Raw genomic sequence first — 66,082 nt, forward strand, 5'->3', positions numbered from 1 at the left:
AATGAATACGAGAAAATATCTATTCTGATGTTTCCGACGCCAAACTTGTTTCTAAAATTTCCATTACGCAATAACTTTGTAATTAAATTTAGTTGTATTTTCATGCTTGGACTGAGAAAACAAAATCTATTTATTGCAATAAATATGAATAAATTATTATAATGTAGATTTTGTAGTGTTCGTTTAAATAAACATGTTTTGTTTGCATAAAAGATAAAAACAAGTTTTGTTCATTTATTTTGTTAGTTGTAGTTGTTGTCAGAACGCATAACATAAAAAAGTTGTATAATATCTAAAATTTTATTTACTACACTGGAGTATACATGATAAACAGTATTACATAATACATGATATTATGAGTAAACTAAGTTTTTTATATTATATGAAATGTGAACCCAATTTTAATTTAAAAAAGCATTGCTTTTAAAAATCAGGTTATATAAATGACAAGAAAAGTTCTCAGTTAACTCACAGTATGAGTGCATTTGCTTAGTTGTACTTTATGTAAATGTGAATTGTTACCAAAAAATCAAAGGATACTAAAATTTTAGTTAAAATGTTTATCTTTGCTGCCTTACTTTTGTTAACAAGATCAACTAAGTCGATGTCAAATTTACGAGGTAATTAAAATTCATTGTTTTCAGTAAAATAAATTACCGTTAAAGGGACTGGGCGTTTTAAGGGGGTTTATTATGGGCCTTCTTCTAATTTCTATCCCTTTTCCTAATGCCTTCCCCCATTTTTACCCCCCATATCTTCTCCCCCATCCCTTCTCCCCACCATGCAATGACTGAAGGGATGGAAGCTAAAAGGCATCTTCGAAAAGAAGTGTACAGAAGATAATTTAACCTCCCCCCACACCACCAAACGTTTTTTATGGGCCGGAGGGGGATGTTATAAAATCTCAGCAGGAAGGATAAATAACCCCCCATTAAAAAAATTTGAGGGGGGGGGGGAGATAACTATTCTAGATTTTAACAAATACTCTTTAAATCTACTTGTATGTATTTTCATCCACGATTTTTTATGCTTTGCTACTTATGGATGTTGTCATCCTTGTTTATATACCTTAAGAAAATAGGTTAAAAACTGTTTAACTGCACATTTATATACCAGAAAATGTTTTTCCAATCTTGAGTTTAGTAAAAAATCGGCCGAAATTTTTAAAGAAACGAGAGACTGTTTTGCCTTATATTTGAGAATGAATCAGATGATGTTAAGGTTTCATTTGATTATAATCAGATGAGATTTTTTTGCGCATAGTCCCTATAGGTACAATTCTAGCGCGACAAGCACGAGCAGCGGAACACGATGGACGGACATTATTCAGTTTAACCGCTGAGAAGCTTCGCTTCAATCCCTATTAACCCAGAAGTTCTATATACAAGTTTATTTATACACAAGCAAAACAATACAAATCTACAGAATTAGTATGGGTAAAATAGGATAATATTATTATTTTGGGGAAAGAAATCACAAACACAATAGATATACAAAGTTATATTTATGATTTACTGAAACAGATTTAATACAAGGACATTATTATTATGAGGCGTGTAACTATTCTTCTAATAAACTTCTTTTAAATGATGAAACATTTTAGTTGGAATAGCGAAACAAAATGATATTTTAATTATAGTTTTTAATTGCATGGCTTTTCTATAACTAGAGTCTGTCTGTCTGTCCGTCCGTAACGGTTGGCTCTTTTTGTTAATTTAGTCATATTAGAATTGTTCTATTGATTTCACACTTGTCATGGTGATTCCTGTAATTGTTATAATTCTTACTAGAATGTTCAAATGTCCGTTTATAACAATTTTTTGTCAATAAAAACATTCAGTTTGAAATCTTTATCAATATCTTTAAGTGAAGTGAATCAAGTAAATTGAACTTGGTTATGCTAAAATTGTCCCATTGATTTCAAACTTGGCATGGTGATTCTTGTAATATTTAGTTATGATTTAGAAAGCGTAGCAACTCTATAATCCTTACCAGAATGTCAATACGTCCGTTTATAAAGTGTTTTTGAATAGTTATTTCTCGCATCGTATTATAAACGGCTTTCCGCGGATATTGAATGTACAATTATAAGATTAAAACCAGTTTTTTTAGCCCCTAGGTGCCGTAGGCACGGGCTAAAAAACTGGTTTTAATCTTATGATTGTACATTTTTATATTCGTAGAAAACTGGATATAATACGATGCTAGACCAGGGGCGTCCAAGCTTTTTATTTTGGGGGGGGTAAAAATTTTCTAGGGGGGGGGTAATTCGTGTTTGGGGGGGGTAAAATGGCGCTACCGCAAATTTTTTTTACCCCCCCCAAAATTTTTACCCCAAGGGTAAAATTTGCTTGGGAGGGGTAATTACCCCCCCTGAAATCTGTTGGCAGGGGTAAATTTAGTTTACCCCCCCCAAAATTTCCCCCCAGGGTAAAATTTTTGGGGGGTGTAATTTAAATTTTATTAAATATATAGTATTAAAAATGCACGCGAAGCGCGCAAAAATTTTTTTTATTAGAGATTTTTTTTTGGGGGGGGGGTATTTACTCCCCCCAAAATTGTTTGGGGGGTGGGAGACCAGGTACGTGCACGCCGTCCATCCTGCTCCGTGCATCAATGACCCTGGCAGCTACACCAGAAGAGTCCTACTGTGCTGGAAAGGTCCCAGGGTAGATGCCAGACTGAATTCTGGTCACTTCCCCCCAGTACAGGGGGTTTGGGTGGGGCTAACAATCCCTCCCTAGAAAAAAACCTGCTTATGTTCAACCCGCACAAAGTAAAAACCAATTTAACTTTTGGCTCGGGAACGAAGTAGAGGTTGGAAACAACAATATGATGTTTGGCTGGGAAACCGCTAACGGACCAGTCAGGCGGATGATTCTGAATTCCGCAGACCAGCAAAAATTTGCACCTGGAATGTTCGGACAATGTTTCAGTCAGGCCAGACAGAAAACATTTGCCGAGAAATGCTAAAAGCCAAGGTTGACATCCTGGCTATCACCGAATCAAGGTGGACAAACAATGGAGAGTTTAAACATCATTCTGGCTTGAAAATACTATACTCAGGTCATATGAATGAGGATCTAGGCCATAATCAAGGGGTGGCTCTTATGCTGACCAAGCAAGCAGAGCAGGCCATGATCAGTTGGCAACCCTATGGTCCTAGAATTATGGAGGCTTATTTCAAATCCTCAGTTAAAAACATCAAACTGAGAATTATAGTAGCATATGCTCCTACAGAACAAGCAAATACAGAGGACAAAAACGAATTTTATGACCAGCTTGACTCTGTATTTAAAGGAATCCTGCAAGAAATACAACGCTTTAACTGCTGAAAGACTGCCACAAGTAGACCAAATACCCCAAATTTGAAGCCTTCAGCTTCTATAACAAAAAAGTTATAGGCATTTTAAAATGACATTTTATGTACAATGGAAATTTTGAAAGAATTGTAATGCTCATGTTGAAAACGTTAAAATTAAACTACGTGGCCTAGAAACAAAATTATAAGCTTATTTTTGTCATAAATTTAGGTTTCCAGTAACTAATTATATTTTTACAATAAAAATACCCATTTTTATAGTCAAAATCATTAAAAAAAATTAAGTTTTACTTGCGTTGTACCGAATGTACTGTAGCCAATCAGAAGGCTGAATCAGCTTAACAACCAATCACAGCTAAGCTTGTATTAGTTTACCCCTTTGTTTCCGCTATGATTTTCGTTTAAAAATGCAATTTAAATCGAATTTTTTATATAGATTTTGACTATGAAATGTGGTGTTTTTATTGTAAAAATTTAATCAGTTACAGGCAATCTGAGTTTCTGACAAAGATAAGGTTATAATTTTATGTCTAGGCAACGTAATTTAATATTGTTTTTTCTTTTATGAGCATTGGAAATCTTTCAAAAATTCCATTGTACATAAAATGCTATTTTGAAATGCCTAGAACTTTTTTGTTATTGAAGCTGAAGGCTTATAATTTGGGGTATTGGGTCTTCTTGTGGCAGTCTTTCAGCAGTTAAAGCGTGTTATTTCTAGAGGCGTCCTTTAAAAATGGTCATAAAGAAAAGGATCTGACCATGCTCCTAGGAGATTTCAATGCTCAAGTGGGGAGTAATAATGAGAATTTAGAAGAAGTTATGGGCAGATATGGCCTAGGCTTAAGTAATGGCAAGGAAAATGACAATGGTGATAGACTTGTAAGTTTTTGTACTGAAAACAAACTTGTCATTGGTGGAACCATCTTTAAACACAATAAGACTCATACTGCCACCTGGAGATCACCAGATCAAAGAACCTTTAACCAGATAGACCACATATGTATATCTAGACACTTTAAAGGTTCTCTCCTTGATGTCAGGGTTGAAAGAGGACCTGATGTTAATTCAGACCATTATCTTCTATCTTCTAAAGTTCGGCTTAGATTTAAAAAGCAGGACACAAAGCCTAACCCCAGGAAGAAATATAATTTAACAACCCTCCAAAACTCTAAAAAGTTGCAAGAGTTTAAGCTCACTCTCAAGAATAGATTTGAGTTGCTGACTCTTCAAGAGGAAGATGGAGTGGAAGATATTTGGCAAGGTATCAAAAAAGTTTATAATGATACCAGCCAAGAAAAATTAGGTTTCAAAAAGGCTAACCAAAAGCCGTGGATCACTCAAAGATCCATTGATCTCATGGATCAAAGAAGAGAGGTAAGACAAAAGACACTCTCTAGAAACTCTCCAGAAGATAAAGACCTGTATAAGAGGCTCAGCAGGGAAATCCAAAAAAGTGTCAGAATTGACAAAAAAGAACACTTGGAAAACCTTGCCTTGCACGCAGAAAATGCTGCTAATCAAAATAGAATGAAAGATGTCTATGAGATTACTAAGAGCATTGCAGGCAAAGTACACAAATCAGGATCACACATCAGGGATAAGGATGGTTCACTCCTTAAAACTGATGAGGATATTCTAAATAGATGGGCAGAACATTTCACTGAACTGCTGAATCTTCCAGTTCCAGAGGAAGAAACTGAGATTCCACCCTCAGATGCACTTGACATTGACTGTCGAGCGCCAAATCTATTGGAAATCAAAGAGGCCATTAAAAGTTTGAAAAATAACAAGGCCGCAGGACCTGATAACATCCCTGCTGAGGTCATGAAAGCAGACCTAGACACATCTGCTGAGGCATTCCTACCTTTGATCACTAAGATATGGAATGATGAGTTATGCCCAGAGGACTGGAAAAATGGACATATCTCAATACTGGCCAAAAAAGGAGACTTGACCCAATGTGGAAACTACAGAGGGATAATGCTTCTCTCAGTACCTGGCCGTATCCTTAGTAAGATTCTTCTTAATAGAATAAAGAAGAAGGTTAATGAAAAGCTAAGACCTAATCAGGCTGGATTTAGACCAAACCGTTCCACTATTGATCAGATAACCTCTCTAAGAATCATCATAGAGCAATCCAAGGAATTGAACTCTGAGCTTTTTGTAAACTTTATTGACTACAAAAAAGCATTTGATTCTTTAGACAGGAAATCACTCTGGAAAATCTGCCGACACTATGGCATTCCAGAAAAGATAATCAATATCATTAAAGCTATCTATCATAAAGGAGGTGGAAATGTTATGTATAAAGGTAAACTATCAACCTTTTTTGAGATTGTAACAGGTGTCAGACAAGGATGCCTTCTCTCTCCCTTCCTTTTCCTCCTTGCCATTGACTGGATCATGAAGAACTGTGAAAGCAATGATGGCATTCGTTGGCAGTTATTTAGCAATCCCAAATATTTGGGAGATCTGGACTTTGCTGATGATATTGCTTTGTTAACAAGCAATAGAAGTCAAATGCAAAGAAGGACTAACATGATAGCTGAAACTTCCAAGAAAATTGGACTTGAAATAAATGTTCCAAAAACTAAAATACTCAGATTAAATGCAAACTCCCAAGAACCAATAACTATTGGAAACCAAATTCTTGAGGATGTTAACTGCTTTGAGTATCTTGGAAGTAAAATTGATGAAGCTGGAGGCACTTTGACAGATGTTAAAGCTAGAATTAACAAATCTAGAACAGCCTTTGTCAGCTTGAACAAAATTTGGAATTCCAACAACATCTCCATAAAGACCAAGTTAAGACTTTTCAAGTCAAATGTTCTGTCTGTTTTACTGTATGGGGCTGAAACTTGGTTCCTAAACACAGCAGTGGTCTCCAAGCTTCAGACATATGTCAACAAATGTCTTAGGAGAATCCACAAGATCTTTTGGCCAAACAAGATCACAAATGCTGAGCTTTTAGAGCGCAGTGATATGTCAGACATCAAACTGACAATAAAACAGAGAAAATGGAGATGGTTGGGGCACACTCTAAGGAAAGGGCATGATGATTTAACCAATCAAGCCTTGACTTGGGACCCCTTCACAGGAAAAAGGAAACCAGGTAGACCAAAAACAACCTGGAGGAGGGAATTCCTTGAAGAACTGAGTAAAAAGAATTTTTCATCTTTCAGTGAAGCCTCTACTGAGGCCCAATTCAAAGATAAATGGAGAACCATTGTGCGTGGCCTATGCTCTGGAAAGAAGAGATAAATGGCAATGATGATGAAATACCCCCTCCTAAATGGTTGGGGGTGCCTACGGCACCCCCAGGGTAGGGGTAAATTTTGAATGGGGGGGGTAAAATGAAAAAAATTTTGGGGGTGCCTACGGCACCCCCAAAATCATTTGTGGGGGGTAATCACCCCATTACCCCCCCCCTTGGACGCCTATGTGCTAGACATAGATTTTTTCGTATGGATGAGAACCGGTTCCTATCCACTGGTGTTTTGGGAAATTTTAGCCCCTTTTAAACTCTATAGAACACCTTTAATTTTGAATACCAGAATTTAAATAAATAAAACTTTTGTCTTTACATTATGTGTATTTACATTAAATTAATCAAACAACAAATTATTAATAACACAAAATAGGTAGGTTTGATGAAAATCTTCCAACTGCAGTAATTCTAACTATTGTTGAACTATAAAGAATAATATGTTAAACAACTTAAAATTAACACATTCTTGTAAGAAATAATACTTTCTTCAGCATTTTTACTAATATTTTGACTAAAACCTTACAATTTCATAATAAATATAACAAACGAGGCAGTAAGCTAGTATTTATCAAGAAATCTCAAAACAAAGACAAAATATAGTTGCTTTAAAAATTTTTAAATGATTTTACTTAAAATAATGGCTAATTCTTTAGATTTCAGGCTCAAGATATTGCTTTAAAATATGAATTATTTTAAGATATGCTTTAAATTAGTTAAATATCTACTTAATTTTATCATTTAGAACAATCTTACAAATTTACTTACCAATTAGCTGCAGGCATAGGGCTTTCTGTAGAAAATTGGTTACCAGTTGCACTTTTGTCAGCTGGGTTCACTTAAAGGGCGAATATAGGTTCGATATGATATGAGCTTATATGAAAGGTGCCATTTCATACTTTTAGAATATCTATGCCAAATTTAAAAATTCAAAAAAATCCTTAAGTAGATTTTGCAATTTTCTGTTTCAATTGAACATATGATAAATGAGATTGACGACAAACGGTTTATTTTAGCCCTTTACAAGACTTTTTTTTGACTATTTTGCTTAAGTTTGATTGACTATTACAATGGCATGCATCTTAAATGATAATTTAAATGTTTATTATTTTAGATTATATACTCTTTAATTCAATTTTTAAAAAGCGTAGAAATAATTTGCGTAAAAGTTTTGACTAGGGTAAATAATACGTCTTAAAGTTTATTTTCTGTACAAAGATCATTGGTTGATTCTGGAAAATATAAAAACCCTGATGTACGCAATTTTAACACACACACACACGAACCTTAAAAAAACAGGGATTTGAAATCATTCTTCCTCCAAGAAAATTTTATCAATTATTTTTTTTTTACTTTTTACATTATTTGATGTTTTTTTAAACTTTTAAATATTTTACTTTATATAATTTGTATTAAGGTAGAAGATGGGTATATTTACCCCTGATTAATTGGTTTCCACGTTATTACGACTATCCTTTAACGAAAGCTTTTTAATTCAACCTTGCTACGAAGCCTTGTGTGATGCTAGGGTAATTGAGTTCTTAGGGAACCACACTTATTACATAATATTATCTTGAGTTAGAAAGGTTTTAAGCTATAAACAGACTTATACAATTAGATATGTCAATATCTTTAAGTTATTTATAATCTATATAATGGCACCTTTGAAATAAGCTCATATTATATCAAACCTATATTCGCCCTTTAAAGCAATTTACTTCTCAAATCTAAATTCTTTAAAGACCTTTACAAATATAAGTTATAAATACAATAAAATTAGTAGTGGAATAATTTGAAAATAAAAAGTGTCAAACGGGGCAGTTCAACAACCATTTATCATTTAAATAATAATATGTTGAGAGTAGTAATAATCAACAAATTACAATTCAATACTATATTCCACTCCTAATTTATAAACTAAAATTGCCTTATATTACAACTAAATTAAACTAAAATACACAAACTTTAAACTAAACTTAGATATAATTTGAGATAACTGACACAAATAAATCTCTGGTGTGTACTTAGTTTCTAAAAGACAATAATTTTTTACTACTTATTTAAAGACAATTAAAATACTACTACTTAATTAAAAGACAAATAATGAGTTACTACTACTACTACTACTAAAGATTCTGTTGTACACTGGCTTTTTATACCCTTGTTTGTTTACTTACAAAACCGGTTTTTTAAGAATGTACTTTTGTGAAAAATTCATTAAAAATTCGATCTTACTATTATCTTAAAAACAACGATTTTCTCTTTATTTTAAGCCAAAAAATATTTTTCTTAATAAAAATGTTGATTTTATAGGCATTTTTAAACAGCGTACATTTTTTTTTCATAGAGTAATATTAAAGAGGAGTAATTCAATTTACTCAGTGTAAAAAGTCATTTTTTATCCAAAACAACCGGATTCGAATGAATACGAGAAAAACTTTTTACAACAATTTTTATAAAATATAATTGTCATATTTAGTTGTTTCTAGTCATATGTTAGAATTGTCCTATAAATTTCAAACTTGACATGGTGATTCCTGTAATAATTTTAGAACGATTTAGAAAGCAACTCATGTTATAATTCTAATAACATGTTAATTTTTACTTTTATGACAACAAATTTTTATGTGATATATTTATACTATTCATCTGATTTTTGGAATAAAGATCCGTCCATCTCTGTAATAAAAGTATGTCCTTCAACAATATCCTGTATTTAAGCAGATTTGCAACAAATTTTCTTACAATTTTGTTTTGAATTGAACATTTGTAATCTTACACTATAAAAGTGATAATGTTCGTTTATCATAACGTTTAAGAGCTTTGCTTTTATGGATAAACAAAGAATGAAAAAACTAATAAAAACATAATAGCAATTAAAAAGTCAAAATTACTGTTACGGGTGCTATCTGAGCAGACGTAAATTCAATTTATGATTTAAACATTACAAATTATAGAAATGCTCGGCCAGGTGAGGAATGAAATTCTTTGCAGGAAGTTAAGTGTTTTATTAAGCCATAAAAACAGTTTAACATATAAAAAATAATAATATGATTAGCTACATTTTAATACATTTTCAATTAAAGAAAATAAATCATAAAAATACCTACTTCTCAACCACTTTAAATGAGAAAATCAAAAATATGTTCCTTAACACTTACGTTGCTCGCTTATAACTTAAAAAGTGATAGCCTGATATCTAGTTGCCGAATGTGTACGCAGTTTCCTGGGTGTTTCCTCATCCTCGCTCAATATTTACTACTAGCTACAAATCTTCAAACTTCCCTTAAAAAAATCAAAATTTGAATGTGTAAACGATTTATACAATATACATTATAAATTTGAATTTTTTAAATTTTGATTTTTTTTTTTTGAAGTTTGAAGCTTTTTTAGCTAGTAGTAAATATTGAGCTAGGATGAGGAAACACTCAGGAAACTGCGTACACATTCGGCAACTAGATATCAGGCTATCTAAAAGATAAGTAAATTCTTTAGTGTGGCTTTTGTATAGCTAAACACAATCGTACAAAAAAATCTACTGATATTAAAAATGTGCTCCTTGTGTTTTTCATTCTTTTTGTTAAAAAAAATAAATATACACAAGGTGAATATACTGCGTTTTCCTGTTTTGGGAAACAGCCAGTAAGAATAGGAAAAAAAATATGGATCAATTTTATAAAAGATGTTTTTTGATATCTCTTAAAATAATAGCGCTTTTTAGAGCCTAAAGAATTCAAAATGTATGTGTGTTGCTTTATTTTTGTAGAATTTAGGGCTATAACGTTCAATTAAATTCTTATTTTTACGTGAAAACGACATTTTAGCATAGTCAATGAAATATTATTTAAAATATAATTTAATAATGCTTTTTTTAAAAGAATAAATAACCAATTTTATTTTTGATTTTTTAATTCCTCCCTCCTTCCCACTGTATTTCTTGATCTCTTTTGATTGACACATGACATGTTAATTCATAACATAATTATTAATTAAAAAGCACTTTTAGTGTTAATTTAAAATCAAGATAACTTGCTTATTTTTTCAGATATTGAAATGAAATAAAAAGTGACTTGTTTTATTCTTCAATTCCCATGGTATTAAAAGAGATTTTCAAAAAAATGACTTTGAAAGAACTAAATCCTGAAGAACCTATAAAGCTCTTTGCATGTAGCCAAAAAAAGAAACTATGTAAAAAATCTCAAATGGAGACATTTATTTAACCCTTTATTACTTTTATATTGTACTTTTCAACCTGTATGTTGCAAAATAAAATAAGTTTATTGAATCCAATTGTTATCACAAACTTATGATCAGGCATTTTTACGCTACATGTACCTATCAGTACAGCCACATTTAATAGATATCAAAAAACACCTTAAGTAAATTTATGTACATTTTTACAGAGAATATGGACTTAAAATTATATTTTTCATGATCTTTCTGGTTGATTCCCAAAACAGGAAAACACAGTTTTTTTGACACACATTGTACATAAAATAAAATAGACAAAAATCTCTTTGTCTCACGCCATGCTCTCTATTACGTACCAAGGGAGGATTAAATTGGATAAAATAATCATACCTGCATTAAGAAATCATAAAGCCCCCAAACCATCACTGAAAGCATTCACTAGCATAATATACATTTGGTTACATTTTCGCCATTCTCTCACCTTCCGGTGATTCATTCTAGCAGACAAGGATTTTGGACAAAAATTGCCCACCAAAATTTCATGCCTTTTTTGATGAGCCACACAATAACCATGACAATTACTGCATGAACAAAAGAGATTAAAATTCAGAATCCTAATAAAATCTAAGTGGATTATTAGAACAGTATAATATTGTGAGAAAGATATGGGTGTAAATTAATTAAAGCACAGTTATATTATTCCCTTAGCACTTAATTTCACAATGTGGCATGCATGGGGTTTTTCCAGGAGGGTTGTGGAGGCGCGCACAAAAATTATGAAACCCCATTACAACTTTTATATCTCCTTTAAACCAAAATCGAGTGCGATAAAACAACAAGAGAAGTGTTATGTTATTGTCAGTGGGTCACCCCCCCACCCCTTAGGAGTACACCACCTACAAAATAAACTTACTCATTGTTTTTTTTAGGTGGGTGTAACTGTAGACCCTTTTCAAGAGGGATGTAGGGGGTTATATCTAACTCACTTAATTTTATTGTCAGGACTTAAAACAATACTTTTTTAAAAGCGAAGCTTTTCTATAATTAGGGTCGGTCCGTCCGTCCGTCCGAGATAGTTAGCTTTTATTCGTTAATTTAGGCATGTTAGAATTGTCCTATCGATTTCAAATTTTGCATGGTGATTACTGTAGTAGTTAGGTACGATTTAGAAAGCGTAGCAACTCTATAATCGTTACCAGAATGTCCGTACGTCCATTCTAAACATGTTGATTTTTTTACTTTTTTAATAACAATTTTTTATGTGATAAAATCATCCGATTGATCTGATTTTTTGATTACTGATTCCTATTACAATAAGGTACAATATTATGAGCGAAGCATCTCTATAATTAAGTATTAAAATGTCAGTATGTCCTTAAACAGAATTCTGCATTTAATAAGTTTTGCAACAAAGAAGTTGTATCAACTTTTTTGCTTTTTAATTAAGATAGCTAGCCGGTTCTTTCAGTAAGTAGTAGATGTAAAATTTTTCATAGAATTCAGATATGCAATCGGTTTTTTTGTAGACCTCTTATTTTTTAAGTAATTTAAGTTTTTTAAAAAAATAATTAAGTCGGTTTTAAGGTACTAAAACGCAACAAAATAAAAGAAGAAAAAAGCCAGTATGAACAAAAATAGTAAGATCTTTAATTTGACACCTTACTTTTAAAATTCTGTTGAGTAATTGTTGAAAAAATCTATTTTTTTAACCTCGGTTAAACCTAAACATTAAACCTAAATATTTTCTCAAACAGACATAAAAAATATGGGTTCATATATACCATTAGAATGAGAAAAATAATATGAATCCATTCTAAGCGAAATTGAAAAAGTTTTAAAAAATTGTAATAAAAAATAGAAAAAATAAAAAGTTTATTTTAAGAATTGTAACTACTAAACTAGCCAATCACAAATCGCAAAAATTGACGAATCGGGAAGCTTAATCTATAAAATTAACCTATAGAATTGCCAGAAAAAAAGGAGAACATTCATACAATATATACAATAGATACTACAATAAATATAGTGATATTAAAGAACATGTAAAGAATGAAAAATTATGAACAAATATGCATCAGTCTGTTTATAAACTTAAAAACAATGCAGTTAAAAATACATTATTGTTTCTTGTGTTTAAAAAATATCTGCTACATTGCATTGTCTTTTGTTTAGGTTTTGTTCAGGTTTGATTCAAGCTAACCCTTTAAGGCCGAAAATTATGATTCTTAAAATAAACTTATTTTTTTTATAATAGTTTTATAAAACTTTTTCAATTTTGCTTAGAATAGATTCGTAATATTTTTCTGATTCTAAAGGTATATATGAGCCCATGTTTTTTATGTCTGTTTGAGAAAATTTTAGGTCTAAAGTTTTTATTAAACCGAGGTTAAAAAAATAGATTTTTTCAATAATTACTCAACAGAATTTTAAAAGTAAGGTGTCAAATTAAAGATCTTACTATTTTTGTTCATACTGGCCATTTTCTTCTTTTATTTTGTTGCGTTTTAGTACCTTAAAACCGACTTAATTATTTTTTTTAAAAACTTAAATTACTTTAAAAATAAGAGGTCTACAAAAAAAACGATTGCATATCTGATTTCTATGAAAAATTTTACATCTACTACTTACTGAAAGAACCGGCTAGCTATCTTAAATAAAAAGCAAAAAAGTTGATACAACTTCTTTACGTATAATTTTGTCATACCTTATATTTTCATATTTTGTATATTCAGTTCTGACACTCAACAATAGTTAATGTTCGTCTGTCATATCGTTTCATACCTTCGCTTTTATGGATGTTGTCATCCTTGTCTGTATTTTGTTTCTTTATATTGCATTTTTGCGTCTGTTGACCATTATAGGTCTAGTTAATGAACATTCAATTACAATTCTTTTTTCATATTTTAGAGGAAGAAATATTTAGGGACACTGTTTGGAATATCACTGGACCATTTGGAGGTAAATATTAGTTTGAATGAAATAAATACGTGGCATTCTCTTAAATAGATTCTGATTCCAATCCACTGCACTCTAGCATGCCTCTGAAAAAATCACTTCATTACATAAGATATTTGATTTTTTCTCAGAAGTTTAAAACCCTTTATTAATGAAAATTGTTATGAGCCAGGTAATTACACTGTTCTAAATGCTGAAAGACTGCCAAAAGTAGACCCAATACCCGAAATTTGAAGCCTTCAGCTTCATTAACAAAAAAGTTGTAGGCATTTTAAATGATATTTTAGGTAGATGAAAATTTTGAAGGTAGAAAATTTCAATATTAAATTACGTCAGCTAAAAGCAAAATTATGAGCTTTTTTTGGGCACAAAGTTAGAATACCAGTAACTGATTACATATTTACTATAAAAACACCCCTTTTCATAGTCAATATCTCTGAAAAATATCATTTAAACTTTTACTTTTAAGTGGAAAATCCAAGCGGAAGAAAATGTATCTACAGTTGCTAAGCTATGATTGGTTGTTGAGATGATCAAGTTTCTGATTGGCTAGAAATACTATAAGCTGGAATTCTCTCACTACAGTGCTACATAATTTTTTTGAGAGATTTTGACTATGAAAAGGGGTATTTTTGGGTATAGTCCTTTCCACGACATCCCTCCATAAGGGGCGATTTGTCGTATTTTGAAAATGGCTTTTTATAGGTTATTTTAGGTTAGGTTAGGTTATATTGGGTTAGGTGATTGCCCCACAGGTTTAGGTAATTGGCCCCGCAGGGTTAGAAACCCCCGCAGGGGCTAGAAATTGGAGAAAACTCACTGTGAAAAATACGAAGAATCGCCTCTTATGGAGGGATGTCGTGGAAAGGACTATACCCGTATTTTTAATATAACAAGGATGGCAACATCCATAAGTAGCGAAGCTCAAAAACTATAAATAGACATCTAGAAAAAATTATCTATAGAATATATCATAAAAACCTTCAATAATAAAAATCACGAAACCTTTTAAATATATATTGTATAATGGTCTTTTCAAGCATTGAGCTAATAAGAAAAACGTTAAAATCTATAATTAAATTTAGCACCCCAACTAATAGTAAGTCTTTATTAAACTTGGTCAAAATATGTAGAATGTTGACTTAATTAAACACTAAAAAATCCAACCGTTTATCTTGAACAGGAGTTGAGAAAATCACAAAATTCTTGAAAAACTCGGAATCGATCTAGCACCCCAACCAATAAGGGTATCTTAATAAAACTTAATGGAAATATTTCTAGGGTGAAAACTTATTCAATCTATGAAAATTTCAACTGTATATCTTGTATAGGGATCGAAAAAATCATGAAAACTTAAAAATCTAGAAATCAAGGTGAATTATAGAGAAGCTTCGCTACTAAAAATATAATTATTTACTGGCATCCTATCTTTATGCCCAAAACAAGCTAAATTGTCATTTTAAAATGCCTACAACTTATTTGTTATTGAAGCTGAAGGCTTTGAATTTGGGGTATTTTGTCTACTTGTAGCAGTCTTTCAGCAGTTAAAACAGTGTATTTCTTGCAAGGTTCTTTTAATATCAAATATTAATTCTAGTATGTCTTCGAAACCGATTAATATCCGTTGGATTAGAACTGGTTCCAGCCATATTGAAAAATCATGTATAGCACGGAATTACAGACAATTTTACATGGATATTAATTTCATAACATAAAACTATACCGGATTGACCGGTTCTAATCTTGTATTTTTTTTATTTAAATTTATAGTTTATAATATGATGCGATAAATATTAAATAACTATTATATCCAAAAAAAATGTATCTTAATTGTATTTTTAAGGACTTGGTGGAGAATTTTTCACAGATTGGTGGATAAGTGCAGACAGGACTCAATATTTTCCAACAAGACCTCCAGTACAGGTAACAATATTTATGTAATATCAAGATAACATAAATATTCATTTTAAAATAATCCCTTGTCCTTACAATGACGTCATTTTTCTCTTTTTAAAAGCGAATCATTTCTACAATTCAGGTCATTCCGTCCATAAATCCGCTCAGAACAGATGGCTCTCTTGTAAGTTAAGACATGTTAGAATAGTCCTATTGATTTCAAACTTGATAATTCCCATTACAATGAGATACGATTTAGGAAGCGAGCAACTCTATGATCGTTATCAGAAAGTCCGTACGTCCATTTAAATCGAAATGACAATAAATTTTGACAACAATTTTTCATTTTTATCTGATTTTTGGAATACCAATTTCTATTACAACAAGGTACAATGTTATAAGCAAATAATCTCTAAAATCAAGTCCTTAAAATGTAAGTATGTACTTAAACAATATCCTGTATTTAAGCAGTTTTGCAACAAATTTACTTACAATTTTATTAGACTTATGCTTTTATATTCTGCTTATTCAGTTCTAACACTCTACAAGTGTTAATGTTCATTTGTCCTACCGCTCCAAGCTTTGTTTTCATGGATATTGTCATCCTTGTTAAGAAATCTTTTTTATTTATCCTATTTTTCTGTTTCTTTTTCCAGGAATAAGGTATAGCCAACGAGCGAAATAAATCTAAAAAAATATTTGGGGAGCAGATAAGAAGGTTTTTCCCTGAAATAACGAAAAAAAATAGCTAAAATTACCAAATAACTTTTGAATTATTTCAGTTGTTGGTTACAGCTGCTTTTTTTCAGTATTTTTTGTCTTTCATTCTCACTATTTCTATGTCTATTCCCCTACCTTATAATATTAAACAGATTCACTAATATTTTACGTCTTTTTCAAATAAATTTAAATGTATTCATGTAATCAATTAATAAAATTATTGACTAAAATACTTTATCACACCAAAAATATAATTTAAAAGATTGGAATCGATCCTTTAAACGATCTTTTTCAGATTAATATTCGAGCTGGCGGTAGAATTGATAGTATTCAGGTAAAACAAATGTTAATCTATTTGCTAGGCTCAGCTGTAGTTGCGTAAAAACTTCATAGATACTAAACTAAATTTTAAAAATAAAGGATGACAACAACCATAAGGCACAAAAAATCATGGATGGGAATACGGAATAGGAGATTTAAAGAGCATTAAATAAAATCAAGAATGGATTATTGGAGAAAAAATCAAGAAAACTTTCTAACATATTTAAAATCTTTTTGATATTAATATTTTGTATAATGACTGACAGACCGGCAGTAAAAGTAAATTACATATTGCATGCTCAGAACAACAATTTTGTGATAAAATAATTACAAAAAATTCTTACAACAACAGAAAATTCAAATCAATATTATTATCTCCAAAATTTTTGAAAATCGTACCAAACAAATGGCTAAAGTATGAATAATATGAAAATAGCCAAAATCCTGCTAAAAAGCAGTCCGGCCACCATGAATGTTTTACAGTTAATTAAGCTTCTTAATGATTAGAATGTTTCATCTGTGTGTCCTGAATAGGAGCCAAGAAAATCACGTTGCCCCCACTTTGTGTCTGACTTACGGACAGACGGACGTACATTTGGAATTATAGAGTAGCTTTGCTAATAAAAACAACTTAAATAAAAGAAAAGTTTAAAAATCAGGAAGTTGGACAAACAAACATTAAACTGTTTTTAAACTATTTTTAAAAGGTATATTAAAAATATACTTTGACATCTGTAGAATCATACTGCAAAGCCAAAAATGAGAACAATTGCCCACATCAAATTTTATTAGGATTTTAAAGTTTATTTTTTACTATGGATTAAATAATTTTTACTGAATCGTGATGTTTCTTCCCTTTGTAGGTAAAATACTCAGCTTTTAGAGTGTCTTGCTTCGTAAATATTGTATGCTAGTATACAGTAAAGTTAGGTCTTTTGATTTTATCTATCAATACTAATTAAAAATGAATTCTTTACAATATATCAATGAATTAACATAAAAATGTTTCATGTCTATTATACATTAAAACACATAAAAATTGGCTGTAAAGGGTTAAATAAATTAAGGTGGATGACCTCCGAATTAGTTGCCGAATGTGTACGCAGTTTCCTGAGTGTTTCCCCATCCTAGCTCAATATTTACTACTAGCTAAAAAAGCTTCAAACTTTAAAAAAAAATATCAAAATTTGAAAAATTCAAATTTATAATGTATAAATCGTTTATACATTCAAATTTAGATTTTTTGAGGGAAGTTTGAAGATTTTTAGCTAGTAGTAAATATTGAGCTAGGATGAGGAAACACTCAGGAAACTGCGTACACATTCGGCAACTAGATATCAGGCTATCTTAAGGTGACAACAAATGTTTATGCAATACAACAAATTTATTTTTGTCACATATACAAATATGATATAAAATAAGATTATTCAAACATATTTTTAAAAATATTTTTAAAAAGTATGTATCTTTAATGAGTAGGGTTTTCATTCTTTTCATTTTTATTAAATAAAATTATTTAACTACGTTTGAAATAAGTCACTTTGTGAAAACACTCTTTCGGAAATTCTAATTTCTAATTGGTTTAAATTCAGCATTATGTTTTTTATTGTATTATGTCAGATTTTTTAATGAAATTAATTGTTTAAGAAAAAAAATTATTTCCATTGAACAGAGTAATGTTTTTTATTGTATCAGTATAAAGTGAATTATATAAAATTGTTCACTAAGTTACAATATTACACGAAGTAAAAAAAGACCTTTTGATCTGGTAAAAATGACCAGAGCAACAGTAAAAATTAATTTTTAAATCCCCCAAAAAAAGTTTATTGGGGACTTAATTCAAATTTAGGCTCTGCAGTCTGATTCTATAGGTGTCCTAGTATATTTTTGACCCCCCATTCAAAAATAGTTTAAAAACAGTTTAACACTTGTTGAATGTCAAAACTTATTAAGCAGGATATAAACATAATTGTATTTTGTTGCACAATTACTTAAATACGTGGGATACTGTTTGTTTTTGTGTTGTTAAAATGATTTATTCAACTTATGGAAAAAATCATAAAAAATCATAAGAAAAATACAAACAATTAACTAACAAAATGATACACAGATAGCAAATAATCATTAGTACAGTAAGTTAATAACAATGTTTAACAATCTCACAGTGAGTTAGATAGGTTCAAAAACGATAAATATGATAAGTTAGTTATGAGATTATTAGCAACATAATGTTATAACATATATAATATAATGACACATAGGTTATAATATGGTTAATATCATGATATAATAGTTATTGGATGATAGAAGTTAAAGTTTTAGCAGCTAGATTCATATTTCCTTATTTATTGTAGATATTTATCCACTGACAAATGAAGTTTACTATTGTCACTTTTTACACTATATACATAATCCACAAAGACAAATGTCATTGCTTCTCGGTGCTGAATTCTTCTGCAGTATTACCATGACTTGAAATTTGAAGAGGAAGGTGTCAGGAAACTGCAACTCGTCGACAGCAAGACGCCAAAGTTTCAATTAAGAAACCCTGTAACACTATATTTCACTTATGACATTGTACCTAGTAAGAATCCTTGTTCTAAAAATCAGATGAATAGTAGGATAATTAATAAATTATATCATACTAGCGGCTTCGCCCCTAGCCTATAGGGGCTTTGTCCCAAGAGATGATAAAAAAAGTTAAGGTGAAATTCGTAAAAAAAAAAAATAAGAAGGACCAAGGAAATTTCCTGCAAAAAAAAGTACCAAGGATATCTCCTACAAAAAGAAATGGCGTTTTTTTTTTATAGATTTTTGGGGGGTTGGGGGTGTCCCACTCCCCAGAAAAATAGCTTAAAACCATCAAAGGACCAGTAGGTATAATCCCTGAAAAGTAGAGCCCAATCGGTTCAGCGGTTACTGAGATCTAAAGCTTCAGACAGACAGACGGACATCGTTCTACTTTGTATTATAGATAAAAATTTGTCGTCAAAATCGTTAAAAAAATTAACCTAGAGACTTTCGTGTAAAGATTAACGACTTGTTACGCTTTCTAAACACCATGCAAAGTTTAAAATCGATAAGACTATTCTAACATGTCAAATTAATGATAAGATCTATCAGTTGTGGATAGACTTACGAACCAACCATAATTACAGAAAAGCTTTCCTTTTCATTTAGATGATAACATAAGCTTTGTAAATCAGTGAGAAAAGACATTGGAATTGAGAAACGAACATTAATTAATATATAGTAAGCAGTGGCGTGCAAAGCACTTTGTCTAGGGGGGGGGGGGGCATTTTGAACATTTTGTAAAATTTTGATTATATATACCTATCTTTCATATGGGCGTTTTAATTGGGTGGGCCTTCTAATCCCTATCCCTTCTTCCCTTTCTTTTCCCATCCCCCCTCTCATCCCCCACCTCTATCCCCCATCTCTTCATCCCCATCCCTTCAGCTAAAAGGCATCTTGCTAAAAAAAGAATATTACCCATACCCCCCCCCCCCCCCACATGGAATTAAAACCTTCTGCTAAAAGGCTCTTGCAAAAAATAAAAGAATATTACCCCCCCTCAAAAAAAATGGATTAACCCACCATAAAAATATTAGGTGGGGGCGAGATGAAAAGTTATATCACCATCTCCATCTGGCACTTTTTTATAAAGTGGTGATTGCAACTTGCAGGGATATGCTAGATTGGTGCGCGAAAAAACATGGCATTTAGTTAGGGGAATATACACAAAAAATGATATACTTATCCTGAACATCATTTGATAACTTATATATTGTTATACAATTAAACAGACATACAGTTTTGAGGAAAAAGACTTAGATAATTGTCAAAGCAGTTTGAAATGTACTCTTAAATTGGCGTGCGAAGCGCGCAAATTTTTTTCACATAAAATAACTTTTTGTTTGAATATTTGATGTTTACAAATGTTTTTATAGAAATACCAACAAAATAACCATGTAAAGAAAAGTAGTAATCATTTTAAATGCTGCAAAGTGCAAATTCTTTTTCAAATATGCAGGGATGGATGAACATTGGGCTACTTATTTTATTAGTCCCCAAAGTTTCATATTCGTTTTTCTTATAGTTTTCTTATTCGTTGGCTCAACAACTTTAGGGACTTAATTGAATTTGATTGGTTGGCTTTTGGACGCTAGGGGGGGGGGGGGCGATTGCCCCAAGTGCCCCCTCTGGTTCGCACGCCACTGATAGTAAGAGCTATAATTTGATATTTAACATTATTGAGAAGATTTGATAAAAAATTCGTAAAGATATATCAGTAAACTGTTATACAGTAATTCTTATAAAGTGTGTATTCTATGTAAATAGCGGCTCACTTTTATATTGTTGTGTAGACTAGTAGCTGATGTTTGATACTGGCCAAACTGACAATTGATGATGAGCTACCAATCGATTATTTTATACCTTATGATTTAAATACTCATTTAGGCTAAATTTTGCTTTATTAAATAGGTAACTCATCATAACAAAACGATAGGAAAATCAGACCTCTTTTGATTATCCATATAAGTTTTTCTTTTTAAAATGTTATTTTTTTCAAAACTTTAAGATTTTACCAAAGTTTCTAATTTATAGTCTCCATATTGGATAATTAGATTTCATTTCTTTTCTAATTTCACTGGTGAGATTTTTAAAAGCGAAGCTTTTCTATAATTAGGGTCGGTCCGTCCGTCCGTCCGTCCGTCCGAGATAGTTAGCTTTTATTCGTTAACTTAAGCATGTTAGAATTGTCCTATCGATTTCAAACTTTGCATGGTGATTTCTGTAGTAGTTAGGTACGATTTAGAAAGCGTAGCAACTCTATAATCATTACCCAAATGTCCGTACGTCCATTTTAAACATGTTGATTTTTTTACTTTTTTAAATAGCTTTTATTCGTTAATTTAAGCATGTTAGAATTGTCCTATCGATTTCAAATTTTGCATGGTAATTCCTGTAATAGTTAGGTACGATTTAGAACGTAGCAACTCTATAATCATTACCAGAATGTCCGTACGTCCATTTTAAACATGTTGATTTTTCTACTTTTTTAACAACGAATTTTTATATGATCTAATTATCCGTTTGATCTGATATTTGGTATATTGATTCCTGGGACAACAAAGAACAATATTTTAAGCGAAGCAACTCTACAATCAAGCCCTAAAGATGTAAGTATGTCCATAAACATTATCCTGTATCAAGCAGTTTTTCAACAAATTTACTTACAATTTTGCTTCGAATCTTATACTTTTATATTCTGATTATTCAGTTCAGACACTATACAAGTATTAATGTCCGTTTGTCCTACCGTTTCAGTGCTTCGCTTTTATGGATGTTGTCATCCTTGTTTCTAATTGATTAACCTTTACAGATCGGGCCCCAATTCGCACCTATATAGATCATGGGGAGGGGGGCTAATTTAGCCCCCACTCCTCTATCTTGGCTCTTGTTACCGATAGAGACATAACAAATTTTTTGTAGTTCATGTGCATTTTTAAAGAAAATTACTTTTTCTAGTCATAGCAGTCAGACCACTCTTTAGACTCTTTTTAGCGGCCAGCCAATAAATATTAAAACAGCTGTAAAGCGGCAAATGTTTAAGCTAGGATTACCTAATTTAAGGTGGAACTTTTATTTTTCATAACATAAAATAACTTTTTCTGACCATTGCCGATAAAATGCGAAATAACGGAAACGGCCATTTTCGGCGGTTACCCTGGTAAAACGGCTGTTGGTGGCGCCGATTAATATTTTTATTTTTTTCTAATCACAATAAAAGAATACATAAAAAATTTGGCTGGTCTAGAGCTGTTTTAAATTCGGCGGCTGGCAGCTTAAAAACGGCAAAATTACAGGTAGAAAATAGAAAATCGGTCAAGGAGTGGTCAAACGGTGACCTTACTATTTACGAAAGTTTATATTGCTCAAGGATTTACCACACAAATATAAGGTCTATAGCTGTAATAGAAGCCATGATATTCATGATATATGTTTATCGTAATTGCTGGACAAAAAATCGGTCATAAAATCGGTCGGGGAGCGGTCAAACGGTCATAACACCACTTTTCTGAGATGTTCATTGATATCTAAGAATTCACGGTCTACCTTGTACACAAAATTCACAATGTAGAAATTAAGATTTGTTTAGAGTTTTTCTAATTTTGGTGCCATCAAATCAACTTTGACCAGACTCCACGACCGACACAGACCAGATATAATCATAAACTCAACTCTTGCCAACGTATAATTACTAAACTTAAAAAGTCATGAAGTGAGAGCTCTCTATCTTACAAAAAAATGACATTAAAAAAATAGAGAGAGTGGGGGCTGATTTAGCACCCCCCCCCCCCCCCAATCTGTAAGGTTTAAGGAAAACTAGGGGAGGGGGGTAAGTTCTGACACTTTTGCGTAAACAGGGTGCATAGGCTTTGTCTTGGGAGTGAGAGGATAGGATTTTTGGGAAAAAAGTTTACTTTTGGGATGTATTTTACTGTTATAAAAAAAACATTTGATAGGTCTCCAGGTTCTGGTGCTGCAGGTTGAAAGGTGGTTTCTGGACAGGTAAAAATGAAAAAAAATTTGTTCAAAGAGTTAGAGATCAACTAATTAAACCAAATATCCATCTTTTGGGATGTTATTAGTATATTTAAGAAAAATTAAAAATCAGCCTCCAGTTCAGTTCCTGCAGGCATCCAGGTTGATTCTGGACAGGTAAAAACAACAAAAGATGCTATTTTATGGATGGTATGAACTAATTTTAAGAAAACATTGAAATTGGGATCCAGCTTATGGTAATGCAGGCCTCCAAGTGAATTATGGACAGGTAAAACTGAAATTTTTTACTTTTAAAGTTAGAACAAACCTTATAAAAAAAGTAGCTACCTTGTAGATATTTTTAACTAATTTGAAGAAAAATTATTAATTGAGCTACAGGTTCAGGTACTGCAGGCCTCCAGTTGGATCCTGGACAAATAAAAACTGAAAATCTTTACTTGTCGAGTTAAAACAAACCTTATAAACCAAAAGTTATTACTTTGAAGAAAAGTTATTAATTGGGCTCCAGGTTCAGGTACTGCAGGCCTCCAGGTGGATCCTGGACAAAAAAAACTGAAAATCTTAACTTTTAAAGTTAAAACAAACCTTATAAAAAAAAGTTACTACTTAAAACATTTTCTACTGTCCAGGATCCAAATGGAGGCGTGCAATACCTGAACCTGAAGCCCGAAGAAAAAGGTAGCAACTTTTGTTTTAAAGTTTTTTTTCTAACATCAAAATAAAAAAATAAAAAAGTTTTTACCTGTCCAGAATTCACTTAGAAGCCTGCAGAACCTAAACCTGGAGCCCGATGAAAAATTTTTCTTCAAATGAGTTAATACTATCCATAAAGTAGCAACTTTTGTTAAACAAGTTTTGTTCTAACTTCATAGGTAAAATTTTGTAGTTTTTATCTGTCCAGAATCCACCTGGATGCCTGCAGGACCTGAACCTGGAGGCAGATTTTAAAGTTTTCTTCAAATATACTATTAACATCCCAGAAAATGCACATTTGGTTTAATAAGTTGGTCTCTAACTCTTCAAACAATTTTTTTCTTCTATTTTTACCTATCCAGAAACCACCTTCCAGTCTGCAGCACCTGAACCTGGAGACCTATAAAAAAATTTAAATATAAGAAAAATTAATCCCAAAAGTAATCTTATTTCCCAAATAATATATCCTCTCACTCCTAAGACAAAGCCTATGCACCCTGTTTACGCAATAGTTTCAGAACTAACCCCCCCCCCCCTTACTGACAGTAATTGTTGGCCTCCTAAAGGGACTGAGCACCTGAAACATTGGTCATTAAAACACATTTCCTTTTCACTTTTAGTCTTACTAATCAACTAAAAACGTCATCTTTACAAAATATTTATTTAAAATTTTGAACAACTTTGCTTTTATAAAGTTCTTCATAAAACCACTCCTGAAGTGAGTTAATTAATGGCCATTGAATACAAAAAAAGTTATTACAATCGTAAAAAACGAGACTAGAAACCATAAACCCTTAATAAAAATTAAAAAAACATTTTTAAAATAAATTATTTAAGACTGTTCCTGTTATCGTCAGCTAAGGGGTTAATACGAGCCCACTTATTGAAACCATTTTTAAGATTTTTCATGAAAGCGAAAGTGTTCCCCATTTTCAGGCCATAAAGGGGGAGAGGGAAATGGCCACAAACCGGTTTCAACATTTCCAAAACAATTTGTAATTTCTTTATACTCAACCTTTGAGTATAGATTAATTCTGTATTGTGTTGGATATGTTGAAACCGGTTTGTGGCCATTTCCCTCTCCCCCTTTATGGCCTGAAAATGGGGAACACTTTCACTTTCATGAAAAATCTTAAAAATGGTTTCAATAAGTGGGCTCGTATTAACCCCTTAGCTGACGATAACAGGAACAGTCTTAAATAATTTATTTTAAAAATGTTTTTTTTTATTTTCATTTGGGGTTTATGGTTTTTAGTGTCGTTTTTTACGATTGTAATAAGTTTTTTTGTATTCATGTGATATTAATGAAATTTCATACAGAGACTACCAACTACTTTAACTAGCTATGTTTAAAATTTCATCGATCTACATTGAAAGGCCAACGAGTTAACGACACTCAAAGACAATCAACATTTTTTATTTAATAGTATAAAAAAAGACTTTTTTAAATGTAGTACCTACGGACAAAGATTGCATAATTAAAGAGATTTAAACGTAAAAATCGATCATGAAGCATGAAAAAACTGCGATTGTCATTTGTCTAAAGAATCTACACAAAAAATTTCAGACTCCTATCTTTATTTTATTTTATTTTTTTGCACAAAAAGTTAACGTTAATTTTGTGAAAGGAAAAAAATAATTGATCCGAAATTTAAACGAAAAACCTACGGACAAAGATTACATAACTATAGGGGTTTAAACGTAAAAATCGGGCACAAAGCATAATAGAACTGCGATTCTTATTTGCCTAAGGAATCTACACAAAAAAATTCAGACTCCTTTCTTTAATTTTAGTGGGTTTTTTTGCACAAAAGTTAATGTAAATTTTGTTACAGGAAAAAAGTAATTGATCCGAAATTTAAACCTAGTAAATGAAAGCTAGCATAAATCCTGCCATGTGGGTCTGCCCCCAACCCCTTACCCCTTACCAATAAATGAGGTCCATATTAGCAACCTAACTATACAACATGTTCTAATTGGTACCCAAACTTTTATAACCATTAGTAAAAATTGGTTTGTAAATTACATTTGGTACCCAAAGTTTTATAACCATTTGTAAACATTGGACTGTAAATTACACTCGGTACCCAAAGTTTCATAACCTTTAGTAAACATTGGACTGTAAATTACATTTGGTACCCAAAGTTTTATAAACCTATATGGCTATATCCGCTAGATTATAATTGGTTCTCTGCCATACTGAAATGCATCATATTACAGACAATTTGGCACAAATATTGTAAGTAATTTAATGGCTTTAGAATCGTTTTCACGTTGTTTTTAAAAGCGAAGCTTTTCTATAATTAGGGTCGGTCCGTCCGTACGTCCGTCCGTCTGTAACGGATAGCTTTTTTTGTTAATTTAGGCATGTTAGAATTGTCCTATCGATTTCAAATTTTGCATGGTGATTCCTTTAATAGTTAGGTACGATTTAGAAAGCGTAGCAACTCTATAATCATCACCAAAATGTCCGTACGTCCATTTTAAACATGTTGATTTTTTAACTTTTTTAACAACAATTTTTTTGTGATCTAATCATCCGATTAATCTGATTTTTGGTATATTGATTCCTGGGACAACAAAGCATAATGTAATAAGCGAAGCAACTCTATAATCAAGTCCTAAAAATGTAAGTATGTCCATAAACATTATCCTGAATCAAGCAGTTTTTCAACAAATTAACTTACAATTTTGCTTTGACTCTTATACATATATATTATGCTTATTCAGTTCTGACACTATACAAGTGTTAATGTCCGTTTGTCTTATCGTTTCAGAGCTTCGCTTTTATGGATGTTGTCATCCTTGTTATGTTAAAAATTGTCCAATTTAACAATACTTTTCAACAAATATTATTAGTAATTTAATGGCTATAGAATAACGTCTTTTAATCCTTTTCTACATGGTCTTTACGTTAAAACCATCCAATTTAACGATACTTTTTATAAAAATATTTTTAGTAATTTAATAACTATAGTATAACGGTTTTTTTAAATAGTTTTTTACATCATGTTTACGTTAAAACCGTCCAATTTAACAATACTTTTTAACAAATATTGTTAGCAATATAATGGCTATAGAATAACCGTTATTTTAATAAATTTTTTACATTGTTTTTACGTTACAAACCATCCAATTTAACAATACTTTTTAACAAATATTGTTAGTTAGTTAGTAATTTAATGGCTATAGAATAACGTTTTTCACTTCGTTTTTAAGTTTTTAACTCTTGTATTTCTATTTTAATATCTGCGGACAGCTGTCTATAATACGATGTGATAAATAACTATTCCAGTAAGGCTTCCAAACCGATTTATATCCGCTGGATAAGAAACTGTTCTAAGCCATATTGAAAAAGTCATGTATAGCATTGTATTACAGACATTTTCCCACAATTACTAAAATAAAAATCCTAAAGAATAATGTCAGTTTTTTTAGCACAGGCCTTCGGCCATTTGGAGCCCACAAAACTGGTTTTAATTGTATAATTTTCCATTTTAATATCCGTGGACAGCTGTCTATAATACAATGCAATAAATAACTATTTCAGTATGACTTCCAAACCAATTTATTTCCGCTGGATAAGAACCGGTTCTAAGCCATACTGAAAAATCATGTTTAGCTTCATATTAAAGTCAAATTTCCACGATTATTAAAATAAAAATCATAAAATTAATGTTAATTTTTTTACCACGGGCCTTAGGCACATCAGGGCCTACAAAACTGGTTTTATTTGTATATTTTTTCATTATAAATAACTGTGGAAAGCTGTCTATAATACAATACGATAAATATATATTCCAGTATAGCTTCAAACCGATTTATATCAGATGGATTAGAACTGGCTCAAATTTCCACATTTTTCCACGATTACTAAAATAAAAATCATAAATAATATTGTCAGTTTTTTTTTATCACAGGCCTTTATTACAAAACTGGTTTTAATCTTATAATTTTCCATTTTAATATCCGCAGACAGCTGTCTATAATACAATGCAATAAATAACTATTCCAGTATGGCTTCAAACTGATTTATATCCGATGGATTAGAACTGGCTCTAAGCAATACTGAAAAATCATTTTTAGCTTCGTATTACAGTCAAATTTCCACGATTATTAAAATAAAAATCATAAAATTAATGTTAATTTTTTTACCACGGGCCTTAGGCACATCAGGGCCTACAAAACTGGTTTTATTTGTATATTTTTTCATTATAAATAACTGTGGAAAGCTGTCTATAATACAATACGATAAATATATATTCCAGTATAGCTTCAAACCGATTTATATCAGATGGATTAGAACTGGCTCTAAGCAATACTGAAAAATCATGTTTAGCTTCGTTTTACAGTCAAATTTCCAATTATTAAAATAGAAATCATAAAATAATGTTTAATTTTTTAGCATGGGTCTTAGGCACCTCAGGGCAAACAAAACTGGTTTTATTTGTATATTTTTTTTATTCTAAATAACTGCGGAAAGCTGTCTATAATACCTATAAATACCTATTCCAGTATGGCTTCCAAACAGATTTATATCCGCTGGATTAGAACCGGCTCTATGCAATACTGAAAAATAATGTTTAGCTTGGTATTACAGAAAATTTCAACAATTATTAAAATAAAAATCATAAAATTAATGTTAAATTTTTTAGCATGGGCCTTAGGCACCTCAGGGCCCACAAAACTGGTTTTATTTGTATATTTTTTCATTCTAAATTACCGCGAAAAGCTGTCTATAATACAATGTGATAAATACCTATTCCAGTATGGCTTCCAAACCGATTTATATCCGCTGGATTAGAACCGGCTCTATGCAATACTGAAAAATAATGTTTAGCTTGGTATAACAATCAGATTTCCACAATTATTAAAATAAAAATCATAAAATTAATGCTAATTTTTTTACCATGGGCCTTAGGCACCTCAGGGCCCACAAAACTGGTTTTATTTGTATATGTTTTCATTCTAAATAACCGTGGAAAGCTGTCTATAATATGATGCGATAAATTGATTAATTTAAGCATGTTAGAATTGTCCTATAATTTTCAAACTATGGATTTCCAGCCAAAAAATTGTTGATCAACAGTGCAGTTACTCTTTAATTTATTTGCCTTGTGGCTTTTCTTGGATGTAATTATATATATAGGTTTACAATTCAAATATTATGCTTATTTTATTCTAAAATCTTTTTATCATTTTTAGTCTTTTAAAATCGCTAGGATTTGTAGTTGCACTTAAAAAAAGAGCGAATAATGAGATTTTCCTTTTATTATTGTTATTATCATAAACCGGTTAGAAGATATATTTTTCATGTCAGATATACTTTATCTACAACCCATTAAAAGTATAATCAATAAGATTATGTATTTTAGTTAATGTATGGTTCTCAAGATAATATGTTTCATGGTGGACATGGAGGTCGTCTTCATAGATTGAGGTAACATGAATTGAAAAACTTGTTTTAAAATCAAAATAACGAACATTATTAAATTATATTTTGTAGACTTTTTTATACTATATAAATTAATATAGATACATACCATTATTATACAATAGTATTATAGAATCATTCACGCTCACTCCATAGTATTGAATCATTTAAGAATAATCTCAAACAAAAGTAAAATTCTAGGTTGTATGAGGGAGACAGAATAATCAAAATTTTAGGTAATACATTGATATTGTCAAGCCCGTGAGCTTTATATGAGTCCTACAAGTCATTATTCCCTAAAGAACCACGTACATCTTAATTTTGGAAAATTAATTTTCTCTTAAAAGCATAGAATAGTTAATATTATAAGTTTTTTTGTACTTATTTGTTGTATAGATTCGATATTTCAAACAAGATTAAATAGAGGATTTGTAGTTTTTGAGATATTTGACCTATTAAGAAGCCCCTTAATAAAAAAAATATAAAAACCAAGAAAGCCACTAAAAATAATCACAAGAATATAGGCTTGATGTAAAAATTATAAAGTTAATGGTATCAATTAAAGAAATAATAGTTAAAATTTGGTTTACTTTACAATAAGCTTTTGCTACCTGATATTGGGTTTAAACATCCTCAATATCAGAATTACAGTAAAATACTGTGTGCCATGAGTAGACCCAATACCCAAGCCTCCAGATTCAATAACAAAAAAGTTATAGTCATTTCAAAATGATATTTTTAGTACAATGAAAATTTTGAAAGTTTTTCATTGCTAATAATAGAATTTTCTTATTTTTGGTACAAACTGATTACATTTTTACAATAAAAACACCCTTCTTTATAGTTAAAATCATCCAAAAAAATTCAGTTTAATTTGCGTTGTACTGAGAGTGCTGTAGTGTGAGAATGCCAGCCTTTAGGATTTCTAGCCAATAAGAAGGCTGAGTCTGCGCTAAGTCCGCTGAACAGCCAATCACAGCTGATCATCTGTATTACTTACATTAGTTTAATTTTTTACTGCTATGATTTTATACTCACAAATGTAATTTAAACCGAATTTTTAAAAGAGATTTTGAATATGAATAGAGGTGTTTTTATTGTAAAAATGATATCAGTTACTGGCATCCTAAGTTTCTGACAAAAATAAGCTTTTAATTTTGCTTCTGGACGACGTAATTTAATATTGAAATTTCTATCATGAGCAATGAAAATCTTTAAAAATTTTCTTTCTACTAGAAAAACATTTTGAAATGTCTGTAACTTTTTTGTTATTGAAGCGGTGTATTTCTTGCAGGGTTCCTTTAAATATTTAGGTTTAGCTGGTCAAGGTTCTAATGCTAGTGTTGATTTTATAATATTTAGGTTTAGCTGGTCAAGGTTCTATTGTTAGTGTTGATGGATAATATTTAGGTTGAACTAGTCAAGTTTCTAATGCTTGTGTTTATCATATAATATTTAGGCTGAGATAGGCTGGGTTTTATAGCTAGATTTGATTATATAATTATAAAAATATTAAGGTCGAGCTGGTCAGGGACCTGGAGCTGGAGTTGATCAACTAACATTTTACACTAAAAAGTATTTAAACTTGTATATATTACATGATTAATTTGACAGCCAGTTCGCATTAGCATTGTTGCTCTTAATCATTTTTTTTTGTAAATTAAAGTATCCTCTTATGTCAAAAAAGCTTCGACGTCTATCTTACCTTCTGTCATCCGTATGTCTGTCTAATGAATCACTAAAACAAGAGTATCTTATATGTATAGTCAGGAAATATATTAAATTTTACCCTAACCAAGAGACATGTTTCAGTATTCAATTGTCTTTCCTTATTTTCTTTTGTATATCTTGCATTAAAATTGATTCATGCCTAGATTACACCCCTCTTTTACGTTGGTTAGCTAACTGTTCAGGAATATACATGCCAAGTTTGAAATCGATAGGATAATCCTAACATGTCTAGATTTACGATATCTCATTTACGGACGTTCTAATAGACCGAGTCCAACAATCTATAATAAAAAGTAGAACGATATCTGTCTGTCTGTTTGTAGCGAAGGATCTCGCTAACCGCTGAACCGATCGGGTTATCCTTTACAGGGTAGCTTCTCATAGGTCCCGGGAAGTTTATAACTATTTTTTGGGGGGTTGGGACACCCCCAACCCCCCAAAAAATAAAAATACCCCCCCCCAAAAAAAAATTCTTTTAAAAACTAAAATTAAAATAGTAGGGTCGACTAACACTCCCCCCCTCCCACAAAAAAAATCTCCCCCCAAAGAAAATTTAAAAAAAAAATTTCTTTTAAATCTAAAATACCAAAAAATGGGTTGATCAAACCTCTTGGGGCACAGCCCCCGGAGGCTAGGAGCGAAGCCGCTAGTAGGTAATAAAGAGGCAATACAGTTCCAGTACATCTATGTAAATACCTTGGCAAAGATGGTAACATCCATAAAAGTGAAACATAACACATAAACAAACTAAAGGACTGACCCTTTCTCTTCGCTTTTTTAAAAGTTGGACGAACAATTAACAAAATTGAGGTTTTAGAAAAATATAATTTAAGCTGCTAATCGTCATTACTTTTTTTACAATATTTATTTTAGTGACCGAGTACTAGGTCCTTTTGGAGGAGAAGGTGGAAATAGTTTTGAAACAAGTAAGTCTTAATCAATAACAACTATTTTGCCCTTCAAAAAGTTAAACATTAACCCCTACCTAAATAATAATATGATTTCTACTTGATTGTTACCTATTAAATTTCATTATTTTGTTACTATTATTGAAATATATTTTGTTTTGTTTTGGGGGGTGGAAGGTTGGTTAAACAAGGATGACAACATCCATAAGTAGCGAAGCACAAAAAATCGTAGATGGGAATACGTACAGGTAGATTTAAAAGGTTTTTACTAAAATCAAGAATAGATTTATTGGATAAAATAAATATGAAACCTTGTTTTATTTTGTATGATGACGATGGTCAAAGTAAATTATATTAAAGATGCTCATAACAATGGGAAAAATTATTTTGATACTGATATCCCATAAAAGTTTGAAAATTGGATCAAAATAAACAAAGATCTTGGGAAATATGTAAAACGTATAAAAATAGCCAAAAACCTGATAAAAGGCAGTCTGGCCGCCATGGTTGTTTTCTTAAAACAACAAAAAATTTAATTTTTAAATCCTTAAAAACTTCAAAAAGAAGGTGTATCAACTATTTTTTTTATAGCTAGCCGGTTCTTTTAGTAAGTAGTAGATGTAAAATTTTTCATAGAATTCAGATATGCAATCGGTTTTTTTGTAGACCTCTTATTTTTTAAGTAATTTAAGTTTAAAAAAAAAAAAAATTAAGTCGATTTTAAGGTACTAAAATGCAACAAAAAAAAGAAAGAAAATGGTCATTATGAACAAAAATAGTAAGATCTTTAATTTGACACCTTACTTTTTCAATTCTGTCAGGTAATTATTGAAAAAATCGATTTTTTTAAACCCACGAGAATAAAAACTTTGAACTTAATTTTATTATTTCACAAATAAAAAAATATGGGTTCATATATACCATTAGAATCAGAAAAATATTACGAATCCATTGTAAGCAAAATTGAAAAAAAAAGTTTACAATATAGTATATAAACTACAATAAAAGGAATTATATGAAAATATCATATTATGTTGTACAGGCAACGTCTTAATTCTTCAATTGAGTATAAAAATGGGAAGGGGGTAAAGAGGGGGTAAAGAGGGGGTAAAAAAGGGAAGACAATAGTGTTGTCTGAACAAAAAAAATAATTGGCCATTTCTGTAATTTTTTAATTTTTTAATTTTTTTCAATTTTGCTTACAATGGATTCGTAATATTTTTCTGATTCTAATGGTATATATGAACCCATGTTTTTTATGTCTGTTTGAGAAAATATTTAGGTCTAAAGTTTTTATTATACCGAGGTTAAAAAAATAGATTTTTTCAATAATTACTCAACAGAATTTTAAAAGTAAGGTGTCAAATTAAAGATCTTACTATTTTTGTTCTTACTGACCATTTTCTTCTTTTATTTTGTTGCGTTTTAGTACCTTAAAACCGACTTAATTATTTTTTTTTAAAACTTAAATTACTTAAAAAATAAGAGGTCTACAAAAAAACCGATTGCATATTTGAATTCTATGAAAAATTTTACATCTACTACTTACTAAAAGAACCGGCTAGCTATAAAAAAAAAAGTTGATACAACTTCTTTGGAAAATCGGACCATATACACTGAAGATATGGAAAAAAGTGTTAAATATATTTATAAATAGCCTAAAACCTGCCAAAAAGGCAGTCTGGCCGTCATGGTTATTTCGACACCATGGAAACTGTCCCAATTTTGTATAACTTTTGCGGAACATGTTCCAGTTACGTCATATTTTTCTTTCCCGAAAAAGGGAAGGGGGAAAGAAAAAAAAGGGAAGGGGGAAAGAAAAAATAGATGGGAGAAAAGGGGGTTTTCCGCATCTCTTTTGAAGAGATTTTATTCCCCCCTTCCCTTTTTCGGGAAAGAAAAATATGACGTAACTGGAACATGTTCCGCAAAAGTTATACAAAATTGGGACAGTTTCCATGGTGTCGTTATTTCCTTTAAAGACGGAAAATTTAATTTTGATATCTACAACTGAAAAAATTTTGAAAATCGGACTATAAACACTGAAGATATGGAGAAAAATGTTAAAAATATAAAAAAACAGCCTAAAAAATGCTGAAAAGGCAGTCTGGCCGTCATGGTTGTCTTCTTTAAAAGACGGGAAATTTAATTTTGATATCTATAACTGAAAAAATTTTGAAAATCGGACCATACACTGAAGATATGGAGAAAAATGTGAAAAATATAAAAATAGCCTAAAACCTGCTAAAAAGGCAGTCTGGCCTTCATGATTGTTTCTTCAAACGACAGGAAATTTAATTTTGATATCTGTAACTGAAAAAATTTTGAAAATCGAACCATAAACACTGAAGATATGGAGAAAAATGTGAAAAATATAAAAATAGCCTAAAACCTGCTAAACATCGGTCCGATCGCAAATGATGTTTTATAGTCAATTGTGCTCCTTAATAATGGGAATGTTGTCAAAAAATTTCAGCATTCTATCTTTTATAGGAGCTGAGTAAATCCCATTTCCCCCATAGCGTTACGGACGGACTGACTGACTGACTGACTGACGGACGGACGGACAAAGTGAATTATAGAGTAGCTTCGCTACTAAAAACCTTAATAGGACGGGGTGATAATTTAAACTTAGTAGGAGAGAGGGGATGTTTTTAAAAGCGAAGCTTTTCTATAATTAGGGTCGGTCCGTACGTCCGTCCGTCCGTCCGAGATAGTTAGCTTTTATTCGTTAATTTAGGCATGTTAGAATTGTCCTATTGATTTCAAACTTTGCATGGTGATTCCTGTAGTAGTTAGGTACGGTTTAGAAAGCGTAGCAACTCTATAATCATTACCAGAATGTTCGTACGACCATTTTAAACATGTTGATTTTTTTACTTTTTTTAATAACAATTTTTTGTGTGATAAAAACATCCGATTGATCTGATTTTTTGATTACTGATTCCTATTACAATAAGGTACAATATTATGAGCAAAGCATCTCTATAATCAAGTATTAAAAATATCAGTATGTCCTTAAACAGAATTCCGTATTTAAGAAGTTTTGCAACAAATTTACGTATAATTTTGTCAAACCTTATATTTTCATATTTTGTATATTCAGTTCTGACACTCAACAAAAGTTAATGTTCGTATGTCATATCGTATCAGAGCTTCGCTTTTATGGATGTTGTCATCCTTGTTTTATATACAGACAGTTGATTTATTTGTGAAGATTCCCTGTACCAATGAGCATACATAGAAGCTATTCGACATTTTGGGTTGGTCAGTCTATCCCTGTCTGTATAACAAATAGACAAGTAAATTTTAGTAGGTTAATTAACCGCGCTGATTATAGAAACCTGTTGGACTTTGAGTAACTATAAGTCACCCTCTACTGCAGTAACCATCCGCTACCAGCATAAGTCACCCTTAGTCGCAAACTTGATTTCAGCCGCAGTCACGCGGCTTCTGTCCCTAAGGATAAACTAATAATTGAAGACTATTCAGCACAAGTTAAAAGCTGGCTTTGAGATTTGGTGTTATCCTTGTTCTTTTTGATAATTGTAGGTGGTGGAGGCCCTGATTGTTATTTAGCCTACATATCTGGTAGAGCTCATCTCAGACTTGATCAAATAATATTTCATTGGAGTTGTCCCAACATTAAAACTTTTCAGGAAAATTCTTCATTGTTAATGTACTTAATCAACTTAAAGTTTTTCTCTTTACTTTTTATATTAGGTTACTATTTTTATGCTTTCCCTCAAAGAACCTAGCAAGAATTTTTTCCTATGCCAAACCCCATTGAGACCATAACCCCGCGGGTGTATACCTGCAAATGTTATGTTTATCCTATGATTGCTATTTTACCTCACCCAAAATTGAAATTACTCTCACCTTAACAAATATATCTTAGGCGTCCTTCGTATCTGGAACCTAAAAAATGGCTTGAATACAATTTTAAGGTCAAGGAAATTATTTACTCCTTAACATCTCATTAAGCGAAGCTGCTCTATAATTAATGTTGTCTGTCCATCCGTAACGCTATGTGGAAAATGTGATTTTCTCGGCTGCATTTTAAGATAGACAGCTAAAAGTATAATGATTCCATGTACCAATAAACATTGGTTTGTACTTCTGTTCATCGGTCTTGCTTAAGTAAACCGCTGGAGTGTGTGTTATTTTAATTATATAACAAAATATCTTCCAAATACTTCACTAAAATCTTTGAATTTTTAATAACAATTCATTCGTGGCTTTGCATTCGTTATAATCAGATCCTAGATTTTGTTGTAAGCAGATTGCTTTATAAACTTTACAAGTAAGTCTTTAGGAGGCACTGGAGGGGTATTTCTTTCTAAGGGCGATTTCTCTTGGGAGGGTGGTGGTATCTACCCCTAAAATAGTTATAAACGTTCCCGGAATCTATGAGAAGCTATCCTGTTAATGAGAACCCAATAGGTTCTGCGATCAGCGAAATCCTTCGCTACAAACAAACAGACAGACATCGTTCTACTTTGTATTATAGATAATGTGTTATATTTGTTGTAACATGGTTGTTAAATAAATATGAAACAAGGATGACAACATCCATAAGTAGCGAAGCTCAAAAATATGAATGGATATCGGGAAAAAATTTGCTATTTAATTTATAGCAGTGTCATACAATAAACATTAAGTACTTGATCAAATAAGAAAATCACGCAACCTTGAAAATCACGAAAATTTAAAAAGAAGGTGTATCAACTTTTTTTTTATAGCTAGCCGGTTCTTTTAGTAAGTAGTAGATGTAAAATTTTTCATAGAATTCAGATATGCAATCGGTTTTTTTTGTAGACCTCTTATTTTTTAAGTAATTTAAGTTTTTTAAAAAAATAATTAAATCAGTTTTAAGGTACTAAAACGCAACAAAATAAAAGAAGAAAATGGCCAGTAAGAACAAAAATAGTAAGATCTTTAATTTGACACCTTACTTTTAAAATTCTGTTGAGTAATTATTGAAAAAATCTATTTTTTTAACCTTGGTTTAATAAAAACTTTAGACCTAAATATTTTCTCAAACAGACATAAAAAAACATGGGTTCATATATACCTTTAGAATCAGAAAAATATTACTAATCCATTGTAAGCAAAATTGAAAAAAAGTAAAAAAATAAAAAATTAAACAAATGGCCAATTGTATTTTTTGTTCAGGCAACACTATCGTCTTCCCTTTTTTACCCCCTCTTTACCCCCTCTTTACCCCCTTCCCATTTTTATAGTCAATTCAAGAATTAAGACGTTGCCTGTACAATATAATATGATATTTTCATATAATTCCTTTTATTGTAGTTTATATACTATATTGTAAACTTTTTTTTTCAATTTTGCTTACAATGAATTCGTAATATTTTTCTGATTCTAAAGGTATATATGAACTTATATTTTTTTATTTGTGAAATAATAAAATTAAGTTCAAAGTTTTTATTCTCGTGGGTTTAAAAAATCGATTTTTTCAATAATTACCTGACAGAATTGAAAAAGTAAGGTGTCAAATTAAAGATCTTACTATTTTTGTTCATAATGGCCATTTTCTTTCTTTTTTTTTGTTGCATTTTAGTACCTTAAAATCGACTTAATTTTTTTTTTTTAAACTTAAATTACTTAAAAAATAAGAGGTCTACAAAACAACCGATTGCATATCTGAATTCTATGAAAAATTTTACATTTACTACTTACTAAAAGAACCGGCTAGCTATAAAAAAAAAGTTGATACACCTTCTTTAAGAATCGATCTAGCACTGCAATTGATAGACAAATTTTGATGAAACTTGATGGAAATGTGTAGAATATAAGCATATTCAATCCCTAATAATATCACACGTCAATCATGAATAGGAATCAAGAAAATCACAAAAACCTAAAAATCTAGGAATCGATCTAGCACCTCAATTAGTGGACAAATCTTAATACAACTTGGTGAAGATATGTAAAATCAATTGATCCCTGAAAATTGCAGCCTTCTATCTTGAAAAGGAGTTGAGAAAATCACGAAAACTTGAAAATCTATGAATTGATCTAGCACCCCCAATAACAGATAGATGGACAAAACAATGTATAGATTAGATGGGCATATGTAACAGGAATCCTCACTAAAAATATCGGCTGTCTCTCTTGAATGGATCCGAGAAAATCACGTTTTTCCCACATTGTTACGGAAGGACGGACTGAGGGACGGACTGACTGATGCATAGAAAAAGTGAATTATAGAGTAGCTTCGCTAATAAAAAGTTAAAATGTAAATGTTTTTTTTTATTGGGTAATGATTATAAAATTGGTAACATTGAGAGTTGAGCTTATCTTATTATCCCTTTCCTAAACTAACCTAACCTGTGCATACGTAGTTTTCAGCTGTCGTTGGGGGGGCAACTTATAATAAAATTTTCGACCTCTCTATTTGCCCCTCAAATATTATTTAAGATTTAATTCACTTGTTGGTTATACCTTATATTTGATAACATACATACAGATATAAGAAAATCACACTTTTTATTACCCTTGCAGCTTTGACCAGCCACAAAATCTACTTGTCCAGACAATTTCAGGGGTGTGCTGGCCATGCCTGTCAGTGTGACTCTTTGGCTGTGACCGGCCATTGTTTAAAACCTTGTTTTTGGCCATTTTTCGGCCGATTTTGACCCAGACATTTTTGGACGGCCGGGCTGGCCAGGGAAGGGGTGGGGAAATATTGACCAGAATTTGGATGCATTAAATTTGAGACCGGAACCCGGCCTGCAATTGCCTTCTACAACTTCAGATGGTAATAAGTGCTGGTCATTGTGGTTCCAACGGCTCCTTCTGATTTTTCCCACCTTCTTCGGGGTACCCTCCAGGGCTAAAATGCCAAGGCTTGTAAAAAAATTACAACCCTTTTCTTCCTTTATCCTAAGTGGAAATCAAACCATTTGTGATTTCCTGGAAAGCAACTCACTGGTGTTTTTATGTCACAAAAGTTTTCTTTAATATCTCAAACCAATTTCCCTATTTTTTAGTATTTTACACAAAAATGGAGAGAAAAAAATTTCGTGGATTTTCTAAAAAAGGACCCATTATAAAATTAAATTTTTACTTTTACCATTATCTCAAGACATGTAACTTTAAGGCTGTGCAAACCGCTTAAATGGGTATTTTCAAAAACTAGAATATTTTTAGCCTACCCGTGTTGGTAAACCATCTTTTAGGTTTTTAAATGCCTAACTCAACAAAGTGCTTATTTTACTGTCCCTTTCTTAACCTAACATAACAAAATGTAAACTATCTTGTAAGTTAATCAAATGGATAAACCCTGAGGGGGCCTTTTTAAACTATTCTTATATTAACCTAACAAACATATTGTTAACCATCTTAAAGGTTTATCATTTGGCTAACCCCTGCGAGATCTTTTTCATTTATTCATATCTTAACCTAACCTAACCTTACCTATTTTAAACCATCTTATAGGTTCATTAAATGCATAACACCTGCAGGGGCTTATTTGCTTATTCATATCTTAACCTTACCTATTTTAAACCATTTTATTAGTTTTTTAAATGCCTAACACCTTTGGAGGGCTTATTTGTTTATTCTTATTTCAACCTAACCAAACCTGTGTAGAAATACCTAAAAAATTGTTGCTGAAAAGTTAACTGTTTAATATCATAGAAACTACTGCGTTTTACCTTTAAATTGTTAACTCCGACCTTTGGGACTACTGCGTTTGTCCACTCCGACGTTTGTCAAGGTACCGATATTATTTTATTTTATTTGCATAATCTCTCATAATCTACTTGCTATGACAAATAAACATCACCTCTATAACTTACTTGTTCTGTCCATGTTTTTTGGTCCTTTTCTACTTATGAATGTTTTCATAATTTCTCTGATATTGCTCTATAATTCACTTTGTATATCCATAATTTTTTGTTCTTCGCTACTTATAGTTCACGGTTGGACCCTCAGATGTAAAAACTTTATTTTAGTGTTTGGCCAAAATGACTTAGCAATTGTATCTGTAAGTACGTCTAATAACACCCTTTGCTATTTTTAAAATCCTAGAAAATTTTTTTTGCAAGAAAATTGCATAAATTCGCAACCTTTTTTAGAACCACTACATAACTCGAGTTTTAAAACTTTTTATATAAAATCCTTTTTAGGCATGTTTTAGGTCTTTTTTTGAGGAAAGTATAACTTCCACATTTTTGACAATGATTATATTTTTTTAACATTTCAAAGTAAAATATAATAAAACTTAAACAATTTTTCTTGAATTATCAGTTGAAAATTTCATCAAACATGCAATTTAAGTGATGAAAATTTAATAAAATCATTTTTTGAATGTTTAGAATTACCAATTTTCTACATTTAAAACAACATGTTAACAAAATTTAAAAAAAATTTTAACATATAACTTCAAAAATCAATAACATTTTATAAAAAGATGTTTCAAAAAATAAATCATTAAAAGGTATTAAAATGCATTTGAAATTACTTAAAATTAAAACGAGAACATCTTTTTACACTGTATTCTGTGTAATAGAGTTTAAATGACATGATTAGTGAATGAAATATTTCCTAAACTCATTAAGCCTTTTTGTGACTATATTAAAAATAATTTATTTTGTTTTATATTGTTTTTTTATTCAAATATTTGACAAAATTTTCCCTATGTCAATAAAATAAAGTCAGTTTTTTACTGTTTCCAGTTTTTTCTTTATAATTATAACAATTAAATATAATATAAATCTTCATTATCTTTTATTTGAATTATCATACACATTAAAATGTAAAGTATAAGCTAGAATAGCACTTTTTTCAACTAATATTTTAATGACATTATATCAAAATAAATCCTCTTAAATATCACACAACATATGATTGGGAAGTATAGACATTTCTTGGAGGTATAATATTTACAAAATACCATTAATTCTGTTTTTATCAGAAGTTAAAAAAATTTAACAATTCTAAAACAATGGTTGGCTGTCTAGATATTGAGTACACTAAGACTACGGCCCTGTTCTATTAAAATAACGTTGCAAAAAGAGGGGTTCTGAAAATAATCTACCTAATTTTTTTTAAAGAACCAACAAGTACTGTCAGTATCTTTTTTCTTGTAATCTAGCAGACAATCAAATCATAAAACAATTTTCATGATAAAATATTCAGGTTTCTACTTTACATTTTTAAAAATATACTGATCAATAAAATGTTCAAAATTTTACTTTGTACTAATTGAAAAAATATGTTGTAATTCTTATTTTAAAGTTACATTTTTATCCCTGACAAAATCATAGACGACTTTTAAAGGCATCTTATCTAAACTTTTTGAAGAAAAACTTAAAAACGTTAATTAAGTATGAAAACTATTTTCTTTGATTTTTCTGAAGTTATTATCGCATTCTATGGGTTTTTTATTATCATTTACTTATATCGAAAGTGCCAAACATTGTACCCTAACTTATTAATTTAATAAAAAACCAACCGTGAGTTGGTTTCATCCTTCTAATTCATGCTAATAATGAAGATATTTTAGCGAAAGAAAGAATTTTTACAGCTAGTAACAAATTTTAGTTATGCAATTGAAATTAATAAGCATATTGTTTTAATCTTTTTATATTATGTATTTAAAATAAATAAATTAGTTTAGATAATTGTAATGTCTATGTTCTCTTGTGCAGATCCTCAAATAATAAAGGTATTTGCGTTTACCTCATATGTTCAGTTTTAGTATCAAATCTGCTCAATCTAATTTACTGTCTGTCTGCCCGTAACACTCTGGTGGAAATGAGATTTACTCAGTTTCTAATAAAGCTGGACCTCTGATTTTTCTTGTCCACATACCTATCACAATGAAGTACATTAAATTATATTTTTAATTTTTTTGTGTGTCTGATTCCTCAGTTTAATTCCATTGAAGTTGTGACTTTCAGTCACTATAAATTTGATATCCTTCAAATGCTGAATTATTTCTGGAAAAAAATTGTCCTTGTTACAGAATATAATAATTTTTTCAGATTCTTAATCTTCTTTTTCCTTGAAAACGCCCACAATGACAAAGTAATTGATATTTAAAGGGACTGTGAACGTAAATTTTTCTCATCTTAATATCAAATCTTAACATTATCTCATTCATAATATCTCACAGATAGAGCAAAACGCGCTTTTGTTTGCTTAAAAGGTTTTTATAAGGTACAGGGAAAGGAAGAAATTTTCCGTATTATATAAAATGTGCATTAAATTGCTTTTTTCTCCCATTATAGCTAAAATTAAACTTTTTCACATAGTTCTTGATTTTCCTAACGGTTAAGCTGACTTTTAACTTAATCCTTGCTTTAAACCAATGTATAGTTACTTAGAAATTGATAAAATAAGCAATATTTTTTATTGAAAACCAAATACAATAACAAATCTAGAAACAGGTTTTTTTTTAGTATCCAATTAACTTTAGATGGCCCATCTCTCGCCCACCTTTAATTACAAATTTGTAAATAAAAAAGACGCAATATTTCTATATAAACAGTCTGATAAAAGTGTACACTAATTCTCCAAAGTGGGTTATTTATTGTTCAACACAATAAAAAAGGATATTATTATTTTAAATAACCTATGAGATTCAACCCTTTGTAGACAGTGAGGTATTTTTTTTGTCAATAATACGATTTTAAAATAGTTCTTTATTACCTAATTACTTTGTTATAAAAAAAACTAATTGGCAATTTTATATCTTAAAATAAATCCTTAACAGTAAGTAAATTGTTTCAACTATATATGACAAGTTAAATATCCCTACAAACATTATAAGAAACAAAAACGTTCAGATTTTCCATGTTTTTTCCTTTTTCCCTCCCAAAATACCATAAAATCAAGGCATTATTCCTGGATATTTTTGTTAATAAGACGTTTTTGGTTGATCAGTGTAGTGAAATGTGCTTAGAAAATGTTAAGATTTGATAACCAGATGAGAAATATTTACGTTCACACTCCCTTTAAGTCTATAATACTATGTAATGTTTAAATATAAATAATTTTACATGTATTACAAGTAGTATATTTGAAATAACGTAAGATTCAAAAGATTTTGGATTAGATTGTCAAGATTATTTTAAGAATATGACATTATTAAGACTATATATTATTGCATAGTTTAACAATTTGAGAAATTGACTATGAGATTCTATTCTAGTCCTACATTATCAAGAAGTTTAAAGGTCAATTGAGTTAAAAAGAGAGAGTGTGCAAACAAATCATCTTTATTCTAATTAATTTTTTTCTTCTTTACCAATTTTAGCAGCTAAAATTAGGTGTGATAATTGAATTTAATCATTGCATATTGGTTGAAAAATATTCATAATGCAGGAGGGGGGGGGGGGGGGAGTGGAGGAGAGTGGAGGAAAAATGAATTGTCTGTGCGATTATAAAAAATGTATATATTTTGAGCTATCAAAAGATAATTTACAGGTTGACTTGTTAAACAATTATAGATTAAGGTCAAGGTCACAGGAGGGACACAATAGCTTGTCATAGGATTCAGCATTTCATACCTTAACAAACTGTTTGCTCTGATAGATAAGATTCAAACCACTGCAACAAATTTCCATGAATACATATCTTTTTCAGTTTCATTAGGAGAATATGGGTACACCGACAAACCTCCTAAAGCAACAGACCTCCTAATGCGACAAACCTCCTAAACCACAAACATCCTACAGGACAAACCTCATAATGTGACATCTCTTAAGTAAAACCTCAAAAAAAATTTTTCAAGTATTCTAAAATTTGGGTAAAAATGTTCGAAAATTAATGTAAAATTTTCTTAATAATTAAAAAAAAAAATTAAGATCGATTTTAGTAAAGTAAGGGTGTATCAGGTTCGAAACCATTCCGTTTAATAGCCAACACAGACTTTGGGAAAACTGTCGGATGGATTTAAAATTTCCGCCTGTGTACAAAGTTATTCAAGAAATAAAATTCAATTTTGAATTAGGCCTCTGTGTACTGTGTGTTATTACCATTTTTGATTTTATTGTTATTTTATGTTTACTGTTTTACTGTTAATGGTGGATTTTGTCCTCAAATTTTAGAAGTTTTTTTTTATTTTAAAATGTTTGAAAAATTTTAGGAAGTTTTAACTAAGAGATGTTGCATTTGGAGGTTTGTCGCATTAGAACATTTGTCCCATTAGGAGGTTTGTCCTTTAGGACGTTTGTCGCATTAGGACAATTGTTGCATTATGAGGTTTAGGATGTTTGTCACATTAGGACGTTTGTCCCTTTAGGATGTTTGTCGGAAGGTTTATTTTATCTGTTGCATATCCCCTCTTTGTCTAATTCCGATATGAACCCGCCCTATTGTGAACTATTGGTTGCGTCTCTGACATATAGGGGCTCTGTGTCTGAAGGGGAAAGTGGTAGAAAAAAAACCTAAAGCCATAGCATTGCCTAAAACCAGTACAATAATATGTTGTTTTATACTACACGATATCCAGTTATTGGCTTTAGTTGTACATACATATATTACATAGTTTGGTAAAACCTTAACCTATTATATATTGATTAGGTAATTTTAAATTTTGAAGTATCCAACTGTTACCAATTACTAATTTGATTTTATAAAAAAAACACGAAACCTTAAAGTGGTTTTTAGATAGTTTTGTTTTAATGCCGAACTTTTTAAACGGACCGACAATTTTTTTTACATTTATTTCGCTTGTTGGCTATACCTTATTTCTGTGATATAAACATACATATATACAGGGTGCTGCGGCCTAATTGCCGCGTATTTTTAAAAGCGAAGCTTTTCTATAATTAGGGTCGGTCCGTCCGTCCGTCCGTCCGTCACGGATAGCTTTTTTCGTTAATTTAGACATTTTAGAATTGTCCTATCGATTTCAAATTTTGCATGGTGATTACTTTAGTAGTTAGGTACGATTTAGAAAGCGTAGCAACTCTATAATCATTACCAAAATGTCCATACGTCCATTTTAAACATGTTGATTTTTTTACTTTTTTAAATAGCTATTTTCATTAATTTAGTCATGTTAGAATTGTCCTATCGATTTCAAATTTTGCATGGTAATTCCTGTAATAGTTAGGTACGATTTAGAAAGCGTAGCAACTCTATAATCATTACCAGAATGTCCGTACGTTCATTTTAAACATGTTGATTTGTTTTACATTTTTAACAACAAATTTGTATGTGACCTAATTATCCGATTAATCTGATTTTTGGTATACTGACTCCTGGGACAACAAAGTACAATATTATAAGCGAAGCAACTCTATAACCAAGTCCTAAAAATGTAAGTATGTCCATAATCATTATCCTGTATCAAGCAGTTTTTCAACAAATTTACAATTTTGCTTTGACTCTTATACATTTGCATTCTGATTATTCACTTCTGACATTATACAAGTGTTAATGTCCGTTTGTCCTACCGTTTCAGAGCTTTGCTTTTATGGATGTTGTCATCCTTGTTTCTTAAAAAAAAACGACACAAAACATTTATTTTTTAATATTTTTCTTGAAAATCAATTCTGGGACTTGTGTACATGTGTGAGTTATACATTTAATCAATATAACCGCCGTTGGCCTCAATACGGTCTATGAACCGCTTGCAGGCTCTAATCAGCATGTACCTGTCCATGGAGCGGAATACTTCCTTCATGGAGGTCATGAGGGAGGCCTTGTTAGTATAAGGCTGTCTATTGACATGTGTATCAACGTAGCCCCACACAAAATAGTCAAAAGGATTGAGGTCTGGTGAATTTAGAGGCTACAAATCCTAGGTGACAGTTCACAGTTAGCTACTCCATGGAGATTTTTAACACATGGCAGGGTCCTGAGTTCTCATGACAGATTAAATCCCTAGCCATGGCCTAGTTTCCTCCTCCACATTCCTCTTCGCCTTGACGACAAACTCGGTGTCCCTTACAGTCCTGGCGGCGCCTCGTCCTTGGGAACCATATTGATGGTGGTGTTAATCTCCAAGGTGTCCTTTAGCTCTTTACAAACATTCTGAACAGTATGTAAATTGACTGCTAAAGTCGTAGCAATCGTTTATTATGATATTTTACCGCCTTTATTAATCAAAAGCAAAGATTCCGGCACACCTCAAAAGCTGCTCGTCCAACTTGTAAAAAAGATAGACAACTAGGCATAAAAATGTTTTCTTACATGTTAAAGAACTGTTCAGGGCATAAACTTTTTTTTATCTTTTCATTTTTGATTTATTAAGCTTTAAAGTTGGCGACAATTTGGCCGTCGCACCCTGTATAAATAAGGATATAATCTAAATTAGTAAATTTTGAATTATTCTATATATTAATCATAGGTTTAATGTTTAGGTTTACTGATAATTTTATTGCAAAAAGACATTTTAAAAACAAGACTTATAATATATTGCATTGCGCAAAAGAAGTGATCAAATTTTAAGTCCAAAAAATTCGCACCAAAGATCATGTGTAAACCTTCTTTATGAAACCAAAAAAGGATCCTCCACTCAACTTTATTTGTCTTAAATGGACACCGCACGTTTCTAGTCATTTTTAGTGGTGAAATAACTGTTCTCAATAAATAATTGAATTGACACACACATTAGGCTGATATATATTTATTTATGGTGAAGTATAACAATAAAGTTATTGAATATAGAGTAAGAAACATTGACACAGTGTGAATTTTTGGACCTTAACTATTTTAGATAATTTGTAAGCTTTTTTATACTAGTTACAATGCTTTTCAAAAGTTAAGTTATAACTTATCATGTTTAAACAAGGATGACAACATCCATAAAAGCGAAGCACTGAAACGGTAGAGCAAACGGACATTGACACTTGTATAGTGTCAGAACTGAATAATCAGAATATAAAAGTATCGAAAGAGTCGAAGCAAAATTGTAAGTAAATTTGTTGAAAAACTGCTTGATACAGGATAATGTTTATGGACATACTTACATTTTTCGGACTTGATTATAGAGTTGCTTCGCTTATACTATTCTTTTTTGTTGTCCCAGGAATTAATAAACCAAAAATCAGATCAAACGGATAATTAGATCACATAAAAATTTGTTGTTAAAAAAGTAGAAAAATCAACATGTCTAAAATGGACGTACGGACATTCTGGTAATGATTATAGAGTTGCTACGCTTTCTAAATCGTACCTAACTACTACAGGAATCATCATGCAAAGTTTGAAATCGATAGGACAATTCTAACATGCCTAAATTAATGAATAAAAGCTATCTATCTCGGACGGACGTACGGACCGACCCTAATTATATAAAAGCTTCGCATTTAAAAATTATGTAGTATACCTTTGTTTGTGAAATGTTGAAAGAAGGTATGCGGGGTATAAATCTAAACTTGTATATCTATTCATTTAAGAAAAGCTTTGTAAAATTATTCAACTTTTCCAAACTTAAATTCAAAATTTAAATTTAAATTCGTGATATTGGCAATTCCTACTGTTGGTAAAATTTTATTTAATGATTTTAAGTTCGAAAGTAAATATGTTATGTTATGTTTTTAACATCAATAATATAACAAGACAATAAACTGTCCTTACACCCAGGCATTCAATAGAATTTTAGAATTTAGATTTATTAGATTAATGTTAGATCTTAATTTATACTAATATTAAAGGGCGAATATAGGTTCGATATGATATGAGCTTATATCAAAGGTGCCATTACATACTTTTAGAATATCTATGCCAAATTTAAAAATTCAAAAAAATCCTTAAGTAGATTTTGCAATTTTCTGTTTCAATTGAACATATAATAAATGAGATTTCCGACAAAATTGTTTATTTTAGCCCTTTACAAGACTTTTTTTGACTATTTTGCTTAAGTTTGATTGACTATTACATTGGCACGCACCTTAAAAGATAATTTAAATGTTTATTATTTTAGATTATTTACTAGTTTATTTAATTTTTTAAAAAGCATAAAAATAATTTGCGTAGAAAGGCGTCAGGAGTATTGACAGGGTAAATAATACGTCTTAAAGTTTATTTTCTGTACAGAGATCTTTGATTAATTCATGATGATATAAACAACCCTTCTGTACGCATTTTCAACACACACACACACGGCCACAAAAAAACAGGGATTTGAAATCATTCATCCTCCAAGAAAATTTTATCGATTAATTTTTTTTACTTTTTACATTATTTGATGTTTTTTTTTAACTTTTAAATAATTGACTTTATGAAGGTAGAAGGAGGGTATATTTACCCCTGATTAATTGGTTTCCACGTTATTACGACTATCATTTTTTTAGCTTTTTAATTCAACCTTGCCACGAAACCTTGTGTGATGCTAGGGTGTTTGAGTTCTTAGGGAACCACACTAATTCCAAATTTTTTTTTTCGAGATTGACGGGTTTTAAGCTATAAATAGACTTATACAATTGAATATGTCAATATTTTTAAGTTATTTATAATCTATGGAATTGCACCTTTGATATAAGCTCATATCATATCGAACCTATATTCGCCCTTTAAGAGTTGCTAATTTGTAAATATTTATTGCAGGGTTAGATTTACTTTCAAAATTATGATTTGTTGTTAAAATGATTTATTCATCTTATGGAAAAAATCATACATGATAAGATAATAAAAAGATGAACAATTTAACATAATTCAAACATAGATAGCAAATAATTATTACATTAAGTTAGTAACAATGTGTAACAATCTCACAGTGAGTTAGATAGTTTCAAAATGATAAATATAAGTATATAATGAGATTATTAGCCACATAATGTTATAACATAAATAATATATGACACATAAGTTATATAAAGAGTGTTTCAAAAAAACCAATCGCTTTACTCTTTTCAATATAAACCCTACAGTTTTGGTCAAAAACTAACAAAAAATGACACAAATCATGTCCAAGCAATAACAATGAGAAAACAATATTGTATTTTGATTTCTACTCACCTCTCCTGAGCACTACAACTCGAGTCCTAGCCCTCGTAAAAAAATTTATTACAAATAAGGACAGTTTTGTCTTTTTAAAAAAAGAATAAACTGTCTAAAGTACTTGAAATCTTGTAGATAGACCCCATAATGTTTAGAGGTTTTGATGGGGCATATAAAGACCTTTCTATAGACGCCTTAGCCAGATTTCTGACTCAATCCTTGCCAATTTGGCATCAAAAAGACAGACCCATCAAACATTGAGACATAACTGCTCTGTGTTTAAAAAAAAAGAACAAGTCGCCTTAAGTACTTAAAATCTTGTAGATAGAACACATAATTTTTATAATTTTTATGGGCAAATCAATATCTTTCTATAGACACCTTAATCAGGTTTCTAACACAATCTGAGCCATTTTGACATCAAAAAGAAAGATCTGTCAAACATCAAGAACTAGAGAGACCCGTCATGTCTAAATGTTTGATGGGTCTATATCTTTTTTATGCCAAATTGGCTTGAGTTAGAAACCTGGTTAAGTTGTCTATAGAAAGGTCTTTACATGCTCCATCAATAATTCTAAACAGTATGGGGTCTATCATCTACAAGATTTTAAGTACTTAAGATGATTTTTAATCTCCATCTAAGGAAAAATTCTCCACAAGGGCTAGGACTCGAGCTATAGTGCTCAGGAGAGGTGAGTAGAAATCAAAATTCAATAGTGCCTTCTCATTGTCATTTCTTGGACATGATTTGGGTCATTTTTTGTTAGTTTTTTACCAAAACTGTAGGGTTTATATTGAAAAGAGTGAAGCGATTCGTTTTTTTAAACACCCTTTAATACTTTACAACAGGATATAATAATTGTTAAATGATATAAGTTAATGTTTTTGTTGCAGTTAAATTCATATTTCATATTTATTGTAGATATTTATCCACTATTATCACTCTTTACACTATATACATGATCCACAAATGCTTCTCAATGCTGAATTCTTCTGCAATATTACCATGACGTAAAATTTGAAGAGAAAAGTGTCAGGAAACTGCAAGTCGTCAACAGCAAGACGCCAAAGCTTCAATTAAGAAAACCTTCATCTATAAAAAATGGCTAGTGCCTGAATTAGCGCTTCGCTTCTTTTGGATGTTTTCATTCTTGTTTATATATAGGTAACAAGAAATGGAATAATGGATTTTAAACTTACATTTATAGCTATCTTGGACTTTGGGTATTAGAACTAATGACTATGAGCACTAGTAAGACGCTGAAAAGTTCAGCTCCAGACAGAAGTCAGTCATTCACTTTGCATATAGGATAAAATTAAGACCTAAATAACTGTAAGGAAGTGTTTATTTCTAATAAATGAAAGAATGTGCTATAATAAATAAAAGTTCTAAAACTGTCACAAGACAATTGTTAATTATATGTGTAATTATTATCCTCTCCACACCATCTCACTATACACAATCAAATTTTAATGCAATGTATCGTCAAAAGATTTCTTAAATAGCATTAAATAAAGTTGGCAACAGCTGACATACTATTGACATGCTGTTTTTGGAATAACATGGCTGATATACTATTGACATAAAATTATTCTTTTTACTTTATAAGTTCCATCTCTTGTTGGTATAGTATGGACACAAAAGATTGACAGGGTACAACAAAAATATAATACCCTAGCTTCAATTAGTAGTTGGTGTGGATAATAATTGAGTCACTTCCGAACGTTGTATGAAGAGATGGTTAACTGTGCTTAGAGTTTCTGCTTCCTGTGCACATCATTACATATACAATAATCTACACAGTTATACCAACTTAATACAAGATTTATATCTGTTGAAATGCAATAAAACACAAGGTAAAAATAGAAATTAATATTTTTTATGTTCCTTTTCTATGAATAATTCTGTAGTTAATAAATTTTGTCCATATTTTAATATTTGAATGATAGTGAGAAGATGGTTGCATGAGGATGATTAAAATGTCGGCAACCATTGAAAGGATAAGATGAGCAGTAGCACAAGGGCTTTTCATTTTTTTTTTTGGGGGGGGGGGTAAAAATTCAAAATTTTGGAGGGGGGGGGGATAATCTTTATTTATATCATAAGGCAAAGACGGCCAAGCTTTTAATTTTTTAGGGGGGGGGGGGGGTAAAACTTTAATTCATTTAATTACGTAAATTAATGGTACAAATTAGGTTATCCTTTCTTTATAATGAAGTAAATGGTAAAAAATTTTTCATTACATTTGTGAAAGTCTTGATAAGGTTTTAAGCCTTCCTTAAAATGGATTAAGACTAGGTTAAGTGAAACCATCAAGGACCAAAATAGCCTAATTAAAAGAAATAATCGACGGTTTTTTGAGAAAATTGAAACATTAGTTATAAAAAAATTTACAAACACCAAGTTTAATTGCAGCTCGGTCCGACTGGAAGATATGACTTACAGACAGTCAAAATAAAGAATAGCATTGTGGCCGTAACGAGAAATGAAAAATTAGATGTTTGCTAAAAACTGCTAAAAGCACTAAAATTACAACGATAATTATTAAAATTAAATTATTATTATTAGGTATCTGCTAAAAAATGTTTTAAAAAGGCACTAAAAAATAACACCAAAACTCTTTAATAAAACTACATGGCAAAAAAGACTTTATCTTTTTTCGTAGAAAAATTTACTGTAAGACAGTAAAAATAATCACTTAATAAGCTCAACGATACTTTTCCGCCAATAAAAAATAACAGGAATTAAATTAAATTAAATGATTCTCGGGGGGTAACAAAACTGGTTTTAATTTATATTTTTTCTTTTTAATATCCGTGAAAAGCCGTATTTTTAGCATACTATTTTTTTCGCAATAGCTGGAGTCAGAGCAGAGCCACCTAAAAGTAATCCATCTAGATTTGGTTTTTCTTTTTAATGAAAAGACAAGAGTAGCTTTATTTACTTATCTTTGGTGCTCTTGGTCCGAATTCCACATTTTTTCTTATGTGTAATATCAAAATTAAATTTTCAGACCTCCTATAGGATTTTAGTGAAAGGAAAGTAGACTTTAAGTAACTTTTTTTGTGTGTTTTGCTACTTATGGATGTTGATATTTTTGTTTCTATACTAATTGTTTTTTCTTGTAGATACTAAGGTGCTGTTATATTCAATATTCAAAGTGTGTTCTCTAATGCTTTGATTCCATTACTGTCTCTCTTATTCAACGTTGTAAATATATATTTATTCTGTTTTCGTACACTTTTCCAACCCTATTCTTTAATTCGATTTTACAATGATACGATAAATCATTGCTATAATCTAAGTTTTTCATGACAATTTGTGGTTTTAATTTTAAATCGATGCTTAAAAATGTGTGTGAAGAAATATGTATAATTGATTGTGAGCGTGGAATAAAATTATGTGTATGTGTGCATAGAGCGTTGACTAGTCTTTGTTTAGATGTGTCAACAGAGGTTAAACTTAGGGTTAATTCATGTCTTAATATCATATTATTTTTGCCATTCCCTAACATCTTATCAACTCATACATTATAAAAATCCATTTATATTATCAATTTGTTGCCTTTTGAAAATTAAACATTGGTACCTTATGGTAGGGATCATAATGAGTACTGGAAACAGTGTTGTGGTCCCAGTGGTTAGACATAGAGAAAAAACTACCAGTCAATTCCTTTCTTTATTTTAAAATTTACTTTATTAATAATGAGGGGGAGTGCTTGCTAGGCACTTTGAGGAAAGCACCAGGCTAACCGCTAACATTAAAATTTATTACAAACTCAAAATAACCTAACCAAATCTCTTTCGTATTATTGTTTGTAGACGCTTTTATATGCTCAGTTAAGCCTCAACAACAATGAATATATAACCCAGGCCAGACAACTACCTGCTTCCAGTGGCTAGTAACTTTTTCGTCTGCTGACAATTTGCTTTCTGCTCTTTTGTAACGACTTGGCTGTATTAATATTTTTGACGCTATTGGCGGATATTCAAAGACCCAATTCAAAGTCGGAACAGGGTCCTCACCCCGTGAACTTACAGTTTTTTAAACTCTGCCCAATCTGAGGAATAAGGTATAGCCAACAAGTGAAATAAATCTAAAATAATATTTTGGGACATAAATAGAGATCGTAAATTCTACTATGTGTTGCACCCCAATTACAGCTGGAAATCACGTATATGTGTCATGATGTTTTTTTTTCGTATTAATTTCGTAGTTGGAATAAGCTGGCCCAATACTTAATTTAACAACAAACAAAAGTGTCTAGGCCATATAGCAGTTTAGGTCAAGTATGACTTTCAAAAAGCAAAAGAAGTTTTGGAGATCTTAAGTTGGAGACAGCTACCCAGAGTTGGGACCAATCAACAGCAGGAGTGGATATAGATTTATTGACCAATTAGTCTATTAACACTGTCCTAAAAATACAAATCATATTAATATAATCAAATAAACATTAAGAATAGTTATAAAATATTATTCGCTGGCTTAAAAACTAGGCACATAGCGATTCTAGAGCAAGAAACTTTAACTTTCAGCAATCAACAAACGAAAACTTCAGTCCTATGTAATTTTGGGTCCAGAATCATAATCTGTTAAAACTAAAATCCTATGTCTTCCTATTTGCAATAAAATCGCATTAAAATTGCAACAAATATTTGCGATACCTTATTTTCATCTTATAAGAAACAATAATCCATTTTGCTTAAACAAAAATTAAGGTTAACCATTTATTAAATACTTTCATATCTTTAAATTTGCAAAAAAAATATTTTTTTGCAGAATAATGCCATATTTGTCAGCGATATAAAAAGTCTCCTAAAAAATAGATTGTTAGAAAAAAAAGTAAATGTAAGGATTATAATATGTTTTTCTGAAGTCATTTAATAAATTTATACAGTAAAAACCAGAATTGTGCAACTTATTTGAATGAAAAGCCAAAAAACGTAATTTGCAAAAAAATTGCAACCCCTAAAGCACATAGAAAAATAAACTTTTAACCAATCTAAAGTAATATGTTTTAAAAAACATTAAAAAATATTAATCTTTTATTAAATGAAGTTTTTTTGAAAAGTGCTAATTAAATAGAACAGGGCAAAATAATTTTTTCAAAATGTAAACATACACTTAACTATGAATATTTCTATAGTTTTTCTAAAACTTAAAAATCAAATTGTACTAAAAATCAATATTTTGTTTGTTAAATCTTCTTGTGGCGAGATTTTTAAATGTTACTTTTTCATACGTATTGAATAATCATAAAAAAAAAGAAAAAAATTGCATTAAGCCGATTCAAATATATTAAATATTTCCTTATTAAGGCAGCAAAATAAAAAAAGGTGTAAAATAAAAATAATTTATTTTTATTTTTTAAGCTGTCTAACTTTTAAAAAAAATTTATAACACGATTTTTGCAAAAATAGATAATTTTTCATTAAAAGGAAGTTTTGTTTACTAAATCAGCTGTTATCAAAGAATATACAGTTTTCGATAGCCTGATATCTAGTTGCCGAATGTGTACGCAGTTTCCTGGGTGTTTCCTCATCCTAGCTCAATATTTACTACTAGCTAAAAAAGCTTCAAACTTCAAAAAAAAAAAATCAAAATTTAAAAAATTCAAATTTATAATGTATATTGTATAAATCGTTTACACATTCAAATTTTGATTTTTTTAAGGGAAGTTTGAAGATTTGTAGCTAGTAGTAAATATTGAGCGAGGATGAGGAAACACCCAGGAAACTGCGTACACATTCGGCAACTAGATATCAGGCTATCCAGTTTTCTTATGTTGGGCTAAGAATAGTAATTTCAAGGGATCGACAGCCGCACACAAGCCTCAAATTCCGCAGGTGTGCAAAATAAAGATTTTAATAAGGAGAATGGCTGTTAAGAAACATTTTTAGATATCCAGCTTAATTCTAAAGTTATAATATGACGATTTCACTGATTAACATACTAGGATCATAAATTTAGATCGCACTCTCATTTCAATTGTGTGAAAAATGAAGTTATGCCCCCTGTTCCCTCCAAACAGTAATTATTTGGACGCCCAAAAATAGACATTAAAAAACAAGAATGACAACATCCATAAAAGCGAAGCTCTGAAACCGTTGAAAGAACGAAGTTTAACACCTGTAGATTGTCAGAACTCATTAATCAATATATAAAAGACGAAAAAATTGTAAGTAAATTTGTTAAAAACTACTGAAATACAGGATAATAATTAAGGACATACATAATTTTTAGGAGATGATCATAGAAATGCTTCACTTATGGAATTGTACTTTGTTGTCCTAGGAATCAGTATTCCAAAAATCAGATCAATCGGATAATAACATCACATACAAATTTGTTGTTGAAAAAGTAAAAAAACGACATGTTTAAAATGGACATACAGACATTCTGGTATTGAATTTAGTGTTGCTACGCTTTCTAAATTGTACCTTACTATGAAAGGAATCAACATTTGAAGTTTCAAATTGATAGGACAACTCTAACATGCCATAATTAACGAAATGAGCTATCCGTTCCGGACGAACAGACTGACCAACCCTAATTATAGAAAAACTCGCTTTTAATAATGATAAAAAAGCTTCGCTCTTTGATATATACAAGCGGCTGCGCCTCTAACATCTAGAAGCTCTATTCTAAAGGATAAATAAGGGCAGAAAATAGCCTTACACCATACCCAAACTTTACCTATAAAATAGAATAGCCAAAAACCACCTCAGGACCTATAGGAAGCTTCAGTGTAAAGAAGAACCATCCTACAGATGCAAGATCCTTCGCTACAGACAAAAAAAGCTTACTACTTTAAATAATACTAGCGGCTACGCCCCTATAAGCCTCTAGGAGCACTTAATTTAGGAGGGGGAAAAGTCGACCTCATCCCATGTTAAATTTGAGTTTCAAAAGAATAAAATAATATTTTTGGGGGGGAGTGGGGTGAAGACACCCTCTCCAAAAATAGTTTAAAACCTTCCCAGAACCTATAAGAAGCTTCACTGTAAAGGAGAACAATATCGGTTCAGCGGTTCGCAAGATCCTTCGGGACAGGCAAAAAACGCTTACTACTGTATTTAATAGGAAGATAATCACATTTTAATTCAATAAATTATGGCCTTTCAATTAGTGTTAAGAGGGGGGGGGGGGAGTTCTGACACTTTTGCGTAAACAGTGATTATAAGCTTTGTCTTTAGAGTGAGAGGAGAGATTATTTCACAAAAAAATCCTTTTGGGATGTAGTTTTCCTATTTAAAAAAAAAATTTATTTGGCCTCCAGGTTTAGATACTGCTAGCCTCCAGGTGGATTTTAGACAGGTAAAAAAATTCTAGTTAGAAAAAAAACTTACTTTATGGATAGTATGAACTGATTTGAAAAAAAAATTAAAACCAGTTTCAGGTACTGCAGGGCTCCAGGTGGATCCTGGACAGGTAAAAACTGAAAATTTTTACTTTTGAAGTCAGAAAAAAACTTATTTAACAAAAGTTGCTACTTTATGTATGGTATGAACAAATTTTGAGAAAATTTTGAAATTAGACTCAATGTTCAGGTACCGCAGGCCTCCATGTGGATCCTGGACAGTTAAAAACTAAAATTTCTACTATTTTATTTACTGGCGGCTTTGCCCCTAGCCTCTAGGGGCTTTGCCCCAAGAAGTAATTAAAAAAAATGTAGTACATGGGGTGGATCTTCATCTTCATCATTTGCATCATCAAAAAAAATTGAGGCACTGGCTCTACATCTTCAAAAAAAAAAATGAGGGGGAATTTTTTTTTATTTTTTGGGGGGTTGGGGGTGTCCCACGCCCAAAGAAAATAACCTAAAACCACCACAGGACCTAAACAGGTATATACCCTGAAGAGAAGAATCAGATCGGTTCAGTGGTTACCGAGATCTTAAGCTTATTAGGTAAACTAGCTAAAAAGTAGCAGGTTTTAAAATAAGGTTTGTTCTAACTTAAATAGTAAAAATTTTCAGTTTTTTACTGTCCAGGATCCACCTGGAGGCCTGCAGTAACTGAACATGGAGCCTGATTTTAAGATTTTCTTCAAGTTAGTTCATACCATCCATAAAGTAACAACTTTTGTTAAAAAAGTTTTTTTCTAGCTTAAATAGTGAAAATTTTCAGTTTTTAACTGTCCATGGTCCACCTGGAGGCTTGCAGTACCTGTACATGGAGCCTGATTTAAAAACTTTCTTCAAATTAGTTCATACTGCCCATAAAGTAGCAACTTTTGTTAAATAAGTTTTATTCTGACTTCAAAAGTAAAAATTTTCAGTTTTTAACCTGTCCAGGATCCACCTAGAGGCCTGCAGTACCTGAACCTGGAGCATGATTTCAAAATTTTCTTCAAATAAGTTCATACTGCCCATAAAGTAGCAACTTTTGTTAAATAAGTTTTGTTCTGACTTGAACTTTTCTACCTGTCCAGAATCCACCTGGAGGCCTGCAGTACCTGGACCTGGAGGCAAATCCTAATTTTTTTGAATAGGAAAACTTCATCCCAAAAGGAAACTTTTTTGTGAAATAATTTATCCTCTCACTCCAAAGACAAAGCCTATAATCACTGTTTACGTAAAAGTGTTAGAACCCCCCCCCCCCCCCCCATTTATAAAAATTTTAACATTTAACCTAGAAAATTCAAACTATCCTTTCTGACTACTGCATCTGGGCCCTATTTTTTAATTTGCAAATTTAATACATGTTTGCGGGAGATAATTTAAATTTCGTCATGGTTACCGCAAAATAATGCGGCTCTGCTATGACTGTAATAAAAAAACTCCAATGCTAATTGCCTAATAACACTTTTTTATAAATGATTATATCTTATAAAATCAAATACGAACGCTATTACATTAAAAATCTATTATAAATTACAACAAATTAATATTATTTTCTTTTACCACTGGGAGTTGTTTATGTGAATGTTATGAACATATTAGCAGACAATTATTTATTTCAAATTTACAAAGGTAAAATTTTCAGGGATATAAAAAATAAGTTTAGAATTTTTTTCATTTCGAAAGATAATCTAATTAATTGTCAATAATCGTATTTCAATATAATATATTTTTGATAGGCAATATATTAATCCTAAAAATTGAAAGTCGTCTTAGTGATTTTAATGATAAGGATTTTAATTTTTTTAAAAAAAATAAATATCTCTGAAGAAGGGGAAAGAAGGATTTAACTGTAAATGAAAACATGAAATATAGGCCTTAATTTTATCGCCACACTTTGCGGATTCTTGCGGAAAGGTGTGGATAGTATAATTCGCCTCTGCATCTATGTGTAGGACATTTTTTTAAAAATCTTTCTATTTAAAGGTAAAGAATCTTTGGGTACTTTTGCATTAAAAGAAAATTATTTAGCTTAATAAATCATGTAAAATGTATCAAAATAGGTATATAAAACACAGAAACACAATTTCATGGAACCATAATTAAGTCCTTTGTTTAGCTGGCTAAATGCCTTAGAAAAGCCTATCATTTATCTTATATACTACACAATTTCATACAAAAGGAACCCCTTCGTACCTGAGTGTCTTTTGGTGAAACAACCAACTCACTAATAGCTTAGCCCTGCACTCTGTGACTAACGAGAGGCATTACTTTGGTCTCTAAATGTTCATTCTTTCAATATAACATGAGAAGTGACGCTCAACCCACATGCCGCAACATATACAAAAATGTACACTCCATCAAAGACGACATTTTCTTTTGTAATAATGATTTTGGGGCAAAAATTAATTTGCGCTTGATAAACACAAAGCTTCCTTGAAAAGAGGTTAAGACAAAAAGTAAATATAGAATATAATGCTCATGTCCTATTTATTATAATAATGCCCCAAAGAAAATACTTGTTTTTCAGAGTTTTATAAGATTTGGTGAACTTGATGTCCATTATGGTGCAAAAAAATCATGTTTTGCAAAACATTCCACAAAAGTTTGTGCAAATTATTTTGAAGATGTATTCAGAGATATTGAGGGATGAAGAAGTAAATCCTTTGACACAAAATTTTATAGCAAGCATATTGTATACCATCTATAACATATTAATATTTAAAATTTATGATTTTTTTAAAAATTAGTAAGTTTATGTCTGTGAAGATAAGGCTAACCACCACGTTACTCCCCCCCCCCCTCCCTCCAATTCTCATAACCGTCACTCTATTTATCCTTCCCCTCACTAACCCATCAACATTTTAGAATAAGGACGATTACGTCCAATAATATCAAAGCTGTGTTTGAAATTATAATTAAACAATGGGAGAAAAAACAGAAAGAAGATGGAAAAAGAAAAAAATAACATTAATTGTAAATAGATCATCAAAAGTCATAGGAATTGTCTGAAATAATTTCTCGACTCTTATTCCACTATTTTTATCAAGATATGCTTATTAGTTGGGGTGCTAGATCTAATCCTAGATTTTTACGTTACAATACATTTTTAAAAGGTTTTGTGATTTATTTTTATGACAATGCTCTATAGTTAATTTTTTCCGGATGTCCATTCATACTTAAGCTTTGCTACTTATGGATGTTGTCATTCTTGTTTTTAATACCATTAAACGTTTGCTAGATAAATCACTTTTGTCCGTTTGTCTAATAAATAATAAATCAATTATTTTGGTTACAAATATTTTTCTATTGTGTGCAATATTCTTTGCATCCATGAAAAATATTTTTCAAAAGAGTAAAATATTTATATAAAAAAATATATTATGAGAAATTTTCTACATATCAACACTACTAGCGGCTACACTTGAGGAGTGGAGAGTCGAATTTGATAACCCAATTTCTTATTTTAGATTTTAAACGAAAAAGTAAAAAAAAAATTTTTTTTTTGGGGGGGAGATTTTTCATTTTTTTGGGGGGGGTTGGGAGTGTCCCACCCAAAAAAAAAAATAGTTATAAACCTTCCCGGGACCTATGAGAAGCTACCCTGTTAAGGAGAACCCGATCGGTTCAGCGGTTAGCGAGATCCTTCGGTACAAACAAACACACAAACATACAAACACACAGACACACAAACATCCTGTTACTTTAGTATAAGGATAATTCCTTTTTTTAGCAGATGCCAATATATGACTTGGACTATATTTGATGATGAATAAACCCCAGCTTTGTGGTTAGACATAATTTTTTTTTACTAATTAGAGCCATTTTTTATACAATTGGAGCAAAGGTGAAGTAATAGCCTACACTTCTAATAAAATGAGACAAGGTTATCATTACAGACCAACCGACAGACAGACACGAACAAGTATAAAGTAGTTTTGTTACTAAAATTGTAAAAAATGAATTGTCTTTTATTAATATTAATGTGTTTACTATCATGGCCAAAATGTTAGATTGATCGAAGTGATAAATCTTGATATCTGTAAAGTATGATTATATTAATGATAAATGCTGAGATGTAGATAAACCATTATGTCCATATATATACAACAACCATTACACAGGGGTGACGTAACGGTTCAAAAGGTCCGAATCATGCAAGGAGATCATATAATTTTGGTATGTTAGTTTAATGAAATATATGGAGCAAGTGCATGGTGCTTGGTATTCATAATATCTAGTATAAATCTTAACGTGCTTTACTAGGAACAAATATTGTAGGCTTCCTCTACCAAATATAAATCGTGAATTTAAATTTTTTAATGTTGTTGAGAGATCATGGTGCAGGATCATGGGGCTTCATTAACTTCATACAAATCAAACAAACAAATGTTTATATGCATTTTTAATATATCACATATATTATTGTACTATATTTACAACTAGCGGCTACGCCCCTAGAGGCCTTAAGGGGGCCCTTGATGAGGGGAGAGTCGAATTTGATCACCCAATTTATTATTTTAGATTTTAAAAGAAAAAGTAAAAAAAAACATTTCGGGGGGGGGGGTGGATTTTTTGGAGGGAAGGGGAATGCCCCTTTTCCCATTTTTAATTTTAGTTAAAAAATATCAAAGAAATTTTTTTTTTTTTGGGGGGGTAATTTTTTTCTGCCTGCGATTTCTCTTGGGAGTTATAAACCTTCCCGGGACCTATGAGAAGCTACCATGTTAAGGAGAACCCGAACGGTTCAGCGGTTAGCGAGATCCTTCTGTACAAACAGACAGATAAATAGACAAACACACATCTTTATTATAAGCTTCACCCAATTCCCCTGAAAGCTTCCCCTAAAGAACGATTGAGGGAAATTGGATAAAAGATATTTTTATTAAGGATATTTATTCAACAATGGAATTAGGATTTGAGAATTGAGGTTCAATAATAAAAGCTATAATTTTTTTTAACTATTCACACAGCCTACGACAAAATTTTCTAGAATTTGTGAAATCTTAAACATTTAAAAATTGGTACATAAAAATGTAAAAATATGCTCAACACCTCCTACATACAAGACCCTACATTCTAGAGGTGATTTCTAAGGATTTGAGTTGCATTACAATATCTTGCTGAGGAATTTTGTGTTATAACAATACACGGTTGGACCCTCAGATGTCAAAACTTTATTTTAGTGTTTGGCCAAAATGACTTAGCAATTGTATCTGTAAGTACGTCTAATAACACCCTTTGCTATTTTTAAAATCCTAGAAAATTTTTTTTGCAAGAAAATTGCATAAATTCGCAACCTTTTTTAGAACCACTACATAACTCGAGTTTTAAAACTTTTTATATAAAATCCTTTTTACAAAAAATATCAATAATTACTTTAAATTAAACCTGAAAGAAAAAAATTCTCATTACACGTGTTAATTTTCATGTTTTAGGTCTTTTTTTGAGGAAAACATAACTTCTCCTTTTTTGACAATAATATATTTTTTTAACAATTCAAAGTAAAATATAATAAAACTTAAACGATTTTTCTTGAATTATCAGTTGAAAATTTCATCAAACATGCAATTTAAGTGATGAAAATTTAATAAAATCATTTTTTGAATGTTTAGAATCACCAATTTTCTACATTTAAAACAAAATGTTAACAAAATTTAAAAACATTCTAACATATAACTTCAAAAATCAATAACATTTTATAAAAAGATGTTTCAAAAAATAAATCATTGAAAGGTATTAAAATGCATTTGAAATTACTTAAAATTAAAACGAGAACATCTTTTTACACTGTATTCTGTGAAATAGAGTTTAAATGACATGATTAGTGAATGAAATATTTCCTAAACTCATTAAGCCTTTTTGTGACTATATCAAAAATAATTTATTTTGTTTAATATTGTTTTTTTATTCAAATATTTGACAAAATTTTCCCTACGTCAATAAAATAAAGTCAGTTTTTTACTGTTTCCAGGTTTTTCTTTATAATTTTAAGAATTAAATATAATATAAATCTTCATTATCTTTTATTTGAATTATCATCCACATTAAAATGTGAAGTATAAGCTAGAATAGCACTTTTTTCAACGAATATTTTAATGACATTATATCAAAATAATTCCTCTTAAATATCACACAACATATGATTGGGAAGTATAGCCATTTCTTGGAGGTATAATATTTACAAAAATACCATTAATTCTGTTTTTATCAGAAGTTAAAAAAATTGAACAATTCTAAAACAATGGTTGGCTGTCTAGATATTGAGAACACTAAGACTACGGCTCTGTTCTATTGAAATAACGTTGCAAAAAGAGGGGTTCTGAAAGTAATCTACCTAATTTTATTAAAAGAACCAACAAGTACTGTCAGTATCTTTTTTCTTGTAATCTAGCAGACAATCAAATCATAACACAATTTTCATGATAAAATTTTCAGGTTTCTACTTCACATTTTAAAAAATATACTGATCAATAAAATGTTCAAAATTTTACGTTGTACTAATTGAAAAAATATGTTGTAATTCTTATTTTAAAGTTACATTTTTATCCCTGACAAAATCATAGACGACTTTTAAAGGCATCTTATCTAAACTTTTTGAAGAAAAACTTAAAAACGTTAATTAAGTATGAAAACTATTTTCTTCGATTTTTCTGAAGTTATTATCGCATTCTATGGGTTTTTTATGATCATTTACTTATATCGAAAGTGCCAAACATTGTACCCCAACTTATTCATTTAATAAAAAACGAAGCGTGAATAATAAACCAGATTTTATATTTTGTAAACTCCAACTCTAATATATAAATCACATCAAAAGTGACAAATCAACTTGAATTTATAATGCTTGATCAGGTCTTAGCAGTTGCGGTCGTAGATATTCGTACATTCTATAAATTGACAATCGAAATTTAGTTGGAGTCGCCATGCACGCAGTCTTCGAAGAAGTATATTAAACAGCTTGCAGTGGTAGGGGGGATTTTTTTCTTGGTTCAAATCTCCATTTACACCCTCCAAATAGGGTAAAAGTTTTTCTGGACACTTCCCAGAAAATTGTTTACCGATTATTCTGGCCATTAACGAGACCTTAAATGACATAAATATAAACAAACATAGAAACTGACACACATCCTGTTAATTTAGGTACAATAAACAAAATGACTTAAACATACTTAGAAAAAGCTTTTATACACTTTTTACTAACCTTTTTTAGTAGCGAAGCTACTTTATAATTTTCTTTTACTGTACATCCGTAACGCTATGCGTATTAACCCTTAACGGTCGGGGGGGGGGGGGTGTTGAACGCCCCCCCATCCGGTTTTTTCTATCTTATTTTCTGTATGTGAAAGATAAAGAGCCCAAACTGCTTGACTTTTTAAGTATGGGTATGACACATAACTGAGAGTTGGAATTTTTTGAATATCTCCATCCTGGCGGGCACAGGATGCCAGCAAACCTGGCAGGGTCATCCAGGTAAAGAGCAAAAATATTTTTTTGACTAAAACAAAGCATTTTATCTTACCAAAATACCAAAAAATCCTCTAGTAGTACATCCTTATATGAAATACAGGTGTTCAAGTCACTTTCAGGTTCCAGGTATGATCCTGCAGGTCCTGATCCTCCAGGTCTCCAGAAATCTTTAAAATGCTCCTGTGGCCGCAATTTTTGACTTAGAGACTTCTAATTTTAAACTTAAGCTTTTCTTACATGTCTACATAACGTATTAAAATTTCATGAAGATCCGCCGCCGTTTTCCCGCCGACAGCCGACTGCGGCGGCTGGCTGCTGCCAAGTACAGCTGCGGCCGCTGAAATTTATATTTTGATATTTCTAATGTGAAATTTACATAAAAATAAACATTTTCTGGGAAAAAATTTTTCTTCTAGCTTCAAAAATAAGAAAATTACAGCCGTTTGAAATTTTTCAATAAAATAAGACCTAAAAACAAAGGTTGTTAAATAAAAGGGTGAAGGAAGCGAAAATTGACTTAGACTTATAAAAGGTCGGAAATTCATTATCAAACAGGAGACTTGCACAAAAAAATTAGCCCTCTAGCTCTAATAGGAACTGAGATAATTAGGGGGGGCGTTGAACGCCCCCCCCCCCCCCCCGACCGATTAAGGTGCGGCAAGGGGCCCGACTGTAAAGGGTTAAGATGTGTGATTTCCAGGCTGATATATACGAGTGGTCAATTCTCCCCCTCTTTTTTATGACCGTTAATCATCTGATTTTTAACTCTGTTTATCAAGGATTTTTCTGTATAAATGTGGTTATCAGTCATCAGGTCATCAAAACAAAATTTAATATTTATTGACCTTCATAATGTACATATTGAGACAAAATCTACATGAAAACTATAAAAAGATTGACTGAACACATTTTTTAAGGCTAGCCCAGGGTTATATGTTGGAAAAAATAATACATTTGTTTTAGAACTGTACATATATTTAAAAGGCTGAAAATAAATATTTATTTTAGAGTTATCTTGATTAAATATAATTAAACAATCTCAAATAACATTTCTTTATGCAGGCTTTCAAAACAAAACCTAAGTTATGTTTTTGATATAACTACAAATTATAGATAATTTCAACTTTTCAATTTTTTCTTTGTCTCCCTAATTTTTCAATTTACCAAATTGATCATTCTCATTCAATGAAGCTCCTATTAACATGCCACTAAAACAAACCCAAAGTATTGTTAAGTTACATGCCCATAATTGTATATTTAAACTGCCTGATCTTTTAGATACAACCTTTTGTGTTTTTAATCTTTACAGTAACACATTTTTAGGATTTGAATTGTGCCTCATCTTGTTAAACATATTTTTTTAGAATTCAAAAATTGTTAGTTGAGTCTAACAGACAGATTAATTTTAAATTATTAAGTAGGATCAATAAACTGAATGTTCCAATAGCCAAACCAAGTTTATATGCAAGATTAAGAGAACAGGATAACTTTATAATGTCAGATTATTATCTTTTATCTTTTATGAGCTTTCTACTAATTTATTTTATTATAGGATTTTTTAACTTGCTATTTACATTCTTCTGTTTGGAATAAAATATGACTCTCCAGAGATACAAGAATAGGTAAATGGTCAGCAATTATTAATCTCTTTTCTTGTCCCCCTATCCCAAAAAAAATTAAATATTTGTAAAGTTTAGCATAGAGTAGCGTGTAAATATTATGGTAATTGTATAACTTCATATTCAATTTAATTCCAAACATCCCCTGAAAAATTTATAATTGGGTTCAGGGAGTTTAGGAAATTAATTAAATAAAACTTAAATTTACATAAACTATTTAATTATACAAATAAATTTTTGTAGTAAAATAAACACAGTTGAATTCTTAACATTTTTCTTTTGATTTAGAATGGACGTGGGAAATAAAATTGATCCATTACAACAGATGATACATTTTCAATGAGAAATGTGAAAATTAGACATATGTAAAATTGAGAGTTGAATTATCAGTTGCATGTCTAAGGTTATTGCGTCGCGTCCTCAGTCAATTTAGCAAATACTACAGAAGAAACAATGGAAATTTGACCATCATATTTTACATCTTTTGTTTCGAGAATGTGTCTTTGTATTTTTATTCTTATTGCATGATACTTAACCGTTATTGTGGACAGTAAATATAAGTTTGAATTTATTATGTCTTTACTTGGTACTTGATGAATTATTAAATGAAATTACAATTACATATAGAAAGTTTATGGTGGCTTGTAGGAAATAATACCAGCTGCTCTAATATTCAGATTAAGACGTAATCTCACGGCCTAACCCCATTTTATACCCAGCC

At 30.8% G+C, this 66,082-nt stretch overlaps 1 protein-coding gene across 2 annotated transcripts; it reads left to right on the forward strand.

Annotated features, from left to right (window-relative positions):
- Positions 1-244: 244 nt before the first annotated feature.
- On the forward strand, positions 245-41,656 carry LOC145312442 (uncharacterized). Of its 2 annotated transcripts, XM_080151694.1 has the most exons (10): positions 410-620; positions 13,686-13,736; positions 15,577-15,656; positions 16,645-16,683; positions 29,309-29,373; positions 29,569-29,603; positions 30,885-30,942; positions 31,972-32,024; positions 35,559-35,663; positions 41,537-41,656. In XM_080151694.1, the coding sequence occupies exons 1-10, from the start codon at positions 557-559 to the stop codon at positions 41,650-41,652; spliced, it is 666 nt and encodes a 221-aa protein (XP_080007820.1). In that variant the 5' UTR covers positions 410-556; the 3' UTR covers positions 41,653-41,656. The 2 variants fall into 2 exon arrangements, with proteins under 2 accessions (XP_080007821.1, XP_080007820.1); XM_080151695.1 differs by lacking the exons at positions 35,559-35,663; positions 41,537-41,656 and having other exon boundaries at positions 245-620; positions 31,972-32,170.
- Positions 41,657-66,082: the final 24,426 nt, after the last annotated feature.

This window comes from Acartia tonsa, chromosome 2, assembly GCF_053477335.1.
Source record: "Acartia tonsa isolate MP-2025a chromosome 2, ASM5347733v1, whole genome shotgun sequence".
Lineage (NCBI taxonomy): Eukaryota > Metazoa > Arthropoda > Copepoda > Calanoida > Acartiidae > Acartia > Acartia tonsa.

Coding starts and splice junctions, on each gene's coding strand:
- LOC145312442 (XM_080151694.1), top strand. CDS start 557: ATGTTTATCTTTGCTGCCTTACTTTTGTTAACAAGATCAACTAAGTCG. Junction 13,737..15,576: donor TATCACTGGACCATTTGGAG/GTAAATATTAGT, acceptor TGTATTTTTAAG/GACTTGGTGGAGAATTTTTC. Junction 29,604..30,884: donor CAGAATAATCAAAATTTTAG/GTAATACATTGA, acceptor AAAAATATTAAG/GTCGAGCTGGTCAGGGACCT.